At 43.1% G+C, this 72089-nt stretch overlaps 2 protein-coding genes and 1 long non-coding RNA gene across 4 annotated transcripts in view; all 3 read right to left on the bottom strand.

Annotated features, from left to right (window-relative positions):
- The window catches only part of CLYBL (citramalyl-CoA lyase), a 178023-nt gene extending 170310 nt beyond the window's left edge, over nt 1–7713 (bottom strand). For both annotated transcript variants that reach the window (XM_063336985.1, XM_063336992.1), the window contains exon 1: nt 7607–7713. In XM_063336985.1, coding sequence (XP_063193055.1) covers nt 7607–7665 — 59 coding nt within the window. In that variant the 5' untranslated portion in view covers nt 7666–7713. The remainder of the gene's footprint in view (nt 1–7606) is intronic.
- Nucleotides 7714–19359: 11646 nt separating this feature from the next.
- LOC134516603 (uncharacterized) lies at nt 19360–30608 on the bottom strand. Its single transcript, XR_010071377.1, has 3 exons — nt 27372–30608; nt 25993–26207; nt 19360–25584 (listed from the first exon to the last, which is right to left on the bottom strand). It is a non-coding gene; the product is annotated as an uncharacterized LOC134516603 (long non-coding RNA).
- A 1281-nt stretch (nt 30609–31889) lies between these two features.
- TM9SF2 (transmembrane 9 superfamily member 2) lies at nt 31890–59952 on the bottom strand. Its single transcript, XM_063336961.1, has 17 exons — nt 59631–59952; nt 55514–55581; nt 54295–54388; nt 53585–53712; nt 49391–49520; nt 47693–47817; nt 46697–46808; nt 44088–44167; nt 43881–43989; nt 43625–43757; nt 43255–43374; nt 41024–41081; nt 40208–40367; nt 38531–38682; nt 37411–37522; nt 36642–36813; nt 31890–32566 (listed from the first exon to the last, which is right to left on the bottom strand). Exons 1-17 carry the CDS (start codon nt 59760–59762, stop codon nt 32499–32501), a joined length of 1953 nt encoding a protein of 650 aa, XP_063193031.1. The 5' UTR covers nt 59763–59952; the 3' UTR covers nt 31890–32498.
- Between the last annotated feature and the right edge of the window lie 12137 nt (nt 59953–72089).

The following is a 72089-nucleotide window of genomic DNA, read 5'->3' as shown; positions in this document are numbered from 1 at the left end:
GGGGTGCAGCGCTCCTGCCTGGCTGCAGCCGAGCTGCTGCCCATTTACACCACCGCAAGTCGAGACACTATCAATCCCTTGGACTTCAGTCTTCCAAGTAACACGTGCGTTACTCCAAAGGCTTTCGGATGGCTTTTTAACTGAAAACATCCAGGATGTTGGGCGTTTTAACAAATCATCATAGCTATTGCCTAGCAGCTGATAAGACTAACGTTAATTAACGTTGCCAGGAAATAGAAGTAATTCTGTGATGAGCTAGTCTTATTATGCCCATATTCAATATTTTCTCTCCTTTCTTTGAAAAGCATTTCACCAACTTAAAAAAAACCATAACAAACAACCCCCCACTCCCCAACAGATTGAGCAAGTGAAAGATATTCACACCAACTAACCCCACTCTCCACTTCAACCCCCAAAAATCCCACTGACAATATCAAGAGTGGGGAATCAAACCCCTTTATTACTGAGTCCGCAGCAGATAAAGCAGCAATTGTGGTTATACAGTATTGGAAGTGTAGCTACAACATAGCGTGACAGCTTGTTAGTGTTGAAAATATATAAGCTCTTTGTAATTGTGCCTTTGGAATGCCATCTGTCTTGAATTAACGTCCACCTGGGATCATGTTTCGATGACCAATATGGACAGATTACTGGAACTTTAAAACCTCGCTTTCTTTGTAATTGACATTTAAACTGTTTGAAGTTTCTCATTAAGTCCTTTTTTACAAATTAGGTGCAGATGTATAAAGCTAAATGTACAGTACTAAGGGAAATTAGGTCACCTGAAAGCTCAATAATAAAATGTATCAACTGTTTAAGTGCAATGAGTACATTAAAATTTAGAGATCAACTTTATGCCCCAAATTCTTCAAAGTTTCATCATTTCCCTTTCATCGCTGCAGAGCCCCTGATGCCAACCATTTTTAATTAAAATGGCAGAGAAGAAAGCGGGTTTGGCTGCTCAGCCCGTGACAACAAGTCAACCCCGGCCCGCAAAGGGCTGGAGAAGGCAAGGCAGGCAGCCGCCCCGATGCCTGTTTCACGGGGACCAGCAAATCCTATTTACGCCAGTGACGCTTGGAGATTTAAAGGGCACAGGGAGACTGAGAGGTAAATATAGCACTGACAAGAAAATAAGGGAACAATTACGAAGGAGACTTGTTCAACACCCGTGGGGCTCGGTAACCACACAACTGACCTCCACACCCACTTGCAGTCGAAGTTCTGCAGACCTACTGTGCTCCACAGCCTTGCAGGGCAGAAGAGGGAAGCATGAAAAGGGCAGCGGCTGAAGAAATATCTCCATAGGCAGCCCAGCTGACAAAGGAAGGGTGAATCTCTTATTTCCTCTCTCCAGATGAGGGGGTTTGGAACTCAGGGAGGCGTGAGAAAGGGATCCAGGAGAGACCACCACTGGGAGCCCACCTGACCCGTGGAGAACGGGAGCAAACACCACACTGGGGATTCAAAAGACAACCAGTTCATCAGCAGAAACCCTACAAAGCTCCTAGCATCAAGGGGCTTTTACCTGCCAGAATGACTCGTAAGAGAAGAGGCTTCAAGTACAGCAGCCCGATCTCCCAGAAAGGCATGAAAACCCCAGAGCCCATTCACCCAGCTTTTATGAGTAGGCAAGAAAAGCTGCACAGGTGTATGAAGGCTCAATGCTGGAAGGCACCCAGCACCCCCCAAGGGAACAAGCATGCTCCTTCCCCATGCAGGGCCAAGGACCAGGGGTGATGCTGGGCCTCAAAGATGACATCCCACAGTTGGCGGCATTTAAACTCAATGTGATCATGCAGGTTTGGTGGAAGGTCCGTTAACCCTCTCTCCCAGGGAAAGGTCTCCCGGGATAAATTAGGACACTGCCTACATAAAATGCACAACTGCAAATCCTTTTGGCACCAGACCTAGCATGATGGTTCTTGAAATGACGCCAGGAGGTGTAACCTGGCTCCCTGCTCGGAAGCATGGAGGTGTGATGGAAGAAGCGGTCTTCTCTTAAAAGCTGGTAAACAAGATGAACATGGTCAATCAGATCTTTTTTCTTGTGCTTAGGCTAAATTGTCTCCTCTTAAGCAGACTGTCTTCAGTACCTTTAGTTATTACAATGATTTTAAAAGCTTTTCGTTTCACATCCCCTTATGACCCAATTCTGGCAAGCTACTAAAACTTTTTGCAGAAGTGGTGTAAACTTTCAGCTGGCTACGTTTCTGTTGCTTCCAACAAAGTGCCAAGCAGCTTTGCTGTGAAACTAGCCGTACATCCATTTGTGAGGTGAGCAGCAGATCTCACCCGATGCCAGAACAGGACAGCAATGGGTTCTGGTTTCCTTATCCACGGGCTCTTTCTCTGTGCTTATACGCATCTTCTGTTCAAGAGGGAATTTGGACAAAAATGATGTGTATTTTTAAAAGAAAAAAACTAAACCAGCCCTATGTAAGCAAATGGCAACACCTGGGAGAGAACAAACCAATACAGCACAGTAATGATGTTTTTCCAGGAGGGGACAGCCCAGTTCATTTGCAAAAGGGAATGAGACAGAGGAGTAACTCATTTGCTGCTTGTACCAAATGAGAAAGACTTCTAAGGAAAGCATATTCATACCCAATTCTGTTCTGCTCACACATTTTATGAATACCAGCTTTCATTTGGCTAACAGGTCTGTAAAGGCACATACAGGACTGGGCAGGACTGTCCAGAACCGTGTTAGCTTTAAGCAGACTAGTTGAGGTGCCAGCAGTGATTAGCTGGACACGCTCGGCTTTGCACCCTGCTTCTCATTAGCATTAATTAGCCAGCATCATACCTCTACGGCTGCCAGGACGAGGACTGGCTCAGGCAGTAGTTTCACAGTCCTTAATGCCGAGTATGGAGTTGCCAGAGTGCACAACGGGGAGCTTATGTCGGCCCCGTGTCTTTCTGCCAAGGGCAGAGGCGAGTGGAGACCCGGTTCAGCAGAAAGCTGAAGCAGCTTTAAGACAGGTAATACCTCCTTTGGCATAAGGCCTCCCAACATGACTTTAACCTGCCAACAACGTTTGAGTGAATTTGAAACACCAGAGCTAAAGTTCAGATTCATCACGTGCTTCACTTGACCTAGCAGCAGCGGCTGACGAAAGGCTCCCATCGTCCACACTCCCTCACGCGTGGCCTGGTGATGGTGGTTGCAAGGTAAGCTGAGGCTCCACCAGGTACAGCCACAGCGAGAGGATCGCAACGCCAGGGACTTGATTACTAGTGCTCAAGGTGTCCCCTCCCTCCCCACTATCAGGTTCTCACCTCGCCAGCAACACAACATTGGTTTAGGTGAACCAAAGTGACCTTGTAGAAAAGCAGATTCTGCAGATACGGCTCAACAGTTCTGCCAGGTAAAGTGGTTTTATCACTAGAAAGTCACACTTTCAAATAAATTTCACCCTGAGGCCATAATCTCAAAAGACACGCTTAAAAATGTGTAGAACATAAAATGAGTGATTTTTTTTGTTAGAGGTTCAGGAAAGAAATCCCTCATGGAATTAACACTTTATTGATATTCTTGGTTATAGCTCTACACGCACCGAGCAGGATAAGCTACTGCTAAGGACCACAATTCGTGTCTATCCATTTAAACGTTGCAACAAAGAATGAAACTATTTCACAACTAACAAAGAGGAGCCCTTTAATTTGCAAGAACAATTTCAGCTCTCATTGCATTAGCACCCTCCAGTGTCCGATCCATGAAAAACATCATCATCACTAATTTGCCAAGTGGACACAAACTCGGAGCGTGAAACACTACGGAGCAGCAGTGGAGTCCTGGGAGGGAAGATGGCAATCAGAGACAAGAGAAGAAACTCCTAATGCTAGAAATTTTAGACGACATAGGCGCAGTCCCTGAAGATCTGATACAGGGTTATTACTGATTCTGTATTATCTCCTGTGCAGAGGTTCGTCAGGCCTCACCACACCACGAAAATCTGGTGTGCCCATTTTGGTGACAGAGCCACAAGAAGCAGCACTCTGCCGGCAGCTCTTCTCAAGCTCTTGTGTTCATAGCAGACGTGCTGGTGTCTGCACCTTTGGCACGACAGGCTCTATGTGCCCACATGGTATATTCTGTACTCTGCAGCACTCCGCTGAGATGTGAGCTTAACAATGCTGCTTTTGATTGATTTGGTGTGGGCATGTGGGTATACCTCTGCTGGAATACACCATGGAAAAGAAATACACATAAAAAAATCCCTCATACTTGCATGAAGCACTTGGGTAGCTGAGGGCACACAGGTGATCATGCTTACATGTGCTGTGCTCTTCTCTCACACTAAAAACATCAAGCAAAGGGCCCTTCATAAAGATCTGTCATCAAGAAAGTTTTTATCATCGATGCTTTACTGCAACATTGTCTTTAAAAGAACATTTGAAGCTCTTAAGAGCAACAACAACAGAAAGAACAGTTGTATTTGTTATTAAAAAACAGCTGGAAGGAGTTCTTTTGAACTTTTTCCAACAAGACAAAAATTTTTCCCAGGCAGCAAAAGCCCAAAAGGCTCTGGAATGTCACAAGTGAGCAAAACCAGCTCTGGATACCGTAGGTTTCGCCTGCTTGCTAACAACACAAATACTCCATCCACATTCTCACGGCAGCACTGCACAGCGGCTCTGCAGGGGCAGCAACATCCTCATGAGGAGAAGATGTCAGCAGCTGGAAAGGCAGCCACACCGCATCGGAGGTACCTGCTGTAATTAGGGTCCCAGCCCAACAGCATGGCAACAAGCACTGTGGGACCCAGGCATCAGGGTCCGGACCCCAGCAGGACCTGTCAACTCCTGCAAAAGACCTGGGAGCTGCTAATTAAATCCAACCAACACATGCATCCATTAGTGACATCTGAAGTCATCCCTGTATTTTCCCTCCCCACTGCACCCAGCTACACGGCTGCCCAGTTCCAAGGTGAGCAAGGGCTCCTCATGCCCCAACCGGATGTGGTCTGTGACCGCTTTGATGCCCCAAATTCTGCAGTCTCCACCTGTGTGATGGCCTCTCAGGCTCCACATCAGCACTCATGACAAGGGGCAGACAGTTCGCACTGCAGGGAGGCCGTCACATCTCCTGGGAGTCAAGCGAGCGGGCTGCGGTGTTCGGCAGCCACATCCCATCCCGTGGCAGCACCAGCCAAGGAAGCCCCATCTGACCATGGCTGGAAGAGAGCAGCCTCACCGCAGGCATGCGGTCAGCCTTCTCTCCCAGCTCTGAAGGCTGCTATGCACATATAAATGTGATCATCCGATTGCTGTCATGCTGTATAGACTCCTCTTCTCCTCACAGTATAAATATTCGAAATTCCTCATGACCAGAAATACCATAGCATTTGTGATTCTGCACCAATATGGAGGTAAGGTGGGGGTGGGGGTGGGGGGAAGGCATGTATATGTGTGCATTTTCTCCAGAAACAGGCTGTAAAAGTAAGCTGAAGGAGGTAGGATGGAAAAATGACCCTGAGTGCTATGCAGGACAGTGTTACCATGGGCAAGAAAGACTGACGTGAATTTTATGAGCTCTTCACACTGCCTCTAGCACAGCACAAACCAGTCCAGCTGTCCCTGAGGTTCCCCTAGAACACCAGCATCAATATTGCGTGTCACAGTAACAACTATGTTACAGTTATTACCAACTGCATACTCTTGTCAGCCAACTATAAAATATTTACAGTATCATGGTCTCAGCAGAGACTGCAAGAATTTAAAGCTTTAAATATTAAAATGAATTAACACTTGATTGTCTGCTTAATATCAGTACTAAAAAAATTTGCTTGAAAACCTCCCTTAATTCAGCACAGACTCAACAATCAACCATCTGGCAGAAGTAATTCTCTGCCCACGGGTAATATGCGAGCACATACCTGCAGGCGGAAAGCCAGGCATCAAAACCACCCAGATCTCCAGAAGAAAGGTGTGGTGGAGCCCTCATCTTACATAGCCTATGTCACTCAGAGCCTGATCCTGCAAACTGGCCTGCGTGGGTATTGAGTGTGTACAGTGGAGCCTTTCCTAGCACCCCACCCAAAGTCCATGCCCTGACAACTATTTGGCCACCGGTGGGAAAGCGCCTGGTGATCTTCGTCCCTTTACAAGTGCATGCACGTCGCCTACATAACCCTCCCACAGCAGGGGTATGGGGACACAACACCCCTCTGGTCTCACAAGGGCCTCCCCAAGCCCAGGACAAGGGATGGTGATGGGACTGCTGATGGCCCCACTTCTGCCCACATCATGACCCATGCTTAGCTCCACTGCTTGGCTCCATCCAGGGTGGTTTATCAATGGAGGAGGCAACACAGTATTCCCTTGAAAAAAGGAAGGCCCACGGTGTGGATCCAGCACCCCTTGCCCCCCTGCCCCAATTTCCCCCTGCAGGAGATGGGGCATGGGGGCCATGAGGAGCCTGCTCAGTCAGGGGTTCAGTGCAGGTATTGGAAAGACCCAGGTCACAGAATCAGAGAATAGTTTGGGTTGGAACGGACCTCAAAGATCATCTAGTTCCAAACCCCCTGCCATGGGCAGGGACACCTCCCACTAGACCAGGCTGCTCAAAGCCCCATCCAGCCTGGCCTTGAACACTTCCAGGGATGGGGCATCCACAACTTCTCTGCACAACCTGTTCCACTGCCTCAACACCCTCACAGTAAAGAATTTCTTCTTAATATCTAACCTAAATCTTTCCGTTTAAATCTGTTACCCCTTGTCCTACTGTAACAGGCCCTGAGGAAAAGTCTATCCCCATCTTTCTTATAAGCCCCCTTTAGGTACTGGAAGGCCGCTATAAGGTCTCCCCGGAGCCTTCTCTTCTCCAGGCTGAACAACCCCAGCTCTCTCAGCCCGTCCTCACAGGAGAGGTTCTCCAGCCCTCTGATCATCTCCATGGCCCTCCTCTGGACCCGCTCCAACAGGTCCATGTCCTTCCTGTGCTGAGGGCTCCAGAGCTGGACGCAGTACTCCAGGTGGGGTCTCACTAGAGCGGCGCAGAGGGGCAGAATCCCCTCCCTCGCCCTGCTGGCCACGGTGCCTTTGATGCAGCCCAGGACACAGTTGACCTTCTGGGCTGCACTCTTCTGATCCCCCCCGGTGCAGCAGCTGTACCAAAGCCGGCAACCGGCCAAGGGCAATTTTGGGGTAAACTGAGAGAAACTCATTTCTATTTTCACGTTCCTCGCGTGCCCGAGCGCGGCCGCCACCAGCGCCCCTCACGGGGAGGCACCGGGCGGGGGCCGCCCGAAGGCGGGGAGGAAAGGCCGGTGCTCGCCCTTCCGAGGCTCCCCGGGCTGCTGCCCGGCGCGGCAGCGGCCGACCCCGGCAGCCGCCGCTTCCCCCCGGCGCTGGCGTACGGCGTAGGCGCGCGGGCCCGGCCCGGCCCCCTCAGCCCCTCCCGCCGGGCCCACCCCAGCTCCGCCGCTCCGCCTGCGGGGCTCCTCCCCACCACCCCCCCGCGGCCCGGGGAAGGGCGGGGGAGCGTGAGACCCTCCGAGCGCCGTTACCAGCGGGGCGGAGGGGGGGGGGCAGGGGCGGCGCCGGGGGTCTGTTGGTCCCGCCCCTCCCCCCCCCCCCGCGCGGCACTGGCGTCACTCACAGTCTCCGCCTCCCCAGGCGCAGCCCAGCCCGCCAGGAGATCCACGCCGCCGCCGCCATGATCGTCGCCTCGGCCCCGCCCACCGCCGCAGCCCATTGGCTAGCGCGTTCCCCGCCGCCGCGCCCCTCCTTCCCGCCCTGCTGATTGGTCAGAAGGGGGGGGAAGGAGGCGCGCCCCGCGCCACGCCCGCCACGTGCCCGAGCCGGGCGGGGCGGGGGGAGGAGCGTTGCGTCAGCGGAGGGGACGGGCGCGCGTCCCCCGCTGCCGTTACCGGCCGTTAGGTGGGGCGCGTGCCCGGGGACAGCCGTTGGGCGTCCGTTGCCCCGGGCGGGGAGGCCTCGGTCCGGGTGTCCGTTCCCTTCCCCCGCTGCCCCGGGGCGGGCGCCGCTCCTCCGCCAGGCCCCACCGGGCCAGCGGGCCTGGGCTTGGCTGCCTCAGCCTGCCTGAAACCCGTCCGGGACGGTGCGTGTGAGGGCGTCGGCGGCTCCTCGGCCAAAATCACCCCCGCCGGTGTCGCCTGTTCCCCTTCCCGGGACAGCCGTTGTGGTAGCGCAACTTCAGCCGGCCGGGTGCTGGTGTACGCATTGGTACGGCACAGAGGCGTGGCAAAACTTACTCCGCTGGGATGTGTTGGTGTGAGGCTGCCGGAGTGGGCACATACCTGGGGGAAATGCTCAACCTTAGCGGTGGGCCAGGCCCGCTGCTGCAGCAGAGGGTTTTGGCACAGGTGTCTCCAGCTTCAGGGGCTGGTTCTGGCTGGGTATGCTTCTGCTCTGTGCATCTCTGTGTGGAAATAAGTGCCAGGAAGGGAAGTGGCTCGTTCTTTCAAGAGGAGGTTAACGAGTTGTTATGGTTTGAGAAACCCACAACAATTTATTGTCGTTTAGACAATTATTCTATCACCCGATGACCCCTCCCAACATGGGAAGAGGAATCAGGGACAAACAAGGAAACATGAGGGTGGAAATATAAACAGATTTAATAGAATAAGACTAAAAAATTAACATTAATAATGTTAAAGAACCAATATTGATCCTGATACCAATATAAAATACACAAGGATTACACTCAGCCAATGCTGTCAGCAGGAAGCTGTGCACTCCCAGCAGGGGACAGCAAATGTCGGACAGTGTGAGCACTATGGCTTTGGGAGGAAGGGAAAGGATCAGGGGTCTGGCACCGGGGCAAGACGTTCTCTGGACCACCATCATCAAGACAGAGAGAGAACTGCTCAGCAAACTTTCTAATTTATATTGAATGTTCATGGTATGAAGTAATCCCGTTGGCCAGCTTGGGCCAAGTGCCCAGGTCTCGCTGCTCCTCGTCTCTGTACCTGGTGAGCTCAAAAACACTGAGACCTTGAATCCCACATACCATAGCTGGCTATAAAGTAAATATTTTCACCAATTCAGACAGTGGAGTCTTCTGAAAGTGCAGTTTTCCCAAGCATTAGAAGAGAAATTAGTCCTGTGTCGCTCAAACCAGGACAAGAGTCAAGACCAAAGGTAACATAAGAAGTAGCAGGGGAGGGGGCTGGAGAGAAACTGAATAAAAAAGGAAAGGGTCCTTAAAATGGGGCAGGGCTTCTGCCCATCTTCTTCAGTCCACAGTTAGACTGAGAACATATTTTTCCTTGCTGTGCTGCTCGAATGTGCTGGAGTGGCCACAAAGCATAATCCCAGCAAGCTCCTCCAACAATGTGGATATTCCAGCCAGGTCCTTTCTGAAGGACAGGAACTTGGATTGTGCCACCGGTCTGTCCCGTCATCTCCCATCCCTATCCTCCCACAGCTGCTGAAAAATGTTGCCCATTTTGGACGAAGTCTGGCCATGAGGGAGAGATCCCCAAGACACTCGGTTTCAACAGTTTTATAAAAACAGAAGTATAATAAAACCGCAAACCAACGCCCCAGCTCCTCGGAAGGCCCGGGCTTGATCCATGCAAATCAAGCTCAGGTCCTCATGGAAAAGCTTTTTTATTTTCTGGTGTCGTTCAGTTTTGCCATATAATTTTGTCCTTTCCCTAGTAATGAGCCTAGGGACAAAGGGCCAAGGATGGGGTGAAATCAGTAGCCCAGCTCAAGTGCATCTACACGAATGCACGTAGCATGGACAACAAACAGGATGAGCTGGAAGCCGTTGTGCAGCAGGACAGCTATGATGTAGCCGCCATCATGGAAACATGGTGGGATGACTGTCACGACTGGAATGCTGCGATGAAAGGCTATAAGCTCTTCAGAAGGGACAGGCAAGGAAGGAGAGGCGGGGGTGTGGCTCTGTACATTAGGGAATGTTTTGATTGTATAGAGCTAGAGTCCAGTGATGACAAAGTCGAGTGTTTTTGGGTAAGGATGAAGGGGAAGGGAAATAAGGGAGATGTTGTGCTGGGAGTACGCTACAGAGCACCCGGCCAGGATGAGGAGACAGATGAAGTATTCTATAAGCAGCTGGCTGACGTCTCGCAATCGCCAGCCCTTGTTCTGGTTGGGGACTTCAACTTGCCGGGTATCTGCTGGAAATATAACACAGCAGAGAGCAGGCAGGCTAGGAGGTTCCTCGAGTGCATGGAAGATGATAACTTCCTGACACAACTGGTAGGGGAACCTACCAGGGGAAGTGCCTTGCTAGACCTACTGCTCACAAACAGAGAAGGACTAGTGGGAGATGTGGTGGTCGGAGGTTGTCTTGGGTTTAGTGACCCTGAAATGGTCAAGTTTTCAATTCGCACTGATGTAAGGAGGGGGGTTAGCAAAACCTCCACCTTGGACTTCCGGAGGGCAAACTTTGTCTTGTTCAGGACACTGGTTGAGAGAGTCCCTTGGGAGACAGTCCTGAAGGGCAAAGAGGTCCAGGAAGGCTGGACGCTCTTCAAGAAGGAAATCTTAAAGGCCCAGGAGCAGGCCGTCCCGAAGTGTTGCAAGTCTAAAGGGCGGGGAAAATGGCCAGTCTGGATGAATAAGGAACTTCTGATGGGACTTAGGAATGAAAGGAGGGTTTACCACCTTTGGAAGAAGGGACAGGCAACTCAGGAGGAGTACAGAGATCTCGTTAGGTTATACAGAGAGAAAATTAGGAAGGCAAAAGCCCAGCTGGAGCTCAACTTGGCCACTAACATTAAGGACAACAAAAAAAGTTTTTACAAATACATCGACAAAAAGAGAGCCAGGGGGAGTCTCCATCCCTTACTGGATGCGGGGGGGAAAGATGCAACCAAGGACGAGGAGAGGGCTGAGATACTGAATGCCTTCTTTGCCTCCATCTTCAATAGTCAGACCAGCTACCCCCAGGGTGCTCAGCCTCCTGAGCTGGAAGATAAGGATGGAGAGCAGAACAACCCACCCATAATCCAGGAGGAAGTAGTCAATGATCTGCTTCTGCACCTAGACGTACATAAGTCTATGGGGCCGGATGGGATTCACCCAAGAGTACTCAGGGAGCTGGCGGGAGAACTCACCAAGCCTCTCTCCATCATTTATCAACAATCCTGGTCAACAGGGCAGGTGCCAGATGACTGGAGGGTGGCTAATGTGACGCCCATCTACAAGAAGAGTCAGAAGGAGGATCCGGGGAACTACAGGCCTGTCAGCCTGACCTCGGTACCAGGAAAGATCATGGAGAGGATCATCTTGAGTGAGGTCTCACGGCAAGTGCAGGGCGGCCAAGGGATCAGGGTTGGCCAGCATGGGTTTAGGAAAGGGAGGTCCTGCTTAACCAACCTGATCTCTTTCTATGACCATGTGACCCACCTGCTGGATGCGGGGAAGGCTGTGGACGTTGTCTGTCTGGACTTTGGTAAGGCCTTTGACACCGTCCCCCACAGCATTCTCCTGGAGAAGCTGGCGAATCATGGCATAGACAAGTGTACTCTTCGCTGGGTTAAAAACTGGCTGGATGGCCGTGCCCAGAGAGTTGTGATTAATGGGGTGAAATCCTCTTGGTGGCCGGTCACCAGTGGTGTCCCTCAGGGCTCAGTTTTGGGGCCAGTTTTGTTTAGTATCTTTATCAGTGACCTGGATGAGGGGATTGAGTGCACCCTCAGTAAATTTGCAGATGACACCAAACTAGGTGGGAGTGTTGATCTGCTTGAGGGTAGGAAGGCTCTACAGAGGGACCTGGACAGGCTGGATCGATGGGACAAGGCCAACTGCATGAGGTTTAATAAGGCCAAGTGCCGGGTCCTGCATTTCGGTCACAACAACCCCAAGCGACGCTACAGGCTTGGGGAAGAGTGTCTGGAAAGCTGCCCAGCAGAAAAGGACCTGGGGGTGCTGGTGGACGGCCAGCTTAACAGGAGCCAGCAGTGTGCCCAGGTGGCCAAGAAGGCCAACAGCATTCTGGCTAGTATCAGGAATAGTGTGGCCAGCAGGAGTAGGGAAGTGATCGTGCCTCTGTACTTGGCACTGGTGAGGCCTCACCTCGAGTACTGTGTTCAGTTCTGGGCCCCTCTGTACAAGAGGGACATAGAAGTGCTGGAGCGTGTCCAGAGGAGAGCTACCAGGCTGGTGAGGGGTCTGGAGACCAAGTCATATGAGGAGAGGCTGAGGGAGCTGGGCATGTTTAGCTTGGAGAAGAGGAGGCTGAGGGGAGACCTCATTGCCCTCTACAACTACCTGAAAGGAGGTTGTAGAGAGGTGGGTGTTGGCCTCTTCTCCCAGGTGAATAATGACAGGACCAGAGGAAATGGTCTGAAGTTGTGGCAGGGGAGGTTTAGATTAGATATTAGGAAGAATTACTTTACTGCAAGAGTGGTCAGGCACTGGAACAGCCTGCCCAGGGAGGTGGTTGAGTCACCATCCCTAGAGGTGTTTAAGAAACATCTAGATGTGGCACTTCAGGGCATGCTCTAGTGGCAGAGATTGTAGGTTGTTTGTTTGTGGGTGGGGGGTTTTTTGGGGTTTTTTTTTTGGTGTGTGTTTGGTTGGTCTTGATGATCTCAAAGGTCCTTTCCAACCGTGAAGATTCTATGATTCTATGCCCTATTTGATTTTCTTTGTCAGAGGGCCATGTAGAAATTTTCCGGTCTGGCTTAGTGTCGCTGTACTGGGGAAGCAGTGTCAGCGAGTGTGAGTTTCCCCTCCTAGCAAAATGAAATATGCTGTTTTGAAGAGCTGTGCTGAAGCATGAAAGTGACCCGTGCTCAACTCCCCTCCCCTCTGCAATCTTGCGTGCTAGTTGTGGGTGATACCACTTGAATCTGACATAACCTGATAACAAAGAAACATTTCCTGCTATCACCCGTAGCGTGATAGCGTTAACCCTTTTCAGCGTAGGCCTGCTGAACTGTGTGTGGCAGAGGCTCTTCATTCTCCCTCCCATCACTAACACCTCCCTCCCTTCGCTGTCTCCTCCTGCTAATCTTACCTCCATGGGGAGCTCTTCGTCATGAGGGATGAAATGGCAGGAGGTGGTGAAGGAGAGCCTGGGGCTTGGTCTCCTGCCCCTCTCTTACCTCCGTAGGGACAGGGGATTTCCTTCCTGTAACCTCTCTTGCCTTTTCCCTTTATGACTCCAAGACTCCCAGGTGCACAAAATGCTCTCCTTCCCCGCTTTGCTGTGACGAGGCCATCCAGCAGCGGGGAAGAAAAGAGATGCGTGGCCGCTGCTGGACACTCTTGGCTGTTGTCTCTCAGTGGCTCCCCATGCCAGCTTGGGGAGGATGAGAGCAGGGGTACAGCCAGGGGCAGATCCCCCCAAAAGGTGGATCTCCCTTGCAGCAACGGCATTTAGTGCTGCAACGTCAGGTGGAGGCAGGACAGTGTGGTGACAGCAGATCAGCTGTCACCACTGTGTGCAGAGCAGCTTGCAGGTTCCGTCAGAAGTCCAAACACCCTTTTGTCAGCACTAGTAGCTGAGCATAGGTTTTGCATAAACCAGTGTTGGAAAGCCTTGGGTAGCCCGGCCTGCTCGTTTCCAAATGACATATGCCCCTTCAACTTGTAAACGACCATAGCAACACAGGGAGGTCAATTAAATCTCATTACCGTCTTTTCCCTTCTGTATTCTGGGAAAAATGCTGTTCATCTGTCTTGCGCTTTTAAAACTGGAAGCCTTTTAAAGATGCTGTGTTTTCCATGAATTGGATTAAGCCAGTGTAACATTTTCCAGGATGTCCTGAAGGTATTTATGAGCCTAACTCCCACTGACATCCTCCAGAGTTAGGCACCCAGGTGCTTATAAGGGTGTGAGTATTATAGCAGCAGTGTCTTTGGGGCTAAGACCCTGGGGCCATATGTACACCAAGAGTATGTGGAAAAAAGGGTCTCTGAGCTCAGCTGGGGCTGGTAGTCAGTATTATGATATCTCTGTCAGTGCTACTGGGTTTTGTGTCCCCTTGCAAAACCTCCTCTGCATAAATGCTTCAGCTGAGCTTGTGGTAACTACACTGGGAATTCATCTGAGAGCACAATCCTGCAACTTCTCAGATAGAAAACAAGTTATGAAGATCAAATGACTCAGAGACTGCGCTGTTGAAAATAATTTTGCAATTTTAACAGACTAGGCAAAATAGTCTAATAAAAGATAACTGCCTACCAGTCTTCCTTCCCTTATTTCAATAAAGCATCACAGCAACCACAGTGCATTTCATGTACACAATTTTTTTAATTGTTGTATTTCAAATACCTTTTCTGCAATGGTGGTCTAGTATCTTCTGAGCTGTTGAAAGCATAAGGTTGCTATGAAAGAGCAAACCAAATATTCTGGAAGAATTTGTGGTTGTCATTGGTCTACGCTAATTTTCTAATACTTTAATGATCTCTTAACAGTATTATTAGCAACTAAAGCAGGTATTTTTTCATGAGAAAGGTAAAAGAAGCCATGTAGAATGGAAATACTGTAGAACTATTAATGACCCATCCTGATAAAAATAAATAATCTTTTATTTGAGCCTGTGTGGAGTCAGGGTAGAAAAAAGACCTGTGTTGCTGCCTGAAGCTGTTGCACATCAGTATCCTCTTGACACTCACGTACTTGGATTTTCAAGAGAGAAATGAGCATCGCGACAGCCAAGGAATGATGTGCCTTCCTGTTGGTATTGTGAACACAAAGGGATATCCTCCTCACCTTGTTGTGCAAAAATGGGAAAGAAATAACTGCCGGCACCAATCTCACTGAGATTTCTGTGCCTCTCTCCGAGGGGGACATTCATTTTTGCTGGCCAGCAGTGTTGAAGTGTTTCTGTGGTGAACATACTGCTTTGGGCCCGGTCTCCTATCTGGCCGAGTGTTTGTGGGGGTCTCTGAGCACCTCCACTGCTTCCTGGCTCCCCCTCGGTGAGAGCACTTGGTACCCGGAGGGACCCCTCTCCTACTGTGCCTCCTGTGACACCAAACAGCTCACGGCTTTCCCTCAAGATACATATTCTTATCTTGTACTTTCCAGCTCTAGCTTAACGACACAGAGAAATCGAAGGAGCATTGTCAGTCTTTTATCCAGACTCTGGCTGTTAGCAATGGGCAGTGTCTGGTCTCCCCTGCAAACCATTTGTGTTTCCAGGCTTGCAGAACGAAGGTGCTAAACCTCTGCTCCCCACCACCAGCACCCCAGGAAGCCCTTGCTGGCCTCCTGCTTGGCCCCTGCCCATGCAGACACCAGCCACGAGAGGCCTCTCACTCCTTCTGGCTCCTGCTGGCACCAGCCCTGCAAGCACGGAGCACACCCCTGCACCCCCAGCCCCTTCTGCAGGGCACACCAAGCCCCTTTTGCAGTGCGCAGCCCCTTCCGGTGCCAGCCATCCATCCCTGGGTCTCCTGCAAGAGCAGGGTTGGAGGATGTGCTCCCTTCCAGTCACTGCCACGTGGCCATCCCTGAGGCTGGTGGGACACTGAAGATCTCTTCGAGCACCTGCAACAGGAGCACACCTGCCAGGCTCTAATCCAGCTGGTGTCCTGACTCTTGAAGAAGAACACTGCCTTCACCATCTTCGGTTTTATGTGGCCCTCTCATACTCAGCAGCAGCCAGGAGGCCAGCACCTCCACAGCACTGCCATGGATCATCTAGCCATCAAGAAACTGCCTTCAACCTCACAGCACAGTGACATCTCCTAAGGGACCTTGTTGGGACCTTGCTGGCTTTTCTGTAAGAGTTGTGGGGTTGACTTGGCCTAGGCAGTGGGTTAAGGAGAAAATAGAAAAGGTGATAAAAAATATAAGTGGTTAAGCAAGGGCAAGGAAAGGAAGAGAAATTATTTTGAGCCAGAAGAAAGGTGGATGGGTGAGGAAGGAGTAGTGGGGTCACCAAGTGCTGAGGACAAGCAGTCAAAGGCTAATAGGGAGGCACACTTGTCCCATATATAGTGCAAGAACTTTTTCAGGATGCTCCATGAGTTCCTGATGGTGCAAGAGCAATGTCCTGTTGGCATATTTGTGTTAGGAGACCTCATGATGGTGCCGCTCATCCCTACCCTAGACCCTGGCATCCCCAGCAGGCACTGGAGCACAGCTTCTAGCTTAGTTTCCTTCAAAAGGTATCCAAATCCTGAACTTCACAGATACTTTGAGAACCAACCCAGGGCACAATAAGTGTAGTGATGGATTTCACTTTGAAGCCACACTACTGCTTTGGACCTACTGTTAGTGTAGACACAGCCTGAGACAGCAAACACTTCCTTGGGTCCAGGCTGGACATCACACAAGGTGTGACATCTAAGTCCTTAAGTCCCATGTGAGACATCTGCACCAGGCATCAGATACGTCAGAAGTCTCAGACCCTTCTTGAGCCCCAGCATCTGTTCAAGATGCACCAGGAGCATCTCAGGTAGCACTGGACATCTACAGGCAGGCCACCGAATGGAGCCCATGGTACTGACAGCCTCCTTGCCTGAGACCTCGTATTTCTTACCCGTAGTCTGGAAAGCTGAGATGGACTCTGTGTTCCCATGCCAGGCAGGATCCCCATCCTCCACCGCCGCTGAGGCTGTGAGGTGCATGGTAGCACCTGGCTCCCTGGTGGAGCAGGTGCCAGGGCCACGTGTGCTCAGCCTGATGTTGCCTGGAGTTCCTGGCTGTCTCGGGTGCACCCACCTCCTGGGAGAACTGTCCTGTCCCACTGCTCCACACCAGAGGCAACAGTGTGCCCATGCGCAGGGATGCAGCTGGTCCCAGGGAGCTGCTGGGCTGCTGGGCCAAATTGGATCCTCCTGTAGGGGGAGGAGAGCCCAAGGAAGAGCCCTCACCAAAACGGTATTGATATAAGAATAGAGATAAGCCAGCAAACACTGAATAGCTTTCATGGGTGAAAAATGAATTTTCCACTGTCTGTTCGTTGCACCATTATGTTTAACGAAATTGCAGTGTAGGTCACAACCCAGCAGTGCATAGTGTTTTAATCCACCATAAATCCATCATCCAGAGCCTATGCATTAGGCGGGATGGAAAGTGGATTTTGGTGAAAATGGATTGAACAGCCCTGGTATATCGAGACAGGATCATTTTGTCAAGAAAAGCTCTCTCTGCTGAAGGGCTGGAAGCACCCCAGCTCCCCTTTCACAACCACCTCAAAAGCACAGCTTGTGCAGCCGCTTTCTCCCCCTGGGGAGGGCAGAGAGCCCCTGATACCACCATCCTATTGAACCAGGGGAAATCCACAGCTTTATGTGTGTGGATCCTTCCCAGGAAGCTCCTCAGGAAATGTAAAGACCCCTTGCCTGTCCCAATCTCCTTGCCAGAGATGCTGCTTAGAGGTTCCTTGTCCAAGTTCAGTTCTCTGCCTTTGAAATCAAACCTTTCCTTTCCCCAAGTGAGCTGTGGGTGAACATCACCAACAGGTGGAACAGGAAAGTCAAAAAAGGGAGAAAGATCTGGAAAAAAAGAAGGGCCAGGTGAAGGGCATAGAAACTACAAGAACAGGTTCAACCATAAATCAAAGAAAATACTCAATAAATGATATCAAGTACGGGAGGCGTGGTTTCAGACATCAGGAGAACATTACACTGAATACTTGTTGCCATCCAATTCAGACGCTGTTACATACTGGGCAGCTCTGGGAGAAGATTACTGAGAAGTGTCTGTGTTGGGTCACTGGTGTCGTGGTTTTGGTACCTCAAACCAGGACAACCGGAATTCAGGCAAGTCAAAATATTTCCATGCTGGGAAGCAGCACACACCCTATGTGCTCTATACACTAGTTAGGAGAAATTAGAAGGGGGAAAAAAAAAGGGGAGACAACTGGGAGACAGAGTTTGTAAGAGGGTTTGAAGCAGAGAGATGTGCTTGCCAGTACTCCAGGAGGGAGCAGGTGATCGATCACAAAAAGTGGTGTGGTTTCAGTATTGTTTTTCTTCTTCACTCCTCATACATCCCCAGGGTTCGTTTGGTGCTATACATTGAGCAGATGTTTTCATGGGACTGAAGCAGGGCTGTTTCCTGAATGTTAGCCGGTCACTTCATGATGAACGACACACGGGAATGGTTCAAGATGCTCTCCCCTACGTGCGTCACCTTGGGCTTGCTAACGTGGTGCGCACTGTGCTGCTGGGGAGGGGCAATCTCAGCCCTGTCCCCCGGAGCGGGGCCTGCCAGCGGTGCCAATGCTGCTCCCGGGGGATGCGGTGCTGTACATGCGCACTGACTCCAGCCTGACGGGGCTCATCCCACTAGACACCTTCCACACTCAAGGGGAGGGACTCCGAGCGATGACGACTCCTTCCTGAACTGCCTTCTGCAGGAACGTGTCCTTTCCCTGACTACAGGCAAAGCTCGGGAAAAATAACCTTAAACATTTAGCGTGGATACCGGTGAAGGTGGGTGGGCGGGACAATTCCCTACCTTACATGGTGCTGGAGAGCCTCTGCTGCCAGCGCGCCGGTGATTTTATTTAACCAGACGCAGGCCATACTAGAGTTCAGAAGCAGGAATATAACAGACATGGAGCTATTTGGAGCAAATTTATAAAAAAAAAATTAATAAAATCCATCATTCTGGGTTTCCGACATGAAATACTGTCAAGCTGTAGGGGGGAAACGAGGATGCTGGGAGAAAAGTGTGATGCTTTCTTAATGCTGTTATTTTGACAGATTTGGAAACTCGAAACGTTCTGTATATCTTATAGCTGACTATTATGAACACTTGTTGGTATTTATGTACTCTACGCTTTTACTTCAGAGTCCTCTCTCCTCGTACATTTGATAGTGTTTTCACCTTGATGGAGGTTCATTAAACTCGCTTTGCTGCAGGATGCTTTGAAAGCCAGCAGATAATCTGCAGGCTGCTGACACCGTAATACCGCGATGGTTGGCATGCCATTAAAATGGATCACAGAAATGTTCATCTATAGAACCTGAACTCAATACGTTGTGTCAGTATACAGTATAGATCCCTTAATCCATAGACTATTATTAACATAGTGGATTAAGGCATTGTTTGGGATCAGAGCATGCTGTATATGTAACAAAACAGTTTAGCTGAGATTAGTATTTATTGAAATTGATTGAAGGATTCATAGATGCTGATAATATCACAGTTGGTATTTGATCGCTAAATGACTGTTTTTTTGCCATACGAGTTCTTGTTAAGACCTGAGAATAAAACGTTCACTTTGTGTGAAAAGGTAAAAACTGAATAACTGACATAAATCTGTTGTTAATTAAAATATTTTAACTCCATACTAATATAAAATATGGTATATAGACAGTTTAAAATGCATTGTATGAGAACGTGCATGGAAAGGACATTCGGACTTCCAATATAATGACTTCTCAATTTATTTTTTTTTTTTTAAAAAGATTTCACAAGCTGTTATACAGATCAGCGTCAATTTAGTCTAACCCAGAGCAAACTGGAAGCCAGAAGTATTTTTTCCATAGATTTTTTCTTCTGTTAACAGTCTTTCGGAATTTGTCAGAAGGGGAAGTTTTATTCAACCGTGCGGTAAAGTTGAACTGAGTAAGATAGTGGGAGTTTTACAGACTTATCTTTACTGCAGCAGAAGGTTGTCAACAAGCCTTTTCGGTGACATCTCCACATGAGCACGGCGAGCAGATGATTTGAGGATTACCAGGCTGCTGCACAGGTCAGCTGGCATCTTCAAAATCTCTTCTGTAGAGGACCAAATCTGCAGCCAGAAGCTGTTTACTGGCTGGAAAGGGGGAGGGAAAGGGGGTTTGTTTAAAAGGCAGAGACCCTCGGGTTGGTTTGTTTGTGTGCCTGCCACAGCTTGCTGTCTTTAAAGCTCGCTCTGTGTACCGGAGAGCTGAACTCTGGTTGACACTTGTTTTCAAGCGAACTAGTAGGCAAAGTAAAATTTCAGTAGCGAAGTGCCAACATGAAAAGAAAAAAATTGTGTATAGACATTATGTGATATTTACTAAAAGGTTAAGTAGAGCAAAGCCATTTTTTTCCACTATGGAATGTGTTTGTACCAAATTTCAGTTATACTGCAAGTCATATTGAAATAATTGCTTCTAATCCCAGTTTTACATTTGCGGTTTGTTTTTTTTTTTAAATCCTGTTGCTGCTAGTCCAGCTCCCTGTTGTACTTTACAGAAGAGTTTGGATATTTCTGAATGGAGCTTCAGGTGCTTCCATATCAAGCAAGTTAAACTCCTTCTGCAAGCGTGACTGTGCAGGAGATTTCTCTTCCACGGACTATCCGTCAGCTGATGGTATCTGTTAGTTTTCAGGTCCGCTTCCTACCTCTGTACAGCCCCTGGACATACGATGCTGTGGTTTGTAAGAAGCTTATGAAACCCCACGCAGGAGGGCACAGCAAATGGAGTCGGCACAAGGCATCCACAGAGGCATCGCTTCAGGAGCAAGCGTGAGTTGCATGTAGGGAAGACTATTGTACTGGTAGGCAATGATGCTCGTGCCCAGGGTAGTGTGGTGGTGACCGGGAAACCTTCAGATTCTGAAAAGTGTCACCTGAATTGGTGTGAAAGAAAAGAAAGACCTTTGGCAGGCTTTCAGTGCAGCTCCAAAAGACCACTTGTGGCCAAAGTGAATCGGCACTGGGAAACCGGAGGGGAAAATCATAGAATCATAGAAGGGTTCGGGTTGGAAGGGATCTTAAAGATCATTTGTTCCAACCCCCCTGCCATGGGCAGGGACCCCTCCCACTAGACCAGGCTGCTCAAAGCCCCATCCAGCCTGGCCTTGAACACTTCCAGGGATGGGGCACCCACAACTTCCCTGGGCAACTTGTTCCAGTGCCTCACCACCCTCACAGGGAGAAATTTCTTCCTAAATATCTAGAATAAAGCTGGTGAGATCTGATGAATCAATTTCCCTTCACAGCTCTCTGTGAGGCAACGTTTAAGGAGTGTCCATTTTTTTATCTAATCCTAAACTAAAGGTTTGTACAACTTAGCTTGTATTTCTCCTTAGTTAAAAAGTCTTTTATAACTTAGCCCTGTGGTACTAGCAATTAGGATTAGATTGCTGCTAGCTTCAGAAGTTATGCTCCACTATAATAATAAATGAAAGAAACACTTAAAAAGTCTTAGAGAAGTTAAATCTTGCCTACCTACCTACCACTTTAACAGACTTTCCATCATTTTTTAAATGTTTCTGAAGTCCCTATATAAAAGACCGTACGTAGTGCATTATCATTTAATGCCAAAAAGGAAAAAAAAAAAGTAGAAAAAGAAAACCAGAAAACAGAGCTTTCACTGATTTCCAGTAAGATTGTCTCAACCAGTAAATTTGTTGAGATCAAAAGGTAAGAATATGTGTTCTAAATACAGTGCATACTCTGAATGTTTTATTCTGTTTATAGTCTCTGAAACATTGAGATGCTACTGCTTTCTGTCATGTCAGAAAGCAGCGTATCTCAAAATAAAAGTTTTCAAAAGACCGTTAAACATCCAAAGGCTAGTGTCTCACAGCGCTTCAATGAGGTCATTTTCTCATTTTTATAAAGAGAACAAAAGGATTTGGCAACGGTGATAAGATTTCCTGAATGCTTTTGATGTGAGAAACATCAAGTGCGATGATTTTGCTTTCCTCAAGTAACCCGGGTACCTGTGCATCCCAGCAAGACACAGAGACTTCTCATCAGATGAATAGCGGGACATAATGCTGTTATACCCCTGGCCTCAAGCACAGACCGTGACCGCTGGCAGCAGAACCCCCTCAGACTCCACGCAGGTGGTGAAGTGGGCTCTGGCCCCTGGGAAAACCTGCAATCCCCTGCAAATGAACAGGAGTCCTTTGCGTGCCATGTTCTGTCTTGGCTAGGATTTTAAAGACTAAATCTTTGTTTCCTCTCTTTGCGTAAATTAGAATTTGGGGGTTTTTTTTTTGTGTTTGTATCATTGGGCCGGAGAGGTAAAAAAAGCCAGGCGCCCCCCTCACTGACTCATCTCTGCTCAGTGCCGCAGCAGAATGGAGCCAGGAGCTGGCTGAAGACCCCCGCGTGGACAAGGCAGAGGTAAACGCAGTGCCGGGCCCAGATCCCAAAGTGAAGGATCTGCTGACTTTGTCATCCCTGTTGGTCACACCCAACAGGCACACACAGCCCCCCCATCTCAGTAGCCTCAGAGTGACCAATGTCCCAGGAGTATGGTGGAGAGACACTTTCCATTTAACCTTCAGGTTTATGACTGACGTGGCATGAAAAGTAGTGGTTGTCACAATGATTTTAATGACATGTAAACATTTTCAGCCATCAACTAGACCAGAATCATCAGTTGTTTCACAGAGATGGCCAAAGGGCTATCACATGGCAGGGAATTTGTTCTCCAACAATTTGGGCTAGTTTTGGATCAGCCAAGGACTGAAAAACTGCCCACCTGAGAGCCCAGCGGTGGAGAGAGACCTACAACTTAAATGCAAGTAGAGGAATGCTAGCAGAGGCAGAAACATGCCAGCTAGCCACCTCCCGTATCTCACATCTTCTTTACAGGGAAAGAGAGACTTGTGCTTTAAGTAAAGCAACATCAAGACTTGGTTTCAGGTGGATTTGCATCAGCTGTGGTTAGAAATGACCTGCTGCTACCTGCAGGACCTTCTGAACTGCCGGTGACTTGAGAGAAAGGATCATAACAATTGCTTCCAAAGGTCTTTAGTTGAAATCAGCTGGTTTAAGTAGAAGATCTTGGCTAACCTTCCATGTTTGAACTGAAGTGAGTTCAGGGTGGTCTCACGAACATTTCAGCCTGCAGATCTAGGAGGAATACGTGTCTCTGACATACCACCTTTGGGAGTGAAACCCCCAGCCTGCCCTCACAGGACACAGCCACAACTGGAAGAGGACCCAGATTTCAGACTCCAGGTAAAGCAGCATTGGTTTTACCAATTTAACAAATGGTTAAATAGTCTCAAAGACAGAATATTTACCAATATACCTACTGGACTAAAAAAGTGGATTGTCAGACCTGTACTCCTCCCTGTGCCAACAATCCAACTGACTGTGAAGGAAACTTGGCTAACGAAGTATATCACACTCACAGAATAAGCCCATGGCCCAGTTATGCTTGACAAAAATACTTTTGACAAGGAGGTGTAACTCATTGTTTAGGATCACTGAAATATATGTTATAAGTGTTATTCTTTGGCACTCACCCCAGAGGAGTAGCCGTGCTGCTTATCCACCTGCTGCTGGAGGCACAGAGAATGCGCCGTAGATACAGAAGGGCTGAACATAAGACGTGACAAATTTTGTCATGTTTTTGAATATGTTTGTATCACACAGGAATTCCCTATGTATATGTCACATTAGCCGGGTGTTTCCTATTTATATTTTTAGTTTCACTTTCCTAATTTCAATCCATTCAAAATAACTCCGTCTCAGACCTTGTTTTTCCCCTCGAAAACCCACTGCCATATGGAGCAAACATTAAAATTATTGGATCCAAAGTAAAAACAAAAGCAGCTTAGTGTTAGCGCAAGAGGCTTAAATCGAGACAATTAAACCTAAGTTAAACTGAAAGTAAAAATTACGAATCATTTTGGCCAGTAGATGTGTACCACATACCCCACAGAAAGCCATTATCATCTATAGTGGAAGCACGGGGTCTTCGAAAAAAAGATCAGCATCTTCAGAAATACTCAAATAAACTTCCAAGAGAAAGCTGTGTGCTAAACGTATAAGAAAAATGTCTAGCCGGAGTATTTTTGAGAAGAGACTGCTTTCCAGAGTTTCACCAGGGGAACGCGCACTGCTACCCAACCGAGTGCTTTTCTTTGACTACCATTTCGTGAAGAAGGTCATGGGGTGTTTTCAGGAGGGATGGGACGCAGGATAATCCTTCTGGGGCCCAGCTTTCCTCTGCTGTCTTGTTATTTTAACGCTGTGATTTATACTTGGTGCTGCTGTGAGTGACAGCTACTAGGACAGCCACCTCTATATCTCCCAGATAACGATGGCCGGCCTGATTAACCATCGTGGCGCTGGGTTATTTAGAAGTAGCCTTTAGTTGCTCAGTTTTTAACAGAACAGTTGAAAGTGAGACTGCTACACTTGGTGGCCGTAGTATGGCACAGGAAGTTGGGGGAGACAGAGCCAGGACAGCTGACCCCAACTGACCAAAGGGCTATTCCATACCATACGACATCATGCTCAGTATATAAAGCTGGGGGAAGGAGGACGAAAGTGAAGGAAATTTGGGGTTATGGCATTTGTCTTCCCTGCCTTCCTGGAGATGGCTGAACACCTGCTGCCGCTGGGAAGCAGTGAATGAACTCCTTGTTTTGCTTTGCTTGCGTGCACAACTTTTGCTCTACCTACTAAACTGTCTTTATCTCAACCCACAAATTTTTCCTCACTTTCACAATTCTGATTCTCTCCCCCATCCCAGCTGGGGGGCAGTGAGTGAGTGCCTGCGTGGTCCTAGTTGCTGGCTGGGGTTAAACCACGACGCGGGAGCAGCAAAGTGCGGGAAACCCTCTCCACGCTGTGGGAGTGGGATGTTTGCTGCCGTTGCCCCCACGGAGGGGCTGAGAGAGAGAGAAGGCAAAACAGGTCCTGAAAGTCTGAAACATCGTCAGATCGCAGCCTCCCAGAAGAGCAGAGCTTGGAGGGACTGAGGGGATGATCTCGGGCTCCTTACTGTCTTCAAGGATCTGTAACTCAGGGCGGCAACAGAGCTGCGTGAGGGGTGCCTGTGAGTGCAGGGTCAGCACTGCACAGTCGTCTTGCCCAAGCTGGGTTATGACTGTACTTTTCTTCTTATACTGTCCTATGTTTTTGATCCCATTAGCAATACCAAACTACTTTAACATCAGCTTCTGCTTCGCAACTTTCCAGAAACACGTAATTCCTTGATATTCCCAATAAATTTACCAAAACCCAACATTCAAATAAATCCTTTCCACCAGTAAAATTATTTTAGTGCAATTTAAGCTTTGCATTAATTTAATGCAATTTAAGCTTTGCATCATGTTAAGTTTTGAAATTATCCCAGTTCCTTCTCCCTTTCATTCCAGCCAAATCAGATTTTCCTTTGGAGCTTAACTGCAGTAGAGGTCTTTTGTTGACTCCTGTAAAGTTTCCGAGAGTGTATTTATTTGTTCTTCCTTTTGGTGTGTCTGGCCCTGACTTTGATGGATTTCTGCTATATACTGCAGTATATACAAACTAGTAGCATTGCAGCTTTCTCCATATTTACTCAGGCCATGAGATTCAACATTGATTCAAAGTGTGAGAGGGAGTCTTTGCTGTCGTCTACTTGCAGCCCTAGAACTCTTAACACTTTCCATGCCATTTCTGTTTCGTATTTATCCCTTTTTTCTTAGGCAGTATTTTCACTGAGGACTCCAAGTCCTGCACAGAGATGGCCCATCTGACCATCTCTGTCTGTAGGGGCTCTGATGTGAATTTGTCCATTTGGACATTGTGCACTGGGACTCCTCTTACAGCACACAGAAGTGTCTTTCTGCATCAAATTACAGGGCAGATGGCTTGCTCAGGTTATTTTACCAGCAATCTGAAGTGTCAGGGATGAGTGGGACAGGAGGCGGTGTCCTGTCCAACAGAACACTGAGATTGCAAGTTCTGTCCCATTCTGTGCATCAAAGGTCTTCACAAACCTCTGTCGGTAAAGCTGTTTAAAAAGAGAGAAAGATAGACATATTAACCCTAAAATAATCCACTGGTCAAGAAAATCTCTGGGGATTTAGAGTCACGTTCCTAATCTGCCTAAATTTGTCTGCCTGTCTTGCCCTCTTCAGAAATTCTGTTCTGGATCTGAGATGTCTCTTCCAGCAAAAACCCCCACTTGAAACTGGTAACAGACTGACAGAAAAGAATGGGGTTTAATAAACTAGCATTTTACTGGTGCATTAATCAATTCTCTGGGCTTTGCCCCCCTGGGTCTGGATACTGTCCTTCTCAAAAAGGAAGGAAGCTTCTTTCTTTCCCTCTGCAATTTTTGTCCGGTGTTACTACGGTCACCCTGCTTTCTGGGACAAACAGTAGATTTAAGGCCACCCGCTGCTTCCCTTTGCCTTACCCTCCACCTGCCTTGGGGCTGCACGGATCCAACATTATGCAGCAGAGGAACACGCGTAATTGTGTCATTTAGCTCTCTGGTGCTGTCACTACAGCCTGGAGACAGCAGGACATGAGCGACAGAACAAAACATCCATTTCTTCTCGGCTGTCTCGCTGCAGTGGGCAGAGACGAGCAGTTTCCAGGGGAAGAGTGGTTGGGACTCCTTGGGAGAACCTGCAGAATGAAGCAGAAACCAGGACTTACCTCCGTTGGCTCGTTTTTGTAGCTCCTAAGCAAGGCTGGAGAAGCAGTGTCACAATCCTACTGCTTCTGTATCCTTGGGCCACGAAGGGAGAGAATGGGCTTCCTTGCCAGCCCACCGACTTCCTCAGTATGTCCCAGAGCCACTCATTCCTGGCGCACCCAACAGGTGGGAGCAGAACACAGCCCACCTGGCTTCACCATCCTCCAGCAAATGAGAAGCTGGTCTTCCGCCATGCTGAGGAGAAACAGAGGCTGGATGGTGTAGGTGCATGTGTCAGCCCTCCTGGGAGGCCACCATGTGCACTGCTCCTTCCTCACACAGTCACACCCCAGTCAGTTTATTCTATGATTTTACATACCTCAACTGAATAGGTAATTGTGGGCAAATCGAAAGAGAGTCAGGGAAAGGTGAGAAAAATATCAGGAAGAATGTTTTTCTCTACTTTAACCATTTCCCCAAAATAGAGAAGAAGATTAAAAATAAGTCTACTGTCTTCTTGACTTGATATGATCAAAGAAAATGAAAAACAAAAAAAACTCCCCCAAAACAAACAAACAAAAAAACCAAACAAGCCAAAGTAAATCTCGCACCAGCAGTAGCAAAACAAGGGCCATGCTGAACTGTTCAAAAATAAAGACTCAACACTATTCAAAGTATGAATCCGGGATACGGCCTTTGGCCCGTCTCACTCCGCAGGCTGGCCAGGATTTCAGGATGCTGCGTGGGGCCCCCTCCGCAGCACCCTTTTTTTCGTGAGCCCAGAAAAATTGTTTGAAGGTATCAGAGTGGGTACCCGAGTGAGAAGAGGAACCCGTATATTTGAAATACAGTTCATTTTTGAAGGACCCTTGCTAGCTACGTGCCCCTACTAGATGCAGGAGACACATTTTTAACGTTTAGCATCTTCACAGATAAATTATTTGTATGATAGCTGTTCTTCACTTTGATTTCTGGCTGCCTGCTTCCAGAAGCTTTGAAATTAGCATACATATTTAAAGATATAATGTTAAGGATACCTCCCCCCACCCCTGCCAAGTAACCTGCTTTGGTAAGTCCTCCTATCATACCCTTAACTCTGCTCCTGCACTTTCTACGTTTATACGTGCTGTGGCCAGCAGGTGATGCTAAAATACCTCTGAGGGCAGGAAGAATTCAAACTGCGTCTTCTTTGACAGTGCCGGAACCCTGCGAAGCAGCCGGAAAGCGCCATCACCCGAACGCGACAGGTTTCGTTTGTGATCTCCCGGTTGTATCTGATTTACAAGCAGTTAACTACTCTCATCTCATCAGCAGTGAGTTCCAGATGTTTCAAATAAGAAGAAAGAAAATGCATGGCGGCAGCTATACAGTAATCAACTGATAAATTAAGCCTCTTGGTAGCCCCTGAGGATTTATGCTTTAGTCTGAAGTGCCATACACCTGTGTACGCACATGTACCCAAAGTCAATATATAAGGTAATAGGAGAAATATTTCAGGAGTCAGGTTTATGGAGACAGTTAATAGCGATCTACTTATTTATGTGCCTGGCATACGGAGAAACAGCGGGATACTAAGAATGAAAAATTAAATTAGGGGTGAGTTGTAGGAAACAGATATCTGGGAGAAGGCTAGAACATCTCTGCATGAGTAATCTCCTTTCCCGTAAGAAAATACTTAGTTGTGATGAGCTCCAAGAGCAAGAGTTAGGAGCATTATCAGAAGAGAGAGGAGCTTTTGGAGGAAGAGAAACTGAAAGGAAAAAAGGGATGAAACGCGGAGATGAAACTGCTCTTTGCAGAATATACATCATTCTCTAAATGATGATTAGTAATTAATCCAAGGCAACAATCAGGGATTTGAGAGAGAACTAACCCGGATGAACAGATAATTTCAGAAGCAGTAACTTTCATGAAAAATTATGAAGAGGAGATGCAGCTGCCCCCAGAAATGAAGCTGTTGCCCAAACCGGTAAGGCACAGAAAGAGGCCAGCACGTACCTTCCTGGCATGAAGTCACGGTCACGTGCATCCCACACCAGCTAAAGCTTATCAAAGTTCTAGCTCATACAATTTGACATTTGGGGCAGCTGGAGCAGAAAAACCTATATCTAACACTGCAGTAACATTAAATCATAACAACAATGGACAATATTTATCAACTATTAAATACAAAACCTTCTACCAGCTGTTAAGGATTTACCATACTTTCATGCGACTTGTTCCTTACCTGTAAAAGTCAAGATCTCCATCAGCCGATTAACAATAATTCACCAAGCAACCTCGGTTTTTATTTATTGTGCGCTGCTAATGTGGTGAGGATTGGCTGCAGCAGCAACCCCTCCCCAGCAATGCCGCAAAGCTTTGCGGAAATACTTGTCCACAATTTCACACTGCCCTGACCAAAGTCAGACACACCAAACCCCCACCATTCTCTTTCAAGGTCTCCCACTCCTCCCCTGCCTTGCCTGAAGTACAGATGTTGTCCAGCCTACTTTTCCTCATTTAGAGATTGGTATTTTTGCTTTTCCAGTATTAGTAAAATGATGTTTCTCATCCACAACATTTCACATTTTTTCTTTGTACGTCGCTTCAAAGAGGACTTGATTTGTGTTTCCTGTCCCTTCAAACTGGTTGTTCAGATCAGTATAACTGTGAGCCCCTCAAACGCCTGCCTGAATTCCATCCTGTTCCGCCCTCTCTTCCTCACTTCTCTTCTAAAGTTGTTTTTCCTGAAGAAAATACAGGCACCACCCATAACAGGACTAAAGTACCCACTTCAAGCATTTTTCAAGTAATCAGAAACTCCAGTAACCTTCCTTCCACCTCAGTATCCAATAACCAGACATCTCGCCTACCTCTTCTCCCCACCCCGCACGGGCCAGGCTTTCTCCTCCATCCACAAATACTGATGGACCTGTGTGCGATACCGTCACTCTGACTGTCCCAAGCCGCAAAGGGACAGTCGGTGGCATTACAGAAACATGGAGATACACTTACAGGTTCCACAAGGCTGCCTACACCTTTCCGCTTGGTGCAACATCTGCATCACACCTGTAAGCACACACACATTCCGGGTAGCTGAGTTTTCAAATACAAAAGGATTGCCAGGTAAGGTAATCACTGCTCTTTGCTCTCATGGGCAAGACAGAGGAAAAACGTAAGGAAACCTGTTCTCAAGCAATCCTAGGGCAAAACTGCAAAAAGGGAGAAAGGTAAGGGGCAAGCAGGAGACTGCACTAATGACCTCAGCCTTCCACAGACATCCCTCACTGCCTTTTACCTGAAAATGGCACAAAGCCTATGAAGACATTGTCCATGGCTACCTCACAGCCAACTAAGATTTGTGATACGGTTGCAAGACTCCAGCAAAGCAGCTGAGGGCACACGTGATCTGTAGGACGGCAAAAAAAAATAATCTAAGAACTCTTAGGGCTGTTCAAACACAGCTAAGCATTTCAGAATTTAAGAAGTGAAGCTACCAGGCTAAAGATGGACCAGGCAGCTTGCCAGGAGATACTTACTTGCTGTAAAGCTGATTTTTTATTTTTTCTTTCTTAGAGAAAAACAAATCAAACCATTAACTCCCATATCATGTTTTCAAAACCCGACTTGGACTGAGGATTACTTTCAGACTAAATTTGGCAACGATGGTCACTTTTTTCAGACTCTGAAGAACTAGTTTTTAAATTATTTAGCAGCCACCAAAAAGCTGACACTGGTCTGAAGTATTATATTTTGTCTAAATTTGCTTTGTCTTCATGCAGCTCAGCAATTTATTCCTACCTCTTAACCTTCCTATTAATTTACATTTTCTCAGGTATCTGTGTGATTAATGCATTTTAAGAAAATGTCTCATAGTATAGAAGGATTTTGGAAGGGGCCAGTATTTTTGTCAGCTTAGACAAAACCCCAGGCCTCACAAGAGATCAGAAGAACAGATACAGTACACAGTAGAACATCTGGATGCCCTAACACACACCAGAAGCTTAAATGCAACTTAAACTTTTAAAATTATCTGACGTAATAATGGGTTTCAAGGGAAGGGACAACTTTAGAATAGCTCTTCTGTCAAATCTGTGATGTATTAAACTTTCCGGATTGTCTCAAGTACTGCACACTGAAACCAAACTATTTCAAATTCCAAAACAGCTGCAATTATTACAAGGCAAGGCTGCTTGAAAACTTGTGTATGCAGTAGGCTTACATTCCACGAGATAATGACACACTGCACAAACTGCCTTTAAAGGTAAAAAATAGGATACTTGAGAAGCTGCCATGGCTTCTCAACTAACCTGTAGGAAAAAAAAAAAAAAAGAGAAATATACCCATCACTTTCAAACCCATATACATACCACTGTGGCTACATCTCACTTCTATTAATCTGATTTTTAAACAGCAGTTGTAAATACATCACAAAAAAAAGAGCTGTTTTCATATCACTACACTGAAATTCTTGAGCAGCTATTATGTTCATATTTCAGTAACAGACAACTGATTTGTGTTTCTCAAACTAAGCATTCCCATTTGCGTAATAACTACTGATGATTTTGCGCAGTGACTATACATACAGTAGGTGATCACAAACCCAGGGATATTAAGAATATTCAATTTTATACTTTTTAAAACTTAAATCAAGAGCCACACTGCAATTCACTGCATTAGTGAAGAACAAATGCTTACCACACTCACCCTTTTCCTGTTTTGAACGTCAAACATGGAAGATTTATCTGAAATCAGCATTTCCTAGTGACTACACGTGGGGAGGGGCGCGAGAACAAACCTGTCTGCAACATCGCAACTGAGCTGTGGCTGGGGACAGGCAGAGCACCAGAGGCCTGTGGTTCATCTGGGCGGGGTTGTGGGGCACAGCAACTGAGGAAATGTCACCTGAAACCTTTTAACATTCCAACTTTTAGGAGCTTAATAATGACAACTTACCATAACTAAAGATATTTTTCTTGGGTTCAATATTCGAGCATCATTAGGTTAAGGTCCTTTAGAAAAGTAAACCGGTAAGAATAAAAATACCCCAACCTTATGAATGGCAATTGGTACATGAAGTTTAATTTTAAACAAAATTTATCAGGCTTGAGAAAACATGCCAAAAGCCAAATTTTGTTACGAGTGTAAAATTACCGAACAAGATATGAACAAAATACTCCATTTTCAAAAAAAGCAAATATAGGTTTAATGCTAGTCATCCAAAAATCGACATTAGTCTCTTAATATAAGGCAAAAATAGTAATTTTCTTTCATTTTTTTAACCTACATTAAGTACAATCAGCAATAGTTGCCATATAGAATATGCATCATGGAGATCTTTTAAGAGCAAGATCAGCAGAGAACGCCGACTCATGCATTGTAAGATCTTCTCAACATACTGACAATTCCATGGCCATCTCTGAAAACGTATCTGGGTTAAGGACTGGATTAATGCTGCAGAGTGGTTTTGCTAAATGTGTGTATAATTTAATTCTCACGCGCCACAATCACATTTCCGTGTTATAGCCATGTAGCACAAATAACAATTCTTGCAGATCTAAGGGTGTGTCAATAGACACTAAACCATAGAAAATGCCATAAAATACTCTATGCAAACTTTAAGCATCCATCTTCAATATAATTGTATTTACAAATTTTTATGAACTTATAGTATGTAATGAGCCACTTAAGACATTTTTACAATATTTATTAGATTATGAATTTATAAATTCAAGGACTCAGAGGCACATAGTTTAAAAGGCCAAGAACACCGAAACTAATGAAGTCACAGAAATCAGAATATTTGTGGATGTAACACCAGTAAAAAATAAAAATCACATCCAAACTAAAAGCAACACTTCTCAAGAGTCATCCTTCAAAGTCAGCATAATAAAAAGTTCTCATTTCCCTCAAAGAAAAATAATTCATCCCACCTACCAAGCTAGAAAAACCTATTTACAGCTGTACTTTTATCAGAAGTATCATTAAGTTGAGCAATACAGCCACTTCTATTCTGCCATTAGAATTTAACATTTCTTTTAAAGTATAGTTGTATTTACAAATGCATAAATATTGTAACTCTGATCTTTATTAAGATCTGAATGAAAACAGGCTGTTAAGTCACAATACAAACGTGTTAGTGGAAAAAGTGTTTGGGGCAGCTGCATATTCAGTATCATTCTCAAAGAACAGGAAGCCAATACTTCTGACAAAGCTCAAGTTCATCAACTAGACCAGGTCTTTAAGTAACATTAATGAAGATTAAACCTCTTCTGTGTTAATTCTTTACATTGGTTTCTTCAGTCAACTTTCACCACGCTGTATATTTTGGTTACAAACCAAAAGCATGCAAAGAATCCAATTGTCCCTAAAAAAAAAAAAAAAGAAAAAAGAAAATAAAAAAAGAAATTACACATTAGGAAAACTGACCCAGAAGACATCAATTTCTACCTTTAGCTCATAAATCAGCAGATTGCATATATGTATGTCCTACCTTTAGTCTTCAGTACATCCATCAGATCAGGTAATGGAAAGTTACAGACAGTACCTGTTTTTTTCAGGCATCAACTACTATCTAAAGTATCTCATTATTTTCACAATCACAGAGCTGATCACACAGAAGACGCTAGTTTTAAGACATTTCTATGTTATTTCTCTTCCTACATATTTGTACTTTGTTGTTTCATTATTCCACAGTCCAGTTCCTTCGTATCACTCCATTTCACCCTGCTTCAGGGACTAGTCACACACACTTTACCTGATCTGCTCAGCTGGTCAGAATATTGTTATTATATTTAATAAATCAATTAGAATGACAGCATCAAAAGGAGTTTGCATGTCTTAGTTACACTTTAAGGTCTTTAGAGCACTACCTTTATTTCTGTGTAAAGCAAGTTAATACAAATTTCAAACCACAGTGTAGTTACTATGCAGCTTGTACTCTTACGGAAAAGATGTTGCATACCTTTAAAAACAAACACTTCTGAAACATGTAAGGAGTCAAAAGATAAAAGCAAACTTGAACTGAAATTTAAGGACAAAGACTGTTTCTCCCTGATAACTTATAATCCTTTTAGCTGAAGAAAAATAGCTGCATCCCTTGTTCGTGAAACTCCAACAGAAGTTTTTAACAAAAATATTTCTTCGAATGCAAAGGAGTTAATATAGTTGGGCTTTGTTAATCTAACTGGATTACTTCAAAATGCAGCCTCAGTCAGAATGGATTTAACTGCAGCTCAGAACACCTGTTACAGGAACCTTCATTTCCCACAAAAACTAGGACAGAAAAAGAGCCCTGAAAATTATCCGATTTTTGCCTGAGTACCTCTTCTGAAATCATAGCCTTAACTTATGCAAGAGCCAAGTAAGCTCTTTAAAGGAAAAAAAAAAAATCACCTTTATTTTAGATCTGATAAGAGGCACAACAGAAGTTGTGCGCTAACTCATTCACTACACAAGCTTGGAAGGAACCATGAATGGTACTACAGTATTTTTTTTTCCCCCTTCACGCTTGCTAAGCTACTGATGTTTAACTGACTCATTTACTATGATACGTAGCTGTGGTCCCAGCTGTGAATCAAAGATTTGTCATGTAGCTCCCGGTACTTTGCCTGCTGAGTCTGATCAATGACCTGGAATGCAGTATGGATGCAAGTGCCTGAAGCATGTGTTACACTGACATAGCAGCAGGGCACCGTCAAAACCCTTCCTGATACTGACGATTTTTAACAGATGAGTAAGCAGCAGCAGAATAGTTTTGATACAACAATTATGATTTTCTCTTTTTAGCTTTTTTATCATCCTGACACAGGAAGTCAGTTGCCTTTAAGAGCAGTCTTTGTTAAATTGCTACTATGCTTTTTCAGTTTAGAAGCTGGAGAACTGCCTGTCCTTTACCCCGCCTCTAACTTTTTCTGTAAAACCTTATCTCGAATCACTTCAGTAAATCTCAGAGAACTGATCATATCTGTCTTTGAATGCATATCAACCTAAACGGACAAAATTACTCTTAAATCTTAAGAAATAGGACTACTCCCTCAAATTAAAGGGTAATTTGCACTTAATCTTGTGGGAAATAAATAAAAAAAAATCATTAAGCATACGATGTTTTAAAGTTCTAACCATTTGGTTAACTTCACATGTATTCTTCCCTGATTTCAATATAGAAACTGAGAATTTAAAAAAACCTAAAGCATGCAAACTCTGAAAGCTTAGTTCAAGTTGCACAGCATAACTCACATCTCCACTGTCCCAATTACATAGAAATGACTAACTGAAAGCACCTGAAGGGGTCTGAGAGTAAAATGCCTCTTCTTTGCGTGCTTGTGAACCCACCCTGAAAAGGACTCCCCAGGCTTGCTGGCAGGCGCCGCAGAGCCAACTGGTCAGTTGAAAGTGAACGTGTGAGCAAAGGAAAAGGCAGATGCCCTGGACACGTCCTAATGCCTCTAGATGATGTCATGTGACATGACTGACTTGAAAGAATAAGGGCAAAAGATGTAAGTCTTCGCTAAGCTAAGACTCAGCATAGAAAATTTAGCGTAAATCCCCTTTATCTTGAACCTGCACACTCCAGAATTACTGTGGACAATCCAAAGTAAACAGACTGAACAAAGGAGACAGGGTAAACTCAATTCTGGTTTGGGCCCAAACTGTTTACTGTTAAAGGCAGACATGCTGAATATCTGTTGGAAAAGCTAGTGAAACTAAATTAATTGACCTTACACTTATGTAAGGCTTAGTTATTTTTTTCATGCTACTTTTTGCACCACAGTTAAAATTGATCTGCGAACAGCAGTACGCATTCATTTCTAGTTGAACAACCATGCACTCCTAAATTCTTCAGTTCAATGAGACTATTAGTAAACCCAGATCAGAGGTTAAGAGAAAGGCAGGATGAGAAATAAGACAGAGGGAGAAAGGGAGGCAGAATCTCTGATCTACACATTCAGAATGACTTGCTGACCAGTACACAAAATATGAACAGATGTAGAGATGATATGCAAGTTACAAGATATCCTCAAGCAATGACAAAACACGTTACACTGACTTAAAAAGGATGAAAGATAAAACTAACCACTTTTGGAACACAGCTTGATCACTTTTCAAAGAGATTATATAATGTACTTAAGTGCCATTCCCTCCTTCTAACAGGCAATGACCCAAGAAACTCCTTGCAGGCTCCTGCTCCTGTTCATCATCATCTGCATTCAGTCGTGGTGCAGAAACAGCTTCAGTATCTCCTAAGCTGCAGTGGTAACATCTTTGAAACTAATATTTGGTTACACTTAAAATTAACACCATTTTCAAATGTCTTTCCTTTTCCCACTGGATCTTTTTTGTTCTCCTATGTCAAGTGGAAACGAAAATTCTACTTATAGGGAGATCTGTATTAAAAGCTCCAATGACAAGCCACTTGTGTTCCAGGAGGCCTCAAAATACAGATTCTACAGCTGTATACGTAAATACGTATCAAAGCCTTTGGAATCATTAAACTTCATCATAAACATGGACCTTGAAATTATTTAAAGCATTGATCAGTTCGAAATAGTTTCAAAAACATTACTCTGTGGGGTAAAGTCCACAAAGACAGATTACATTCTGCTGGAACAGAATTTAGTATTTTTAAGATTTTTGAGGAGCTGGCAATTGCTTCCCTCTTGCACGAGGGTTTGAAAGGAGACCTTGCATTTTCACCAGCATTCTTCCACTCTAAACAAGGGATATGTGTTTCTGACTGAAGATTCCTTCTTAATACTGAAGATGACAAAAGGAAGATTTTTTTGACCTCATCTCACTTATTCAAGAGGAAATTGAAATGCAGCACCTTTGAAAGGAAGCACCTTTTCCAAAAGCTCACAATAAAGATGACAAGGTTCTGACAAGACTGCATCAAAAAGTGGTTAAGAAATTCTGCCTGCTTCCCATGCCACTTCAGTGCAATTGGGAAAGAAGGTAAAGAAATTCTGGAAAAGAACAAATGAAGGAAAAAAAAAAAAGTATTCTCTGTCAACTTTTACTCCTCTCTCTTCCTTCTTCCTATTCTAAAGCTGCAATTTTTTCCTTCATTAACACTGTAACTTTATGCTTGATTCTGTGTGATTTGAAGTGCGTTTCTCCAAAGACAACTAATTTAAAAGTTGAGTTTGTCACATGACTAACATAGGAATGAAATCTGGAGAAGTATTTATCATGTCTTAAGGTGTCATACTTGATGTTATAGGCCACACCTCTAATTAGCATTAGCTTTGCCTCATCCTCACTTAATCTGTTTCACTAAAATTTGTGATCACAGAGACTTGCAAACATTATGCAACTATCTGGAATAGTCAAAGACATAAAAATTTGTAATCCTGTAGCAAGGTAAGTTTTGCCAAGGATTCTACTATGCAAAGCTAAAGGTAGCCTCATTTAAATTTAAAATTAAGGTTCAATATACTTACCTGTGAAAAGGAAGAAGATCAAAACCATTATCATGGTATAACCAAAATATAAAATAGTGCTAGCTGTTCCTGTGATTTGCAGTTTAGAAAAAAAATAATGTATTGCATATATTAGGAAATAAACTGCAGTGAAGCCACTAGTGAGAAATGAACGCCACTGCCAGTGATAGTCCTAGAAGTGGTGAGAAAGAAAAATACGTATGAGTATTATTCCATGCACCTCTAACGCACTGACCCTATTACTGAACACAGATACTTTTTCTATTACCACTTTATCCAAAAGTGACTTTTTATAGTATTTATCTACAGGAAAAACAGCTATATATAATAAATAGTGCTTTAACTACACCATTCACAATTAGAGATAAGAAACCTAAAGATCAATATCAAATAGGCAAAAAATCTAAAAACCCAAATAAGCCGGACCTACTATAAGCCAGCCACAGAGATCTTTTTCCTCAAGCTCGGGCATGTCCAAAATGCACTTTGATTCAACAAAAGTTAACGGATTAGTTTGGTGCCTTCAGAAAACAAGCAGTTAGAATCTAAAGATGAGATAGCTGACTTAGTAGTACTTAGCAATATTTACTACAAGTTTTGCCAAAGGTAGCCTGCTTCACTTTTTAAAGACACGGTTTAAGCACATCTCATCTAGTAGCGGTGTTTATGTTGAATTCTAGAATACTTATTTTCAATTACAAAAGCCTTAAAATTTTTGGAAACATTCTTAAAACAATATCAAGTATGAATACTGAAGAATATTTCTTACCTCTGCACATAGATGGAAGTAGCAGAGCAATATTGTAGCCTCAGAACATGTAATAACCAAAATAATGAATACCAGAAACAGGAAGCCAAACATGTAATACATCTGGTGAGACCTATAAAAGGAAGTTTAAAAAAGATAAAAATTAAGATGGACACTGTGCTAATATTACTTCTTCATATGCAGTAGTATCACCTTCACCTTAAGTATTCCCCTTCCTATTGAAGTACTGTCAGTTGTATAAATTGACTGATTTATTTTCTAACTGAAGAACAGTTACAAAGCAGCTCAGTCTGAAAACTGTGAGAAAGCAAGCCCAAAGCATGCTGCTGGTTGGGATTTTAGGGAAAGAACTGACTAGACATAACGAGTGAAATTACAGTTCCAGTGAAGTCAGCGTGATCTCTTCCACTGACTTCAGCAGAACTTGATTTCACCTCACATTTCAATCAAAGGAGCAGAGCTGCAAAATAACAAGTGTCAAATGCTGTAACTGTCTACGTTGGGTAGAGGCACCTATTCAAGGTTCAGAAACAGTTTAACGAGATCCAATAACTAAATTGTGCCAGAAGGAAGACAAATCCCTCACAGTAGATTAGTTTGCCAGTGTGCTATGAGCTCTCATCAGAATTCACTTACACTGGACTAGTCTTTGGTACTTTATTTTTGAAAAGAATTACTCTCTGGTGCTTTTATAAAGATTTCACAAAATTTGTTCTTGATTCTTTTTTCTCACAAGACTAGTAATACTTTTCTAGCAACAACAACTAAAAAAAAAACCCTCAAGTCAATTTTAATATACTTACTATTTTCAAGTTATATGCCATATGTCAGCTTCAGAGCTACTTCCACATGAAGTCAGAGGAGTAGCATGAGAAAACAAGCTATTTGAATATTGTAGGTCAGCTCTAACTTGCTAAGTGTATCACAGCTGCTTCTCTACACACCTCAACAAGCAAAACAGGCACCATGTGTTTTCTAAATCTCAAAATGGTAAAAAGATGTTAACATTTAAATGTTTATTACCCAAAAATCAGTCAAATGATCTCGAAGAAAAACCTTTCACAACAAAATTACCACCTTTTATGACAGAGAAAATTCAAATAGATCGCGGTTAACTTACCAAATGCTATTGAGAATAAAAAACAACTGTATAAAGATACATCCAAAAGGTAGAATCCCTCCCATGATAATGCCAGGTAATGGCTTTGTATAGAATGATTGCTCAGGAATCTGACGAGGAATTTGATTTGTGCGAACAGGGTGTTCAATAGCCTTTAAACGAAAATAAGAAATTGCTAAATAAATACAATGTCAAACTACAGCACTACCTTTTGGTTTTCTTTTTAACATGAGTGGTGGCAAAAGTCTACTTTTTGTTTTGAGCATGTGCATACCCAGCTACTACTACATCTGCTTTCACTACCAGCCTACCTAGCAAAGTTTGCTAGGCAAACAAGCTAAAAGACAGCTCTCATTGAAAACATAGCAGCAGGTATTTTGGACTTCTCTTTTTATGATACCTATTTATGATCAGCCTGAGCTGATTTCTCACTTTTCAGCTGGGGGTGGGGAGGTGGGGTGGGGGGAAAGCGGGGTAGCGGTGGTACAGACTCTTGCTTTCCCCTTCTTAAAATCCCTGTATGTTGTTTTTCAGGATTTTCTCCAAGAATCACATTAGGGTAAACTTACAAACTGAGAGGATTCAATCTGGTAATTAAATCCTAACTGAAGATGCATACATAGATTTGCATGGTGTGAGAAAAAAAAAGTTAAGGCAGATAAATGCATACTTTGCCATCTTTTCCCCTTCATAAAGATCACATCAAGAGCATCAATAGATATTTGCTAGGTACTTGCTTTCTGATTTGATTTTAATGTATTCATGACGCCTGTCACGTTGCCTTATAGTTTATCAAATCCTCCTTTCTTAAAGGAACTGCCTCTGTACAACGCAGGGGGCACTGCTGGAATTTCAACACGACTATCAGAAAAAAAAAAACCACACCACTGAATTCTGATTAAGAAAAATGGGATAACTAAAATCAACTCGAGAAGTGCCTTCTAAGATACTTAAATATTCTCTGAAGGTATTCCATGAAAGCTACAGAGAACTGGAACCCTGGCTTTGTATACAAGAAAAAACCACAAAAATATATGAGCTTAAAGATCTTCAAGTTTGTGGGGCAGAGTAAACCACTTTTTAAGCAAAAAGAGAAGAGCCAATTTAAGAAGGTTTGGTCACCAGTGTCAAAGAGCCCTCATATAAATAAGTAAAACTGATCAGCTTTGGAGTAAATGCCAATTAATGTCTGCCAAGCAGTGATAAGAATTTACCGAATATTTATGCAAAGAGACTTCACAAGAACTCTTGCAATTCGATACTGAAAATATTCTCAGTGTAGAGGGCGTACAGGAACAAAAACCATGGGGGAAAACCAGAAATGCGTAAGTTGCTTTCCTTTATGCTTGACTGGATCAACTATTTTTAGTAATGAAAGACATGCTAATTAAAATAAAAATGCTCAAGTCACTGCTTATTCTGGCGTAGTCACTCAAATACAATGATAATCCTAATCATTGCACAGAAATATCACCACCAACAACCAACTGAATATCAAAGTCTTAGAATATCAAGACTGGATATCTAGTGCAGCTCTAAAGTAACCGAACAGAACCAGAGCTGACAATGCAACTAGCTTCAGTGCTACCTCAGTCACAGTCTATACAGTGAAAAATAAATATGTGTGTATATATGTGTATACACACACTTACAAAACAATTTCTCAAACACACTTACGTTTTTCTTAAAACCAAAATAGGCACCAATAAACGTCAGCGGTACAGATATGCAAAACCAGAGTGCCAAAATAGCAACCAGAGTACCAAACGGAATAGCTGCTGAAGAGCCTTCTCCCCAGAGAATGAGGTTCATGATAAAAAAATCTGCAAATACAATTCTGAAAAATATATAACACACTTAAAGCACAGAAATGATCCTTAATATTTAATAATGTTAACAAAACAATAGCACTGTATTAAGATTTTAGTGTAAATCTCTGTTAAAACCAAATGACACACACAAAATACCAAAATGAAGAGGTCAAACAAGCAACTCTTTGTTAATCTAGTGGGACTGAACTCCAGCAGGAGCTGACGTTCCAACTAAGCAATTTCAAATGTATGCTTGTCTTAACTACACTTCAGGGTAAGACTGCTTGCTGTGATTAAGTAGAAAAATTCATCACAGTGGTTATACGGTAGGTGACACTATGTAAGACCAACTACAGTGTGGTCAGAGAAACAGCCTAGAGAGTAAAAGAAAGCGATGAAAAAGTGTGCCTGTCTAAAACTTACTACTATCATAATGCTCTTTCTTAATCAACCTTTTCATGTGGTGAGAATAAAACAAATGCTTACTAAACAAAAAAAAAAATCTAAGGATGCTATGCTATTAACATATTCATCTTTGTCAAAGTGCTGTGACAGTCTTGTAGCTTCTGGAAAAAAGGGACAATGTAACAAGATTTACCTGTACAGCTGAAACTTAAAAGTTAGCTATGCACATTAGAGAAGCAATTTAATTCTTTTAATCATGGCAATACCCTCAACTTACCCGGGACAAAGGAATGATGTCAGCAGGACATTTGTTTTCCATTTCTCACCTCCAAATGCTGTATTAAAACATTTGACAGTCATCAAAACATGCATTAAGCTCACAACTATTAATTTTCCAGCCCATTTACCTGTTACACTTAGCTTGCAAATACTCAAATAATGTGCTATCATGACAGTTTAAAACAGTAAACTAAATCTTCAGTAATAAAACTGAATTTCCTCATCACATTGCTTAATCATAGAGCTTCAAAGCAAAGAAAAGCCTCAGACCAAGGTCAAGAAAAGTATCCAACTAAATAAACTGGGTCTCTGACCACTTTATCTGCTAAAAGGAGGAAGCAGATTTGCAGTGCTTTCAAGTCTTTAAAAAACAGTTTAAACCCGGAGTGATTAAAAAATTTAAGCTTTCTAGCACTTAACTGCAGGTTTCAGTAGGAAAAAGTACATAAAAATGTGAAAAGCAAGCTTAACAGTTTTCTTGAAATAATTCTTGTCTAAGAATCTTACAAGGAAGTCAGGACTGACACGCTTACGGGAAGTAGTGATGTTCTCTTGAGTCTTAACAGCATTAAGCAGTTGTGATACCAAAAGACCAAAGATAGCTTTATTAAGAAAATCTTTATGAATTTGCACTATGCTGATAAAAATTCTAGTCAGCATACTTTTAAATGAAAACGTCCTGCTGGAATTCAGTGAAGCTGACAATGTCATCGGAGCACTGCCATAATGACATGCTACTTCAAGAGTCAGAAGTGATTATGGTTAGAGTGATTTTAATTAAGTTTCTACTTCTTCATAAAATCTTTGAAGAACACGGCACGGGTTATTAAGATTAACCGTTTAATTTCAACTCAGGTTTCACTTTTTAAATGCAATGTTGAAAAAAAACACCACAAAACCAACAAGCAACTTAAAACTGGATATCCATTTCAGTTGCATTTTGATTTATGTCTCACATTACTTTATTTGTATACTAAAAAGTGAAACATTCATGTTTACATGCTCTATACAGGGTATGGACCACCTCGTGTTATAACAATATCATCTCTGGATCTGTCACTCGCTGTCTTAGTAGTTAAACACAATATTCAGGTATCAACTAAATGATTCCCAATAAGTATAATATGAAATGTAATTATTATTAGCTACATCTCCACCAAAGATACAGGATTCGATTTACCATCAATACACTTCAAAATATCCTTCAAAACACGTAACGTACAACATGATATAAAGAATTCTGTCCTCAATTATGATCTTTGTCCTAAAGTCTCCCTCCATTTAAGGCTAAGTGGCTTGAAGATTAGGAAAAGGAACAGTTCACTACCACATCACTACCATTGTGGAAAAACTCCTTACAAAATACAAACCCTCTTTCCCCACACGAAAATTACAAAATGCTTAGAAGAATGAACTCCAATGCCTACTGCCAGGCTGAAGTTCAGAAAACTCCTTCTCTATCCCTGCGTGTTCAGAACTAAAACAGTCCAAAAGATCCATCTCACTCAGTCGTAAGGAGTCTTTTAGCTTGAGTAAGGTAATTAAAATAAGCTGTATGCAGAACAGCATGTTTCACCTTAAAATAAACCAGAGGGTACAGCAGCAAACCATTTGAGGTTGGTAGGCAGGCCTTGAAACAATAGCTAGCTGGGATCAATGAAGGAAAACAGTATCAACTAACTACAGTCAGGTGTCCAAACACCACTGGGTTAATTTCTACACTACAGAACACCTAATAATTCTTCCCCCTGCACCCCTGCCACTGTCTGATAAGTGACATTCTTCTGAAGGCCTAGGAACTAACTAAAAAGAGGTGACAAATCTCAGGCATGCAAGAACACAGGTTCATGATTTTTTTTGGGGAAAAAAAGTCACCAAGCAACATCGATGGCTAAAACTAAATGCACGTTAACACCGTGCCCCCCCCCGCCAGCTGTAAGAAACAGAAGTACAAAACTGTCTGATGCAATGAGTTTAGTACTAGTAAAATGGAATTTGTGTCCCAATTCCATAAATACATAGTACTAAGAGCAATTCAGGCATGATCACATCAAAACCAGTGTAACCATATCAGTGCTCTATACGTGTTTTCTGTTGTTAAGGTAAGTGCATTTTTCCAACTTGCCCTGAGGGAAACTACAAAAAGCGTTACAAAATAAAAATCAGTTCCGTGATGATAATTTACTTTAATGAACTTCAGCCTTGTCATTTTAAATAACTTTTACTCACATTTGTAGAATCTGGCAGCAACATAACCAGCTGGAGTTCCAAGCAGTACCCACAAAACTACAGCACAGGTCATTAGAGCTCCCCGGTTAGCAGGTGACAAAAATCCCAGGCAAGCAAAAACTATGAAGCAGAGATGCACAATTTTAGAAAGTAACCATACGTTTGACTTAAAGCCAGTACATCAGTTACCTTAAAAATCTGTGTATACTAAAAGTTGTGTGTCTACTGTATCAGCTCAGCTGTTTCTAACCTTAAGACTTTTTAAGACACTCCTCGGTAAAAACCTAAACTGCTATTTTTACTAGTAGCATGCAATTAGCAGTGGAAAATCATCCGTACTCAACTGACTCCTCCCCACTTTATTACTTACACAGGGTAACAAAAGTCATTATTAAGATCTGTGTGCCAGAGCCTAGAAAAACAGACAACAGCATTCCTTTTCTTGGGGGCCTGAAAATATCACCATGAACCAGTTTCCAGCCAAATTCTTCCTGAGCATCTTCCTGTAAAGGAAATACACCTGTTTTAATACAGTGGATTGCCACTTAAATAGCCTGTTACAGAAATATGTTTAGCTAAAAAAATTATATTCCAAGTAAATTTTATGAGGTACATTTTAGACTTACAGTGGAATCCATCTGATTGTATCTTGCAATGTCTTTATGCAGTGTCCTCAACATAATCATAGCTACCATTCCAGACAGAAAGAGGACAATCACCAAGGAATTCATAATACTGAATGTAAAAAATAAAACAAATAAAAAAAATTCATCATTCAAATTGCAACGTAAACACTTCAGTACAGTACACTTGAAGACAAGTTTTCTTCTCACCTAAACCACTGAATATGAGTGTGAGGCATGGATTCCAAAATATAATCCCATCTTGATGCCCACCTTATACTTTTTTCTTCCTGAAAGAGTAAACACATCAGTTTCAGAAACAATCGGTATCCAACTTGTAAATTTACAAGTTGATGTTCCTGCAAAGCAATCTTAAGTCTCATGACAAATTGAAAATTTCACGTTGCATGCCTTAAAGGGACTAGTTTAATAGTAGCTACCCAAAACAAACCTAAGATTTGACCATAGAATCCAAACCAAAATATTTTCTGAATGTCTTCTTAAGACGTAAAGGCCTATCAATTTAATTGTGCTTCCTCCCTTCAAAAATTACATTAATTCATCAGGAATTCGAATGACTAGCAGCATAATAAAAGAACATGCATTTTCTAGCATATATAAGTCAATGCCACAAACATTGAGAACTAAGCTCTGCTACATAGCCTCCAGCATAAAATTCCACTTTCTAGATAGCCCTCTGTCCAAATTATCCTTTGCTTTCATACAACCTAATTTCAGTACCAACTACCAATCCAGTTACACTCAGCTTATACTGCAAGACAGAGGGGGAGACAATACTATAGAATTTACATTGTTAGTAGAAGGAAACAAATTATTCCTTCAGGCATTTCAATGGATTATACTTACTCAGACTGAACATTCATCGATCAGAAACACTTCAAAAAGAGCATTTGTTTTATTTTGCAGAGTAAACATGAAAAAAGGAACAAACTGTGCTGATCAACCTCAAGTTTGCTATTAAACAAAACCACGAATACTAGTATCAACTAATAAAAATGGTTAGATGTCTTCCTGACATGATGTTATTTCAGTCATTTATAACATATAAGAGCAAGAGTGCTTTCCAATAAAGCCAGTTTTTGAAAATATAAAACCAGCAGATTAAAAAATTTAGACAAGATCAAATTATCTAGTTCACTGAGGTAATAAAACTATGTCTCAAAGCAAGCAACAAGTTTCTAAGCCAGTATCAACGATTCTAGGATAGAATTGCATTTTTCCCTATACCTACACTGCCTTTTTTCTGTCTTCCTTAGATGACCTGATCTGCCAACCTGATAGAATTTCAGAAGACGACCTCCAAGTGACAAAACATTGTGCACAGGACACACACACACACAGCTGGCTGGGCATGTCATTTTTTTGAAGAGAAACAATACGGTAACATGAAGCTAAGCTTATTCTTAATTACTAACTTCTCACAGGTTTCCAGAAATACTTACTTTTCAGTATACAAATTAACTTCAGCATCATAACTGATATAATTTCCCAAAATTTAATTTTTAGGTAATACACAATATAACCCCTTCTGGGTATTTTTCTCATACTATTTATTGTATTTTGAACTTTACCATGTAATACAGTACATTATTAGAGTAAAGAACAGTCACGGTAATTCTACAAACACTGCTATAGCAGCTTATAAAAGGGGTTCATGCCTGATAAAGTGTGGCAATGTAATGACATTGTAAAACCAGTGCTTTTGTTATGTGTACTTCTTATGACAGTGGATCTCACACACTAACTCAACGCTACCCTTCAACCAACTTTAAAGATCAACTATTACTCTCCATTTCACCACAGTTGAACTGAAACCTGCAGCAGGCTCTAAGTCTAGAATTAAGACGTGAACAGCTTTGACATTACAATGGCCTATCATTTTAAAGACACCACTGACCTTGCAATCAGAACAAGAAAAAGGTTAAATAAAAATTTCCTTGTTGCTATTTTTTAATCTATTCTTTGCCAAGATTTTGATTATAAAGTCCATAATGACTAGAAAAAAAAAAGTAAAGAGTAGACTCCTTCACATCCAGAAGAATCACAGAATTATTGAGGTTGAAAATATGTATTGCTGTGTGTGAGCCATCCCCTCAGCACGTACACAAGGCGTCAAGAAATCCAATTAAGTTATAATCTGCAGCCTTTTTAACAAGTCATTTGCATTTTGACGTCTTAGACCAATAGGGAAACAGTTTGTGAAAGAGTGGGAAACTTTGAGAAACAGTTTGTCCTACAAATTCCATTAAAAAACCCCCACAGAACAACAAAAAACCTCTCTTGCTTGTCACCAGAATGAGACATATTCACATATCAGAGCTCCCTGCCTAATATACTGCTCTGCTTTTAAATAGAGAATAGAGGAACAAAGAGTACCAGCTTCCTACTCTTTTGCAGATTTCCATGGAAAGAAGACCTTGGAGAGAAGGAAGCTTTTGCGGCAGGAGAGCAGAAAATTATCAGCTTCAACCTACCCACAACAGTAATTTGCTGAAACACACAATTTCTCAGACTTAAGAGCTTGGATTGAAAAATAATCTACCAGACAACCTAGGTAAACATGGGAAGTACGATTCCTTTAAAAAACACATGCATTTCACATTCAGTGTGTAGGGGGTGGTACAAAAAATTGTAAAGCATGTGGTTAAATCCTAAGCCATCTCTGACACTTCAATTCAAATAAAGTTTGAAAACCACAAGTGTACTATTCTGAGATACTTTTAGTTATCGATCTTTATAATTCAGATTATTAATGCATGATTTTAAGAGGTAACTACCACAGAAAGCTTAGTACTCACTTGAAAAGAAACTGAGTACGTGTAAGCAATTTTGACTTCTCCACTAGCCTTATTACTTATATCCATAGGTACTCCTGAGCAATCAGGGTTGTCTGGATGAGTGTGCTTGTAACTGCAGGAAGAAAACACACAGAATGAAAACTGCTTCACTGACAACACTCTTAAGGAAGAATTCATTCATCTTACAAAAGCATGAGTTTCATCCAGGATTCTTCCCTTAAATATAAAATTTGTTCTTAATGCCTCATAAATTCCAGAGCTCATAAGGAATGTATAAGCACAGGAATTTTTTGTTATTTGAACTTTTTAAACAAAAGTTATCCCTTCTAAAAAGAAAAATTATAGAGGCACAGTCTCTAAAGCAGAGCACCAAAATTAAAGAAGTCTTGAGTACTGCTAGAAACTCCAAAACACTCAAAAAGTTACTACAACAGAATTACTAACTTCTCTTGGGAAAAAAGAAACCCTCAAACTTTCATCATGATGCTGGACCAACAATGCAACAAGCTCAATTGTACCAAGAATACAGAAGAAAGGAAAGACAAGATGCTAAGAAATAATAAAACAGACATCAGTTGTGCAAAAGCCACATAGACTCCAGAACAACTGATGAGTAGATTTGTGAAATCATGCCATTCAAATCCTGATTGTTGAAGATATCAAATGTTACACTCGGATTACTTTTGCGTCAGATGCTGGTAGCCTATTCTGTCACAAGACAAAACGTTCCCCAGTAGGGAAATGAGGGTTGCTTTACCGAACAGGTTTTATTTTATCTTTTTTTTTTTGGCACAAATATGAAACAGCACAAAGATCTGCAGAATTCAGATCAAAATTACGTTAGACTGTCCTACATTACACTACATCAATCAAAACGATAACTAATCTACAGGTCACATATCTGAAAACATTTCTGACTAGCAACAGGTCCGCAGATCAAAGCAAATATCTTGGGACAGACCACTGCTTGATGACAAGTTACTTCCAAGTACTAACCTTTTTGGTTCAAGTTTAGCAGCGACTAGTCTTGCTCCCAGAGCTCCATTTTCCACAACATGGTAATATATTTTTATGTCAACGTGGTTGAAGATATAAAAAGTATCTTTTTCATGAAATTCTGACTGCAATGATAAAAGATTATGTTAAACAACCAAAAAGATAAAGACATCTAAAAGCCTTAGGCAGAGGCTTACATAACAGAATTTTAGACTGCGTACAGTTTTTCTGTCAAGAACTTCTACAAGATGAATGTGGGATTCTAGGAACACAAACACAGTCAAGTCTTCGCATTAAAGTCTTGCATTAAAAAGACAAACTAGAAAAGTTAATGCTAAGAACTGTCTTACTACAGTTGAAAAGTAGAAAAACGTATTTAAATATAAAATGTATTTATAAATATATTTAAAATATTTCAGTAACTCCAGATGTCTCATTGTATTTAATTGAAGCAGCAAACTGAATAGGTAACTTTCATATTAGAAGCATTTCATGAACAACACCTATTTTAAAATAACGTGTATATTTTTCATAGATTAAACAGAACCTTCCAAGATAAACAATGCAAATAATTGCACCTTGACATTTGAAAACAAAGATGCATAGGGATGAACTGCAAGCAGCAGCCAAGAATGCTGAATACAAATCTCAGGTGAAGGGAAACATCAGCTTGGAACTTAGTCAAAGATGTTGTTCGATCACAAGCATCATGTCTAATGTAATTCATTTAGTACTTCTTCACAGTTCTATCCCCATCCCTTTCTACAAAAGCAGCCTAATTATAAGAATAGTTATATAAACAAAGTGTTCCTCTACAGTCCCTTCAGTTATTCCTTCAAAGGTTATTTTCCTCTATTAAAAACAAGTATTTAAACAATAATAAAAGAATATTGCCAGATTACGTATTTGCTAATAAATGCATTCATTCATATGGAGCCTCCGCAACCAATTCATTATGGAGGCAAGGAAACAAAATTAGAAACTGCAGAAGCTGTCATCTTTGGTAAGATCCATTAAGTAAAACCAACCATCTCGATAAAACCAAAAACCTATTCCAGGTTTTCAGTGACCTCTCCACGGAAAAGGTCTGCGGTAATCTAAAGACATCCTGGACTTTCTATTGCATTCTTATCTCTATAATGCTTACAGTGCATCTATTTGTACCTCCACCAGTCAATCCAATAGATCTGTCTCTCACAGGAGAAGCTTTGTTCACTCAGTAATCTTATATTTTGCTTTCTTCCATTAGCCCACAGGTTTTTACAGAAAGCAGTCCTTCAAGAAGTATTAATTTCCACGCAGAGATACAAACGTGTCTATGCAAACCTGCTTCCACAAAAACATTTCTATCCCACAAAAATGTAAAGTCCAAGCCTTCAAATCTTTAGACTTCTCTAAACAATGAAGGATGACATGCTTTTCTTCTCCTTCACCCTTTACATGTAGTAAATGCTATGCAAGTTCATCTCTCCATCTTTTAGAGCCCTTCTGTATTATGCAAGAGAAGAGACCGTTCTTAGGCTTAGATGAGGCTTACAAATTGTTGTACTTGCAGAGATACCAAAACACTTACCTAGATTTAGGCAACAAGGGTTTGTAAGATAGTGAGGACTCACCATAGAAACATGACATAGGAGAAATGCCAGTCTTTAACTTAGTAAAAAGAGGATATTAAAAAAAATAATTGCATAAACATACATTAATAACACAGGCATCTTTTGGACGGCCATCTTCTGTAATATAACAGCCAATAGGAAAACCAGGATTGCAGAACCTCTGGCCATCTTCAACATCGTAACACCAGGTCACAGGCATGTTGTCCACAATCCTGTAAATGGCATAGCGACATTTCACAATTTTTTTCAAAATACAGTATAATGGAAACAAAACCAGATTAATATTCATCTAACTTTGCTACATTCATTATTGGAAGATTAACTACAAGTATAATACTTCTCTCAGATCTTGCACTGATTGCCAATACAATTTCCCAGTGAGATACAAGCATGTAGCTCTTCAACTGAAACTTTATCTTTTTCAAAAAAAAAAAAATGAAAAAAATCAATCTATCTCTTCAGAAGGTTGCTTGGAAATAGGAGGCTTACTCTGTGACCACCAAAAAATTCAATTTACTGGACTGGTTCTGAAGTCCCTTTACAAATATAGCCCAATACATAAATCTCTCCCACTCCAAAGTCATAACAATTTAACATTTCATTATTTTGTCTTTAAAAATGGCCAAAATCATCCACTTGATAATTTCAAGTTTAAGACAAAACACAAAAAAGTTTGCTTACACACACACACACTATTAATTCTCCAGCTTCCTCATTGCTCTTCCATTGCAAAATACATTTTTCTTGTAAATCTTTAAACTTTTATTTTGCATTAAAGCTAAAGTGCAAGGGTTTTTTTGAAGGGAGCTATTTAAGTGAATTCCTGACCACTGACCTGAGAGCATGGCATATTTTAACTCCATGGTTTACACGAGCAAAAAATTGTAAGCCACCACATATTTAGGAAAGTAATCACTTCCAAACCTCCCTCCACTGTCTACCTGCTGCTTTTATATTATTGCCTCAAAAGATTTATACTCATATTACCTAGAAGACCTGAGCCCAGTAGGTTTATAGTTCAATTTCAATGAAAAATTTATGGAGGAACCCCACACTGCCATGAGGAGTTGCAGAAAATTATAAGACAGTAAGATACAAACAGTATCCAACATGCTACAAGCAGTACGAATATCAAACTGGAAAAATATACTTTTAAACATAAAAAAGATACCCAACATGGTGACCTCTATAAAAGGAACTACTAAAAAAACCAAAACATGTTTCTTTATGTTATGACATGTTTTAACTAGCTGAAAGATAAATCCCAAAAGAAAGTAATTTGAAGACGACTTAAAATCCAGTATCTGCCCTTAGGGCAACATTAATTGCTCCAAACTATGTTTTTAAAGGTCTATTAATAAACTTCACACAAAACAGATGAGACAACTGCCACTTTTTGTGCATCACTAGACCAAAAAAAGGACATCCCACTGAAAGTTAACAACACACATTTTTGGTAGAACTTATCAAGCTACTGAATACCCTTTACAGTTAAATGTCTCATCATTATAACCACTAGGCTATTAATGTTAACAGATACCTGATAATACCTCATTAGGTACTTTGAAATACCTAATTAAACATGGGAATTATGACTTCAGGCCACAAAAACAAAGCATTATTTAGTCTGTTACATACTGTAACAGTCTCTAAAGTAGCACTATTTTTTAAAGCACATCAACAGATGGGGGTAAAAATAGCAGTACATGCTGCCTTTGTTCACACAACATAGAGATCTGCATCATCCCTACCATTAGCTACCAGGCAGAAATGAGTAGCAATGTTCTTGGCTCATATTGACACAGTGGAAGAGGTGAAGACAGGCCCTCCAGAAATGCAGTTCCCAGGTTTTCAGGAGATTCCAAAGACTATCACAGTTGCAAAGCAGCAGCAGCACCAACCAAATCCTACTCACTTTCCCATGCTACTATGGAGTACAATTAAGTTGCTAATCAGGAGCTATTCCAGATGCAGATTCATTACACTTGGACATATTTGGAATTTGACCTCCATAACAGATGCTAGAGATACCTCTTGGTTTTGTTAGTATTTTAATTTACTAATCAAAACCAGGTAAACCTATTGGAAATCAGTGTGGTTGGGCTAAAGGCTTTCCCTTGCATCTTCTGCAGCAAAGACATACTGAGCTGCCCTCAAGCAGCAATGCTGGAACAAATTGATAGTTTAAGCAGCAAATCATTTTTCACAGTTAATCTTCAAGTGTAAAATGACTCTAAGAGATTATACATGTGTGGCAAATATGCTATACAACAGTGTTCTTATATGTCGCTCAAGAACATCTGGTGATGAACATTGTCAGCCAAGATATCAGTATAGCTGTTGAGTCCAATTCAGTATGTCAATTCCTAATCTTATTAAGTGGCTTTTAAAACCTTAAAAGTACTTTGCACCATCTGTGCTCCCCAGGAATTTTATGACAAATTGAAGCTGGATAATAAGCCTCTATTAAATCCTCACTTATGCTACCTTGCTGATCCTTGTACAACACACCCCTGTACCATACTCCTGGACCACGCATCATTCATCACAGAAATGCAGCCACTTCCACTTCGTGAAGCTGTGACTGAGGAGAACTACCATTACCATACAGACATAAACAGGGATTCTTCATGCCACTGGTTCTAAAGTTTTAGGACAGTGGGCCCAACAAAAAAAAAAAAAAGTAGAAGTGCTATTAAAAGAACTAAGAGTATAAGAAGTACCCTAAATTTAAAGGGAAGTTTCCACACTGAAAAACAGAACTACATCTTACTAAAATCTGAACAATCCTACCCAGTTAGCTGTACAGGCTAAAAAATATACTTAAATACACTAAGTATATTTGTAAAACAATTTAATCTAAGAGAAAAAAAAGCCTGTCTAAAGTACTTTCCCACGTGATGAGTTTTACACAGTTCTGTTTCAGTTTCTGTCAGCTTAAATTTTGGGCCTTCCTAGAAAAAAAATTTAATTTCTGACAAAGAGTGACAGGATCATAGGCTTGGGAAACTATTCTTCATTTATGCACCAAAACATATACAAACTTTTAAAACTGAAGCTTTATGCCAGACCAACATGCATCAGTGAAATTACAAGTGGTGTAAATATTATTGCAGTATTTAATAGGAATATAACCAAATCCAGCATGTTTGAAGCTCTCCTTGTTTCAGCATTAGGCATATACACTTCAAATCCCTGCAAAATTAGCTGTACCTTTCAGGGTTTCTTTATTACTTCCTGGTTCACCTACATGAACATATGGCTATTGCCTGTGAACCCTTCTGAGCTATCTATCAACTTCCACCTATGCTAATTTTCAAGAGGGTCCCAGAAACATGAGTGAGCCATAGTTTATCCCTAAAAAGGGATATTCCATATTGGTTCCCAAGAGCAGTAGGAAATGCACTCACTGCCTTTCCAGCACAGGTAGCTGTTTCAAAACTGAAGAAATGGAATCTGACATTACAGAAAAACATTTAACGACACTGACAACATTCAACATTTCACCAACATTTTTACTAATACATCCAGAAAGTTTTAATCTAATTAGACAAAGACCAAAACATTTGTTTCCATGAAGCAGGCAGCACATATTTGTAATCACGCGGGTTAATTACGCTCATGTATTACTTGCAAAGACATGCCACAGGAACTCGGACAACTTCATGCCCAAGTTGTTCCTTCTACCCTTGCTGTTAGCACAGCGCACCAACACACAAAGCACTATACAAACACCGGTAGCATGGCTGGGTATTTCAAATGTCAAGACGGAGCCTGACGATAAACATTTCGCAGCTCTTGGATGTGGGTGTGGAGCATGGCTACATCCAAACTGAAAATCAGCATGAGAGTCAGCATACAAGTTCAGACTTGCCCTGTCCTTAATGCCCATCAGAAGAGGACCTCAATGTCCAAGCCGAAACAGAGCCCTATCATGCTCCAAGACAACTCAGATGGTTACCAAGGGACTCAGAGAATAGGAAAGGACTAAGTGTTTATGTGCTCCTGAAAATTATTTCATTAATTAATTTTCATTGGCCACCTTTTACTTCCATATCCTTTAAGAGAAACAAACTTTGCATAAAACTCTCTCAGAAATGTTCATCCCATCTCCTGGACACAACATCTGAAGGGGACTGCAAAGGCTTTCGAGGAAAAGATTCAGCGTAAATACCTAGTGTTCAATCTGCATTAACTTGCAAATACAAAATAAATGAAATTAAATTATCGCCAACATACTAGACTAGCCAATCTATGAATTTTGATATCAACTTACCAATGATGCTGATAATTCAGTAGCATACTTTTTTTCAAGAAGTCTAATTTCTGTTTATCTTCTGGCTTTGTGGTATCATATGTTTTTGTACAAACAGTTTTACATGTCTCCTTGTTTTTGAATGTGAACTAAGAAAAACAAAAGACATATGAACAAAAAGGTAGTAACAAACTTTGTGTAATTTCACTATTTAACAAGTTTCCCCTATACTGATACAATAAAAGCACCAAAGAAATTACCAAGAAAATGTATATCAATCCTCCAGAGGAGGTTTTTATATTAGTCTGTGCTATAAAATTCTCCTGTGATCATTGTAGGAGGCCTACACTAAGAGCTCCTTGTTACTGATTAAAACCTGTTTTCTGTAATGATCTACCAGACAACACATTTGACCTCACAGCAGCAGTGCTGTTCCAGGCAGATTCAATTGATAACTTTCTCTTCTACTACGTGTTTTGGAGAAGGCAAGAGCTTCAGTCACCAGAAAAGACAAGCTGGCTAATACCATTTCTAATTGTTCCATTTTACAGCTGCAATATTTTCAGATCTGGTTCCAAGAAATAAGGGTACTCAATTCCCTCTAACAAGGGTACAGCTGAGGAGCAAGAATCAGGTTTTGGCAGGTTCCAGAGAGAAGACAACCTCCACAGCATTCCTTTGGTTACATTTGAAAATACATATTACTGAACACCCTTTGTCAGAGAACAAACCCTGTAAGGAGACGGTTCTATCCTCTCTCCAAACAATACTTGGCCAAGGTTTTCAGAGGGACGCTTCTTTCCTTCCGCTTGACAAAAATCAAACCTGAATCAGAGAAAAGATATAAAAGTTAATCAAATATTCTCAGCTGCAAATATCAGACTTCAAACAGTGCTCCCAAATCAACACCTTCATCACAAGGAAAGGAACCATATAGCATTCCTTCTAGACAACAGTTTCTTCCTTGAACCTGCAAAGCAAAGTGTGAAAATCACAGTCCCATTTTGAAAAAAAAAAAAAAAAACAAACCCAAAACCACCAACAATCAAATCTCTTCCTCAGCTATTTCAGAACTCAGTTTATACTAAACATGGTAGTATAACAGTTTCCTTAAATAATTAGAAGTTTCTTATTTGCACAGGAATTTTAGCTAGAAATTAAACCTTCTCATAGAGTTTCATGGCAGCCCTGAGAGAAAAGCATGCAGGCCAGATTCTTGCGACAGGCGGACAGGGAAGGGGATAATGAAAGAAAAAAAAAATACACACACACATAGACAGCTCCTTTGCAGTAAGCACTATTAAACAGGTTATTGCAGCTTTATTCACCAATACATTTAATAGAACATACTCCAAGTTTTTTTAAACCTCATTTCAAGTACATCACCTTTGTGTTCATTAAAACATAGACATAACTAGTGCCTAACTTCTTCAATACTAACAGTTAAAACATTCTCTGACACAACAACTTTACATAGTTGTACCAGGCACTGATATGTCTTGTGCTGCTCCCAAGTTGTGTACCAAGAAAACATTTAACACCTCATTAAGATAATTGATAGGAAATTCACACCTCGTTACCACTTCAACTCATCTGGCTATAGGCTACTTAAGGCAGCAGCGACACTTTGATCTCCAAAATGACAACTAACACAAAAGAGTAAATATTATATGTATACATACACACATTTCAGCCTTTAGTTACTCTAAAGCAATGCTCCGACCTCCATGAGGGCCTATGAATCCATGCACTACTTCTAAAGTATGCGCAAAGACAACCAAGAAGAAAGAAGCAATGCGTGCACCCATCTGCTTGTTGAAAATTCTGTATTTGTAAACTTACATTATCAAAATAATAGACATTCCTCACTGGCAAACTGTTGTAGCAAGAGGCAGATAATACTTTAAGATAAGTTAAATTCATCTGATATGAACAGCATAATATACTCACGCAGTATATTCGTAGGGAAGGACAGACTCTACAGAGTCAAGTCTGTTCACAAACAGCTCGATTGCAGACTGAAAAAGTGGAGATAATAAGCAGTTATATTAAAGCACTTCATCAATTCTGACAGATATATAAAAATAGGTTTATGTGAATACGGTAAAGGGAAGATGAAAATACAAGATTTGTGTAATTCTACATCTTGAAACACAGAACCTTGTGTAATGAACTGCATCTGCTGAGAGCATACATGAAACACTATCTAACCATCACAAAAACAGCAACCACATTACAAAACCACTTTAAGGCTAACATAACCATACAAACTACAAGGCAGCAAGAAATCAAGCACAAAAATAATACAATTATCACAGGTGCGAGTGTGATAGAGCCATATTAGTCATCACCACAACTTTTGTGTAATGGAAGTCTTAAAAGAACATGAATAGAAGTATGGATGAGATCAGTACTTCTCCCTACAATTAAGCTGGTCCACAATTTTGTTTAGGTAGCAACTGAAAACTGAACTATGAGGATGTAAACAATGTATTCAGACTGATACACTATTTTAAGTATGAACAGCAGCCCTTTCCAAAGAGAAGGCAAGGATATCCACGTTTACTTCTTATAAAAGGTTATCAATAACTCTAGCAACTCTTGAGCAAGAACCTGAAATTCAATCTGCTGTGGTTTCAGACTAGTTTGGTCTATACGTGTTAATTACAGATGGGGTAGCCCACTGCTATGGAAAGGGAGAGGCCTCTCACTCTTCCCTCAGTCTCAAAATCCCTTCCCTTATTTTAATCCCACAGTCCCAATACAATGCATTCCAACTGTTTAACTCGTGTGCTGGTTTTGGCAGTTATCTGGTTGCACAGTGAACCAATTAAACTGGCTAAAAGACTTACCCCATTTTATTTTTTAAGAGGAGTTTTTAGCAGCATAGCAAGTTGAACTCACTTGCACTTACTGTGCAGTCAGACAAGAGCTGGAGACAACAAAAGGAAGGTGAGTGCTTTCAGGGACAAGACCTCCCCCTTTCAAGAGCAAGCCACCTATTTTCTCACCATGAACCAACAGGAGAGCTTTTCCTCCCTATGAAAATTCACTCATGTTTAGCCAAACCCAAGAAATTCTGGAAGGGAACAAAAAAAAGTAGGAAAAAAAAAAGATGGAATTGTTCACATGCATCAGTAGCTCAGATACTTCAGTCAGGTACTGTGTTCTACTGATACACTGTAGTTGTCCATGTGCGATTCAGGATGCAATTCCATGAGAGGTAGGCAGCTGTGAGCTGTTAGGTTCACTCACTAAGTGAAAACACACTTTACCACTCCTCTTTCCTCTGCCCGAAGCCATGCAGACCTGCTGCTTACCTCTGGGTAGTGCACACTTGTTATAATTCTGTAAGCCGCTTCAACTCACTAAGAGCAAAATAACTAGTCTTGCAAAAAGTTGGATAGTTTCTTGCCATGTTAATAAGCTCAAAAAAGGATTTAACAGGTAACATAGCTGGGATGATGCAGAGGACAGGAACACATTGCCCTGAGGAAGACAAGAATGAAATCTCTCACTTCCAGCAGCAAAGAATTAGATTGCCTCAGCTGGTCACAGAACCAACACCTTAGATTAGCTATTTTTCATTGGAGAAGGCGATTTACTTGAATGCTTCAGTTTTCCATAAGAAGTATATGCATTACTGCAGATCAGCATCTTTGATAAATGATTTCCCATACAATGCCAAGTCCCCTTTGGGGCCATCAATATTTTTTTAAATTGAGTAGGGATTCCTAATGTTCGGGCAAGAGTTACTATTTAAGTCTGCACAAATCACATTCCATTTCTGATGATATTCCAACCAGAAAAGTAGCCAAACTGAGTTTGCCCAAGCCCAAGATAGCCTGGAGAAAGGGAGAAAGTCGTAAGTCTCATCATTCTTGTGATGCTAGCTATTTGCCCCACTAACAACATCCCATCCCGCCAACAGAGGACAGGAGATCCACAAAGATTCTAAGAGACAAATATTAACATTTAGAGATCTGGTCTCTGGATCTAAATCCTCAAGGCAGGGGAAGACTCAATATTTTTACTGATATTATAATCAACAGTGACAATTTTAAGAGCTCCACAAGAACATGTAAAAAGTTAAGATTGTCCAGGGAAGCTTAGTTTTACCCACTTACGTATATATTATGATATACCAATTATCTGATTACATATTGTTTCTCCTCACCAGGGACCAGACTACATTCAGTTGCAGGCTATATGGAGAGAATTAGATGTGAAGAGTGATTTAGACTTTTCCATATGTCTGCGTCTCACTTAGTACGTAAGCTGGCTGGCGTGAGGTAGAGAAATGTAAGAGGTGGCTAATTTCAGAAAGAGATTTTTGCAATAATATACCTGTTGAGGTTATCCTAAAATCTTCAGCTAGGCATTGGTGGTAGATTCACATTACCTAAGCACCTCACTTCACATTTACAAAATGATAAATTCTCAGGATAAGGAGAAAAACATTTTGTACATATTATATGAGGGGAAAAAAAATAATACAGAGACAGCTGAGGAAGGTCACCCCGTTAAGTGTCTCAGGTTGGTTACAAAAGACAGTAGGCAACCTCATTTACTTGATTTAAAAAAAATAAATACTCTTTCTGCCACAATCCTGGCTTAAAACAGCAATAATTCAAACATAGCAATGGCTTTCAGGGATGTTGTGAAAACTACAAACAGCAGCTTGAAAGTCTTAGCCTGTATTTGAAGAAAAAAAAATATTCCTTAACAGAGTAGTGCAGCACTGTAAGAGGTCACCCAGGGAGGTGATGGATGCTCCACGCTTGGATGTTCTCAAGGTTTGCTTAAATAAAAGGTAGAGCTGAACCCATCTAGTGTTGGCAACAGTTGTGCTTCAAGCACAAGGCTGGGCTATGTGACTTCCTGAGGTCGCTTCCAAACACCATTTCTATGATCCTATAAAAGAACGTCCACAGAATTTTCTACTACTACAACAGAAGCGGCAGGGAAACAAGAGTGAAAAAATCCACAGCTATGTGTTAGGTGCAAGATCTGGCTGGTCTGAATGGAACAATACACTTAAGAAAGAAGGGAAAAGACATTTATAGCAACCATACCTTCATCACACGCTGGGCTTATTACTTGCTCTACTGACTCACGACAGCAAACGGATAAAGTCAGCGCAAGGCATTTACCAAAAGCATGCAATTTCAACAGACGGTAAATCTGAAGAATCATAGACCAGTGTTTCACGTAACACAGAAGCCAAGAGATCAGGAAGTGTGAGACAGCCACTTTCAAGAGCAATAAGGCAATGGATCATAAAAGCTGTTAATTGATCTTGAACTTTCTCATTCAAGTCTCAAGGCACAGTCTGGCATAATTTCCATCACAGCAGCAGCAAGGAACTTCTAAAGCTCACCCACAAAAGCAAAGACTATTTTAGGCACAGATGCCCGACCAGCCAACGTCCTCACTGATATATAATTTAGTTACGTGAACTTTGCTCATATAGGCGTGAAAATAAGTTCAAGCTTCAATTCTTGCAACCAGGAAGACACAGGGAGGTAGGTTTGCCTTGATTTTCTATCTGCCTGCAGCCACCAGCTGCTCGCTCCTGCCAAGAACCACACACACACCCCTGCCACGACCTGTCACTGCGATCCTCACTTTCTGCAGCTTTCCAAACAGTACTTAAAAGGGCCCGAGAGACCAGCGGCGGGGGCTTCCCATTTCCACACCGTGACCGTAACCTACGGGAGGAGCCGAGAGCCCTTCCCTCCCCTGCGAAGGACCGCTCACCCCCGACGACGGGCACTGACACACGCTCCAAGTCCCTGCAGCGACAGCCCCCGGGGTACGTTGGAAGCAGCCATCAAAACCTCCGGGAAAAAAAGCAACGAACAACCCACCCCACGAACCCCACCGCAGACGGATAAAAACTCGGGCCACGCAGCGGCGGGCGGCGCCGAGGCCTTCCCCCTTCCCCTCAGGGCGGCGGGGCCCGGTGACCCCTCAGGGTCCGCCGCTGCCCCGGCAGGCCCCGGTTCCCCACCTCAGGGTCTCCCCCCTCAGGGTCCGCCCCGGTTGCCCCCTCTCTCAGGCCCACCTTGCACTCGGGCTTCTCCTGGTCAGCGTCGCAGAAGTTGACGGGGGCCAGGCCCGGCAGGTAGAAGGCGGCGGCGGGGGGGTGCGCGGCGGCCACCAGCGCCGCGGCGATGAGGAGCCTCCGCAGAACCATGGCGGGGCGGGGAGGGAGGGAGGGGGAGCGCGCGGAGGAACGGCGGGACGGGGGCGCGCAGCGGCCTGAGGGGGGAGGGTCCCTGGCGCCTCTCTCGCCCGTCGGCGGCGGCTCCGTCTCCCCCGCTCCCGGCCCGGACGGCGACCGCCACTTCCGGCTTCTCGCGCGCGCGCGCGCGCGACACGTCACCCCCGCGCGGAGCCGTCTGACGAAGGCGAGGGGGCGGGACCGGCGCACGCTACGAGGCGGGACGGGACGGGCCCAGCGCCGTTCGCTTCCGGGGTAGTGCCCGCCCCCCCCTCCTCGCCCGGCCCATTGTTGCCATGGCAGCGCGGCGCCCGCCGCCCACTGCAGCCGGCCCGGCCCTCCCCACCGCCACTGCCACCGCCACCTGCCCGGGCCTACCCCACCGCCACCGGCCTTCCCCGGGAGCTGAGGAACGGCGCGGGGAACGTCCGCGGGCGGTGGGAGCGGCGCCCGCCTGGGGGGTCCCAACGAGGCCTGGCCCTGCTCCCGGTCAGGCCGCGCAGGCTTGGTGGCTGCTCAGCCGTACTTGCTGTTTTTTAAATATATTTTGTCCTTTTTTTTTTTTTTTTTAAGTTCTCAAGGGTTTCACTGTGGACAACTCTCAACGGTTTTAGGACTGAACTTGAGGCGACACCAACCGCCGGCTCAGCGGAGCCGGGGCGAGACAGACAGACATACAGATACACAGTTGTTGGCGGTGGTGGACATCTGTTACAGCTCAATGTTCAGAACAACCTGAATCCACGTTCTCCCCGTGTCACTGCTGTCTGCCGAAAAAAAAATCCTCACCAAAAAACCCCAACCCCCATAAAAGGGGCAGGCATGAAAAGTCTGTTTTGATAATGTAGAAACGGACATTGCTCAGATTCTCATTTTACCTTTCCCTACTTCCTAATAGTTTCCATCAGTTTGGGTTTACACAGCTTCAGAAACTCCAAAAAACAGCCTCTAATGAAAAACTGTGTGTATAAACGTTGCCGTATTTCCACTAATTTCCTCGGTTGTCACATCTTTGATTTCTTTTCTTCTATTTATTACAGGGTTCAGGGGATACACCCGTCGCTGACGCAATCCTGTGTATAGCCAGGGTCTTTAGGCAGCAAAGCTATTGACAGTAAAGTCAGTAAGGAATGAGTGGCAGGGCTGTCCAAAGGGATGTCTGGTCTGTGTCCTGCAATGTGATGTAGCGGTGCTTGAGAAAGCAATAAATGAGATACCTGGCTACGGCGGCAGGGTGGAGCTCTAGGTGGGTTAATTCACACAGCATCTGACCAGATACAGGGTTGAGTACCTAAGCACCTAGGGCACATAATGTAGTCCTTAGGTAAGGTTATTTTAATACATTTTTATATATTTTCTACATTACATAAGCCATTCTTAGTTTTAGATGGATACATGCGAATTTATGATGTTACATACATTAGATATTTTTGAACTCTATATATCTAAAATCTAAGTTGCTCATCTACCTTTCTTATTCCTAGGTCTAAGTCCTACTTGTCTCATCCTGTAGATATCCTAAGAGCACAATTATAAGATCAAGCCTTGTGACAAGCGCAGCTGGAGAAGAAATCCCAGTTCCCTCTTTTTATTTAAAATTACTCGTGGTTAGGGTAATCAGGTTGTAAATGACCCAAGTTCAGTTTCTCTTCTGCCACGAGGGAGTTCAAACATATCTCCTCTTTCCCAGGTTAATATTCCAAGCAAATTACTTTTGTGGGCCTAATTCCATTCCTTCACATGAGAGAATATTTAAAAGCCTTTGCCCATTTAATCCTCATCTTCCTTGAGAACGCTCCAAAAGCTGTGCGATGAGTAGGAGTTGCGGTGTGCTTTGTGATCTGTTTAAATCCCTCGTCTTGCTCTGCTGTCGTGACTACAAAACCTGCTGACTCAGAGCAATTTTAAGGAGTGCTCTGCCAGTTGGTGCAAAGAGCATTTCAGTGGCTGTGATGCTGAATGCTGTGATCCTCTCTGCTCTACAAAGGTGATGTGGAAAAAACAGTTTGTAGGCTCTGTTATTAATTCCATATAGCAACTCTTTTGGAGCAGCTGTAACCATGGGTTATAATCCCAGGAATGGCCATGGTCCTTGAGATCCAATTTCAGCCTGGGCAAACCCCCTCTTCTCTAATTTAATGAGAACTTCAGTGGGAATTTGCTTGATAATTTCTCATCTTAAATTCCCCTGCTACGGGTTTTACAGCCATAGGTTACAATTCAGGGGGTGTGGTCTTAGTACCAGAAGAACAAGTATCACAGGTTTTATCATCAGAAATTCCAAGGTTACGCAAGGCTGTGAAATAAAAACAGGAAAAAGTACTGTTTCAGAGATTAATGAACCAACAGAAGCCAAAGGGAAAGAACAGCCTGGGTTTTTTTCATGAGAAATTCCTGTGATAAGAAAATACAAAGACAAGAATATAGAGTGGTCAGAAACTGCTGGGAAAATGTGTGTCACTCCTTGAAAAACATTACTGCTCTTTTTGTTACCAGAGACTGTTGTGAATAACTTTTGCTATTATCGTGGTGGTTCTCACCTTTTGCTGCTTACGTCTGGGCCATGAGGGGTGCCTCTTCCTTTGGGGGATTCACAGCTCTCATAATTTAGCTCTTCACTTCAGAAAGAAACTCTTAAAAGTCCCTTGTATCCTATACCTCGGTGGCTAGTGCTTTCTCCCAGCATAGTCTCTCCCCTGCCCGAGGACACTGAAACCCGCTTTTCTCACTGTAGTGCCTTAGCAGCCAAGCTGTGTGGCTGTTCCACTCCCTGTGAAATAAATACTCCCTGCTGTGGAGGGTGCGAGCACACAGTTGTTTCCCCCCACTACAGGTTACAGCCACGGGTTACAGTTCAGTGGGCATGATTTTTAGTACCATAAGAGCAGAATAATAGTCTGCTGCATAACGTTTAGGGTGCTAACTGGATACAACTGACATTCTGCACTGAAAGGGTTGGAACAGGCTGCCCTGGGAAGTGGTTGAGTCACCGTCCCTGGAGTGTGACGTGGTTAGCAGTGGACTTGGCAGCGTTAGGTTCACGGTTGGACTTGATGACCTTGAAGGCCTTTTCCAACCTAAATGATTCTATGATGCACTTTAATGTGAATAGTCATTTCAACATTATTTTTTTAAAGATGTTTAGTATAAACTATGTGTTTGTGGCCTGAAACCCAAATCCCCTTCTTGCAGATGAGTTCCCCCAACAACTAAAATCCAGAGTTTTTTAAATGAGTGCGCTCTTTTTCTCCCCCGACACAACTGGCACTAATAAATTCATGACAAATTTCATATTTGGGGGAAATCCCCTGCGGTTAAGTAGCCCCTAGACTGGTAGTTTTTTCGTTTTTCTAGAAAGCCAGAAGTATGGATGAAGACCTCATCAGGTGAAAGTGAAGGATTATGGTTTGCAAAGACTGATGCTACTTTGCCACAAGGAGATTTGAGCAATGCAGTCCTGCTAAGCCTCAGGTACTTCTGCGAGTGATCGCAAGACAATTTTTAGGGAGCTTTGAGCCTGAAAACGGAGGGCGCTGCCTGCCTCCTTGGTGAGATGACAGCAGAGCAGGGCTTCGGCTCTGTCCCTGAAGTGGAAATTGAGCACATCAAGTGCCCTAGTCCTTTTGTGGACCCAAAGCTTCCGTGGCAATAGCCACATGTCATTGACCACGTTACCCGTGGGACTGGTGGGAGTGGACACATGGCATAAGCAGCCCCGAGCCCACGCAGATGGACGGCAGCATTGTCTGCAAGGCTCCAGGGCAGATCCCGATAGTTTTCGTCCCTCTTTCCCAAGGCACAGTCCTCTGGCGGATTGGCCTCCTGCAGCTCAGGACCATTGCAGCCGCCGTGCTGCAACCTGTGAATACTCTGCAGGGCTTGGTGATGTGTGAAGTGTTTCTCCTTTGGGTCAAAGTAGATCTGCAGTGTTCCAGGAAAAGCATATCTTCTTGAACAGCAGCCAGTTCACTACCTAAGTAAACAGTGCAGTGTTCGGACTAGTCACACATGTAGAAACTCATCTGGTTGTGCCATTTTTGTCTTTATTTGGTTTAATGACTTGCAAGTCTGTTTGGTTTTGGGGCTTTTTTTTTTTTAATCTTTGTTCAAGAATTAGATTCAGCACCTCCCGTGACTTTATGACCAGCTTCAAATTAATATTTAACACAAATCGTTTCAGGGTTTTGGTATACTATAGAGGCCTATGTCCTTTTCCCCACTATATCATACGGTGCTAGAAATGTGCAATCAGTCTGCTACCTGACTCGCTAAATTAAAAAGAGACATGACTGACTGAATAAAATAGGCAAAGAAGAGCTCTGTCAGGTAAAAAAGGCAACTGAATTTCATCTCAAAAGAAAATGCTGAGATGATTATACAGCCATCACTGTATATTTAAGGCTAAATTCAGCTCGGCTGACTTCTTTACCGAGGCAATGGGGCAGAGCCTTAGGAGAAATGAGTGTGCCAAGAGGGATGCGGCAACGCCTTGCAGCAAACACAAACCAGAATCCTCCAGGAGGGAGACGGGGCACGTGGCACCAGCTAGTGCGGTCTGAGGACTAATGGCCTTGGGAGCAGCTGCATTTATGACTCTCTTCCGCAGTTACAGCTAAGGTTTCTGTGAGGTCCCTGGTGAACTGTAAACCAGTGCAAAAGAAAGTGTGGGGAGATGGCTGCCTGCCTGGCCCACGTCTCCCAGGTTTGGAGTGGGTCTGGTTCAGGCTGCACCAATTAGTTTGTTCTGCCCTCAGTGTGTAATAATATAATTGCTGTTCACATTAGTACCGATTATAGGGACTGGGAAGAAACAAACCTTTATACAGGAGAAAGTAGAATATGTTTGTGAATAAAACAAAAGGGAATGCTTTCTTTTTATAGCTCTATGAGCCCCAAATCAATTGAGCTGGTAACTTGTTCAGCAGTCAGCACGGTCAGTAATTAATAGTTTCACTGTAGTTCTAAACTTAAATATTACTCTTGGTGATCACTGTTTTATATCAACTGGGAAAGAAAGAATCTGTTTGGTTGGTTTTTTTCCCTTCAAGAAGAGATTGTTCGGGATCTTTGAGAAGAGTTAAATTACATTTTGGAAAAAAAAAAAAAGGGAAGAAGAATAATGTTGTGTAATAACCTATATTGAACTGATTCTAGCTTATAAGTGAGAACATGCACACAGACACCATCTGGTTATTAGCAGTTAATCTGTGGTGATATTTCTCAAGTATTCTGTCCTTGCCCTGTATCTTTCTGTGCATGATGTATTTAACACATGCAATCAGCCGCATTCATTGACAAAGGTCTTTACCCAAGTCCAGTTCCTGGTGGTGAAATTTGCACTCTTGTAAAGCAGATCACGTTTATGAAATTCAGATTATGGGAAGCCTTCTGGAACAACGCAGCAAAGGCTGAAGAGCTGATCTGGGATGCGGCTGCTAGACAAGAACCATGAAGGTATTGAGGCAGTTAAATCCTTTTGAGACTTCTATTTTTCCATTAATTTCAATTGGGAATTATGGGCCAAATTAGGAGCCGAGTGTTCAGGTACATTGAGTTTGCACTGTGCTTCTGGGGTCTTAATTTCAGTCCTTGAATGGTACAATGGGTATTTTTTGACTCATAGAAGGAGTATTTGTCATAATGATTTCCCCCCGCCAGTACTACAGGCAATGCTCTACCAGATGTCTGTCACTGCCTGGTATTCAGGTCTCTAATAAGGGCTATAGAGCACTGTTTAGAAAGGGAGTTTCTCAATAATCCCTTGAGTTCCTGAAATGTTATGCCCTGAAGTATGAGGAAGGTTGTCTGTCGTAACCTTTTATCCTGTTTATCAATGTGATCTAACTGCAAACTGTGACTGTTCCCCTTAGAGGCTTAAGCTAAAAAGGCTTAAGCCTTTTTAGATTTAAAAATATTTTTGTCTCAGATATGAAATAGTGAAATTACCTTGATAAAAAAAATGAAGAATTATGTAAGAAAAATCTTTTTATTTGTTTCAAATCTGGAGCTTTTAAACTACTCCCAGTGTTGAAAAAAGGGGTAGATGGCAGAGCCCGGTTTCCCTACCCTGCATCACCATGATTCTCATGATTGCTTCTTATGCTAACCCATCTGAGAGAAAAATCTCAGCGCTGGTGTCAGTCAAGCTCTGAGGTACATTTCTATCAAAATAACATAATCCTGAGCTGGTGAAAAGCTGTCCTCTAGTACACAGGATTTTCAAATCGCAGAGAAAGTAGGATTGGCGCGATAGAAATAGATCTGTGGGAAAGATAGAAATAGATCTGTGGGAGCCACCAGCTAAAATGATGTATAAGTTGTCCTATATTGCACTGAGCATCAGGATGGTACCCTTGTCAGATGCTACAGAAACAGCTACAAGTCGCCTTTGTCCCATTGAGTGGCTGCAGTGGTGACAGCTCTATGGCACTGGTGTGGTACCTGATGAGGCTGGTGGCACCATGGGCATCCTCCCTGGAATGCCACCAGTGGGAAGGTGGTCCTGCAGCCGGGCTACGCTTCAGCTGAGCGTTCAACGTTTGGAGCGCTTACTAGCAAATCCTAGTCTACGTGTCCGATTCCTGCCTCTCACGCCAGGGTCAGAGCAAGCAGTGCCCGGCAGGAGACGGGTGAAAAGATGGTGAAAGAAGCAGCTATCAGCTGGTGACTTGTGCTGAGAGGTGGCGGGTGAGTAACCTTGCTCCATTTTATGGTAGTGCTTCACCTGCAATTGCCCGCTGTGAGTGAAATTGCCTGGACTGGTGCTGTCCTTTTATCAATTTCACTCTCAGCAGGCTCCCCAGGTGAAGCATTTCATTGCAGGAGCCGGACTCTGCTCTCTCCTTGACAGCCTGAAACGGAAAGCTGGGAAAGGGGAGGAGGTAATAAATGGTCAGAGAAAAGCAAAAGCAGGACAGAGAGCAGCGAGAAGCAGGATGTGTGCTAAACAGTAACGGTAATTCAGTGCACCCAAGCCCTCTAATACTGGGGGAATTTGACACTGAAAGGAGCTTTACTCAGTTCTTTTAAACTTTACACTTAGAAGTAAAAGAACTTTACAATTAGAAGTGAAAAGTTGTGGTGAATAATATTACATATAAAATACTACGTAAGATGATGTGGGTAAAGCTAAAAGATAATTTTCTTGATCTTCAGCCTAACAGAGGATTAAGTGGCTTTTCTGGGAGAAATCCAGGCAAAAATTCTTTTTTTTCCTGTTTTTCTAAAGTCTATATTTCAGATTTATATGCCTTGAATTTTGTGGGAGTTGGGTTTTTTTTTGTGTTGCTCTTTCTTAAGACAACCTGCATGTGACTTTCAGTGTTGCTGGGCGCCTGATGCCACTTCCCTTGACTTCAGAGAGAAATTCAGCATCCAAGATGAGAACTGCGCAAAATCAGTAATCGCACCTGAACGCCTGACTGCCTGTTCCTGGTGAAATAAGCCCATTGATTCAGGCACTGGAATGTCGACACAGCTTTAAAGTTCTCAGACCCGTCACTTTCCAGACAGTTACATCCTAGGGCTTATGGAGAGTGGGGGACAGCACAGAGCCAAAGAATTGAACTGGTTCCCAGCTCCTAGGGGAATTGCTTGCATGGAGAGTAGGAGGCCGACTGCAGAGCCGCAAGCATCCTGCTCCAGCCATGGCGAGCTGATACCTTGAACCAGGTCTCTGTGTGCAGCAGGGGACATGGGGAAATGATGCCTATACGTCCTGTAGGATACATCCCACAACAGCAGAAACTCTGTCCTAGATACGTGTTCGGGAGGCGACCGCACTGTGTAGCCTGTCCCTGAAGTTTTGGGTATAAAAAGCGGCTTTTTGTTTCGGTGAGGTGAGGCATATGGAGCTGTACCTGGCGGCTTGCGGTTTGCTGCCGGTTAATGTGGGAAAACTGGCTGAAAGTCTGCTGCTGGAGGAAGGCGATCTGGGTGGAAAAGATCACAAATCAGCAGAGCTCTCGAGTTTCAGGAGAGGAGGGAGTGGAAGCAATGGACTAATGAACTTAAACCAGAAGATTTCAGCCCGCTCAAAAAATTGGTAAATGCAGTCTTGTGGAAAGGAATTTTAATGGGAAAGGGAGCCCAGGAGAACTGTCGGCTCCTAAAAGAGGCACCGAAGATGCGATGAAAAACCACCCTGATGCAGGAGGCTTGCAGCAAGAATGGGGGGAGGCCAGTGTGGCCACCTAGGAAGATGACCTCATAGCCAAAAAGATGGTGTAAAAGGTGGCTTGCAGGTGGTACAAGCAAACCTTCTAACGCTGTCCCATATAACACTCTCATGGACAAACTAGGGACATATGGTCTTCATTAAACTGCTGTAAAGTGGGAAAAAAGGAGGCAAGGGATCAGGCAAACGTGTGGAAGACAGAAGAGGAATAAAGAGGTGTGTAGAGGGAAGGCGGCACAATATGGGGTAATTTTTCCCCTTCTGCGAATAACAAAAAAGGTCCAAAATAAAAAACCCAACACAGTATTACACATCTAGTGTTGTAGTTTCATGCAAATGCCTTGGTCTTCACAGCAATGGTGTGTGACTGTAAATAGAACCTGATTTGCCAGATCAGTAAATACAAACATGCCCTGTGCCGAAAAAAAATAGTAAGATCCTTTGCATGAAGTTTTTTGTTTTCTCAAATGAGGGAGAAAAGTGAGCAAACCTGCTGCAACCCCTCCCATAATGAAGTTCCCTTTTATATTCTAGAGGGTAGAGTCTCTAAGTACCCAAATTTGAATGATTAAAAAAAATCAAGAGGTGCATTTTTCTAATGGGTAGACTACAAGAGGTAGTTTTGCCAGCTCACACCCTGAAACTGGTTTAATTATTTGCCCTCATTTGCAATTAAACATCTTTCTTAGGTGTCCCTGTTGCCCTTTACAAAGGGACTTGTTAGGAGTGCTTAGATAATTTAGGAAAAGGAGTGCACCAGGAGTGGGGGGTCTTCCTATTGATTTTTGTATAAGTTCTCCACTGAGATGTTTTTTTAAAGCATTACTTCACATGCCTTAAAAATTTTTGTCAGTATGTCCCAATCAGTAGCAGGATGGAAGTTAGTCTAAAACTTAAATTACCGATCAATGGGGTTAGGGTGTAAAAAGTTGATGTAAAACATCAGCTAGGAGAATTACTATCTCTCTTATTCTGTGCTATAAATTCATTGTAAACTAGAGGAATGCTGGAAATTTCAAATTACATTCTGATTTATGTCTTCTATATCTCACCAAAGATAATAAGATTATGTAGATTACAGATAAACACAAAATTGCCACTTTAATTTACGCTTGGTGGGAGAAAGTTGATCAGATGTGAAAAAAATCCATGCATGTTATTTACGTAGAAAAGAGACTGAAATGCTTGGGAAGCTCTGGTGAGAAGACGATGGTTCTCTCGGTGACCTTTTCTCTCTGGAAATTGCAGTACATTCCCTGGGAGGATCACTTGCCATGCTATACATGATCACTGCACGGACAAGCAGGAGCAGAAAATAGAGGCTGTAGTGAAAAGAATCTCACCTGACATGTGAGTTTGCTAACAAGGCAAATCTCAGGCTACTTACAATGAAAATCATCCATAAATACTCCTGTGTGGCGGGTAGGTCTGCAAAGGTTACTTTGCACTGCTCAAAAGGTGTTCATTTGTCGTTCTCGGGTTTGGATGAGCAGGAATACAGGGCAGCACCACTGAGAAAATGGAAAGGTAACACAACCCAAAATCTGCCAGGGCCAAGGTTTTTGCAAGTCACCTTTTTTTTTTTTTTTTTTTTTTTTCTCCCGGTTAGGCGGTCTCCTAAGTAGTATGACTTTGTAATGTGCAAAACACTTGTAGTCCTAAATTAAAATAATAGAAAATCTAAGTGTGGAAAAGGGTGATTGCTATTCTGACATTAGACGATGATGTGGCTGTATTTGCAGATACTCAGACTGGGTGCACTGGCCAGTATAGTGTACGTGGATGTTTGCCAGTGGTGTTTCAGCATGAATCTATACTGTTCCTCCTTCATATAGAGGAGTTAGTGTAGAGTGGTAGGCTGGCAAGCTGGCAGTGCATATGACAATACAGTCTATGGATTTATATGGACTGTAGAGCCTCCTAGTGCTGTATTTGTGTTTGGAGCACGTTGTGTGCTCCAGGAGTTTTGCAAGCCAAAAAAAAAAAAAAAAAAAAAAAAAAAAAAAAGAGCAATCTGTGGAGGCTTGGCCTGCCAAGAATGGTGGATCTGGAAGCAATTAGAGACAATCAACAGCTGAGTCTGCTAGTGCTTCGGCACCTTCAGTGCTGTGGGAAAGGCTTCATAAAGGACATAATTATATCGGTGTGATCTGGGTGAATGGAAAATGCATGCAGCTGAATATGCAACCCGTGCACCCAGTGCTCTGAGTTGGGTGACATGTTTGGATTGCAGAAAGTTATGGGTCTACTCATGTATGTAGTAGTGTATTGTTGTTTGCAACTTCTCTGAAGTTTCATCTATGCTAGTGAAGTAGGCCAGTACCTACAATGTTAATTTTTAGGTAAAGAGATGATAGAATCACAGAAATGTTGGTTGGATGGGACCCTGGAGATCACCCCACTTGAAGCAGGACTACCACCAATGTTATACCGTTAGGTCAGCTGTGCCTTTATCCAGCCAAGTTGTGAAAAGCCTCCAAGGAAGGAGCTGCCACCACCTCTCTGGAGCACCTGGTGGAGATAGTTTTCCTAATGGTCAACCTGAACCTCCCCATCTGCCGTGTGTGGCCGTACCTCCATGTTATATCCTCTGCCACCACCAAGAAGAGTTTGGCTCTGTCATCTTTGTACCTGCTCTTCAGGCAGTCGCAGGCTGTTGTTCCATCACCTTTTCGACTCCTCTTCACTGGGCAAAACAAGCCCAGCTCCCTCCACGTCTCTCACCACATCTGCACTCTAGACCCTGGACCATGGTGGCAGTCCTTACCCAGACCTGTCCAGTTTTTCCACATCCCCCTTGAAGCAGGGGGTCCCAAAAGAGGATGCTGTACTCCACCTGCAGACTTACCAGTGCCATGCAGATGTCCAGCTCTATCTGCTGGCCACCCTCCACCCAACACTGCTGCACCTGCAATTTGCAGTTATTTGCAATGAGACCATACTGTAGTCTCATATTCCTCTTGTCACCCACCATAGCCCCCAGGTCCTTTTCAGTAGACCTCTTACTTCCCAGTTTGGGATTATTCTGTCCCAGCAGCAGAACTTTTCATGTCTCCTTGTTGAACTTCATGGGATTTCTGCTGGGCGCACTCCTTAGCTTTTCAAGGTCTATTTATTGATGCTCTACCATTTGTCTTGTCAGCTACTCCCTTAGTTTAGTAGCACCCACAGATTTGTCTGAGGATGATGCATTTACAGATTTGCATTCTGCCTGGTCTCATTCAGGTCTTTGATGACTGAAGATCTGGTGCCAGTATCTACGCCTGGGGCACTCTGCTTGCTACTAGGTACCAAATGGGCATCAAGATGTTGACCACTGGCCTTTGAGCCCTGTGGTCCAACAAATTTTCAAATCACCTGACAGTAAAACAGACATCGGACCATCCAACAGACACTTTGGTCCAGACTTCCTCAGCTCCCAAATGCAGGTGTCATGCAACAACCTGCCACTCACTCAAGGCTCCTTATCATTTCAGCTTGCTTTCTGATACTTAGGACAAGATGCACAAAGAGACCAATGTTGCTGCTGTGGTAAGGGTACGTGGTTCTTGGGGCTCTTCTTGTAATTTTTCACATTTTTCACAATATACCGGTGGCACAGTAACATAGCTCCAGGAACTACCAGCTCTTTCAATTGCTCACAGCCCCCAGTAGTCCCTCGGCCCCTATCTCTATGACACTATGTGCCTTGATCTTGCAGGGACCCTGAAAACTTCTCTTCTTCTTGACTTTCTTGATTTCCCACACCCGCCTTTGTGTTTCTTAAGCCTCTCACATCCATCTTCATTCATTTCTCTTCTATCCAGATGTTTTTTTTCCTGAACGGTGCCCACCTCTGCTGGCAAGCCAGCCCTGTCCCTCTCTCTGTCACCAGCACAGAGCATTAGTGCTGGAGGTCCCAGGCAAGAGCAGCTCCTGTGGGTGGGGAAGCGCCTGCAGGAGGGCATGGCCATGGCCCGCTGCCCTCTCTCCTGCTCTTTGCTCCCTCACCGAGCCAAATAACGAAGCATTTGTTCCTGACAAGCAGATGGGGATGAATTGGCAAGGAGCCCGGATTCCTTATAACTTAATCTCTGTCTACTCAGCTGTAAGTAAAGAGAGTTTTGTCTCAAAAGAACGTGATT

The sequence above is a fragment of the Chroicocephalus ridibundus genome, chromosome 1 (assembly GCF_963924245.1).
Source record: "Chroicocephalus ridibundus chromosome 1, bChrRid1.1, whole genome shotgun sequence".
Classification (NCBI taxonomy): Eukaryota; Metazoa; Chordata; class Aves; order Charadriiformes; family Laridae; genus Chroicocephalus; species Chroicocephalus ridibundus.
Note: the sequence above shows the minus strand (reverse complement) of the source record. Positions and strands in the feature narration are given on the sequence as shown.

Bases quoted from the DNA above. Each gene is read 5' to 3' on its own strand.
- TM9SF2 (XM_063336961.1), bottom strand. From the start codon at position 59,762: ATGGTTCTGCGGAGGCTCCTCATCGCCGCGGCGCTGGTGGCCGCCGCG. The intron at 41,082-43,254 runs GTGAGTAAAAGT...GTTTTAATACAG, and splicing joins TGCTGCCAGATTCTACAAAT to CATTTGGAGGTGAGAAATGG. The intron at 38,683-40,207 runs GTAAGTGTGTTT...TTTCGTTTAAAG, and splicing joins ATTTTGGTTTTAAGAAAAAC to GCTATTGAACACCCTGTTCG.